We start from the raw sequence: 72,089 nt of genomic DNA, 5'->3' as shown, positions 1-72,089 counted from the left end.
GGCTGGTTCTTTAATTGTCTCCATGTTATTTATTAAATGTGTATGGTAAGGTCCTGGGGTAGAATACAGAAGTGATACACCATCCCACTCTGTCTTACAACTTCATAAGAGGAGACATAACTAATACATAAACATGTTACAAACAGGACAGGATGATCCCTGAGCCCTAGTGTGCGCAGTGGGAAGGAAGGACATAGCCTCCTGAGACGGATGAGCTCACAGTGAGGAGTTACTAAATCAGAAAAGAATGCTGCTAAGGACAAAACTTTCTAGAGTAATTTCAGACTCACTTATGTTCAACAGTAGTAGAGAGCATGGATAATGGTTAGCAAAAATATCATCAGGATGAAGGTCCATGAAGGAATTATTTGCTATAAACAGGGTAAAAATCGTATTTTCTTTAAGAAAATGGATTGCCATCTGTCTGAGATTGTCTAACTATGTTAAGTTCCCAAGACTCATTCAACTCCTCAAATGTTATTTTTACAAAAACACAATTACTTCAAAATCAACTGTAAGCATGACCAAATGCAGGCAATTACTGCTTATGAAACAGTGACTCATCTCTCCACAGCATCTCCTAAAAGCTGACTGCTCTCCAAAGCTGTGTTGTTATATATAGACGCTCTCCTGATAACACACTCATCATTTACAGCTAGTCAGGGGAACATAGCTATTTTCCAGAACAAAAACATATTAACATTGCTACCAACAGAGGGCAGTAATGGGTATACAGCAACGTTCACTTAGAATACAGATTAACAAGGATTTAGCTATTTGTCTACTGTGTGCCGAGATACTTTATGGATATCATTGACTCTGTAGTCTTCAGTAAATGCCAGAATAACGAAGCTGTTTAAAGTGCTACTTCTAAGTAGCTGACAATGACAATGAGCAGAATTCATTAGTCCTGGGCTCATAGGAACAACACAATAGGACAAGGACAAGACAATGTGTAAAAGGGAGCTGTTATTATCAGTCAATAGTGTGGTGGAAATGGACCACACAAATAAAAACATTCCTATCATATGCACCCATTTAAAATAATGTGAGAAGAAAATGGTCAGGTCACAAATGACTCGTCTGGGAATTAGACTGAGCCGATGAGACAAGCCTGTTCAACTTTCAAAGTGTATATATTTCTTCTTAGCAGCTGTCAGCATAAAGTGCCTACTATGACCTTAAGACTTGCTTTAAATATTTACCACTTGACCAAGCAGAGCCTACCAATACCCTTGGGAAATTACACTTCTGACTTTTCTCTCCCAGGGCTGGGAAAACAGAACAGTAAGAGGGCTTTCTGGGCTTTTGTCTGGGTCCTCAATTCTATTCCAAGGATCAGTGTGTCTGTTTCTGCGCCAGTAGCCTGAAGCTTTTTGTTTGTTTGTAAGACAGATCTGTAGTATGGCTTGAAATCTGGTATGTAGATAGTTTCAGCAGCTTTGTTACAGTTTTGGCTTGTTTAGGCCATCCTGAGTCTTTTGTGTTTCCATATGAAGTTTAAGATTTTTTTTTTTTCAATTTCTGTGAAGAATTGTGGTGGAATTTTGATGGTGATTGTATTGAATCACTAGAGTGCTTTTTGTAGGATGGCCATTTTCACAGTATTAATCCTGACAATCCATGACCACAAGAGGCCCTGCCATCTTCTGATATCTTCCCCAATTTCTTTTTTCAGTCTCTTAAAGTTATCATTCTACTAGTCTTTCACTTCATTGGTTAGATTTATTCTGAGATTATTTATTGATCGATTTATCAACATTTTTTAGGCTATTGTGAATGGGATTGTTTCGCTGATTTCTTTCTCAGTATGTTTGTCATTTGTATGTAGGAGTGTTCTAAAATTGGAGAAAATTCATCCTCAACAAACTGAGTAGCTATAAACAGAAGCATGCAAATAGATGCTTATTGCTCATTTGCACAAAATGAGAGTCCAAATAGATCAAGGACCTCAACTTAAGACCTGGTACTCTGAATCCCATAAGAGATCAAGAAGAAAGTATTCTCCAATTCATTGGCAAAGGAAAGGATTTTTTTTAAAACAGGACCCCAATACCACCAATATTAAGAGTAACAATAAATGGGAGCTCATAAAACTAAAAAGTTTCTATACACAGAGGACACCATCATAGTCCTGGAAGAGGAGAAAAGTATTCACCAATCTTACCCATCTGTGGACCCTGTGAACCAAAACAATGACTGCCTTTGTGAGACATGTCCAATGATGCAACAGTGGCATTAATGTCATAAAGATAACCAACCACTTTCTGATTATATTTAAAGTCCACTTCACAAGTTGAAATTCATACCTTGCACTGATTTTGGTCCAAGAACCCATGGCTAAATATGTAACAGGTCCTAGAGGAGAACTTTCCACTACTACTTTGCAATATGAGCAGAATATTAAACAGATACCTAATGACTTATTGTAGCACCCATAGATTAATGTATCCCTCTGCCCTCACAAAAGAAGATTCTTTTTTCAGTACACAGTGATTATGCAGGGACCCACATTTAATCAAGTTGCAGTAGATAAGAGACTGTGGAATGCTCAACTCTAAATGGGACATCTATAATATACCTCCTTCTTCAAGGCTCAAGGATCACTGCAAAAAGGCTGCAGAAAGATTGTAAGAGCCACAGATGGTAGGTAACTACAAGGAAATGGTGTTTTCTGCACACAGCAGTGCAGTTGCTCATAGGAATTCATGGAAATTGAGAAAGCATGAAGAACAGTTTTGCAGGCTCAAACAGATAAAATGCCCAACATGGAAAGAGCAGGGGGGTACAAAGTCCCACCTCTGGCTATGGGACTCTCAGTAATTCATAGCTGCTGGGAGAGGCTCCACAGTTCAGTAAGAAAATTTATCTCAAAAAATAAGGTGGAGAGAGCAATAGCAAAAGAATACTTGATTTCTCTTTTGTCCCCTACGTGCATACAGGATATACACATGAATGCACACACATACCCACACACACCCCTACACATGATACCTTGATTTTAAAAGAATGCCAACAGTTCTTTGATTCCTGACACCTCAGAGGATGCACAGGCCTGCACATACATCTCAAGTTAATATTCTATTCTCTTTTCCCACATGCAATTCATTTAATAGAGGCTTTCCCTACATTTTCATTTCAGTAATATTTAATAAAAGATAGGCAGTGATAACTACCACCTCCAAAAAACATGACTTAAAAAATTTAAGCAGTCAAATTGTCATCACTGTAAAAGCATTAAAACCACTACCACTGTGACAAGTGGCAGATGCCTAAACTTCTTCTGGTCTGTACAATGCAAGTCAGTGATACCAGTTCAACAAGGTAGAACAAAGGCTAATTTCTGCTAATTTAGAAGTGATGGATTAGAGCCAGCATAATAGTTCAGTGAGTATATGCACTTGTTACCAACCTAACAATGTGAGTTTGATCCCAGGACCAACACAGTGGGAGGAGAGAACCATCTCTCACAAATTGTCCTCTGATCTACACACACACACACACACACACACACACAGAGAGAGAGAGAGAGAGAGAGAGAGAGAGAAGAGAAGAGAGAGAGAGAGAGAGAGAGAGAGAGGAAAACAGGAAGAGAAAGAGAGGGAGAGTGTGAGAGGGAGAGGGAAAGAGATACAGAGAGAGAGAGAGAGAGAGAGAGAGAGAGAGAGAGAATTAACACCCTACAGAAATCAGGGCTGGTCCTACTTTCTGGACCAGCTAGGTGGTCATGGCTGACCTGTAGAAGCAAACTGACCACATAACATACATAACCCTTCACCACACTCAGACTAGGGAGGGGATGTGTGCAGTATAGACTTTTGCAGCTGAGCCAGATCTGATCTGGAAAGAGTGCCAAGCAGAGCTGGTCTTAGCAAACAGGGAAAGATCGTATCTGATATTAAAGCTTTCAGAAAAACAGTTTGCTCTTCTACTGCATGAAAAAGCTGAAAAATCACCCATGGTGAGTTTTAGGTCAATTGATGAGTTTGGTTTTGGGGGGGCACATTCCAAGGGCTGCTTAACATAAGGAAAGAATCAAGTGAAGGAATGATATGGTGAGTCTATAGAAAACGTATAGGAGAAACAAGTAGGAACCATGACAACTAGAATCAACACTGTTGCTGCTGAACTCCCCAAACTTAACGAAGTCCCTTGAAATTATTGTTGTTATCATCATCATCATTATTTATAATTCCCCATTCTCTCCTGTTGACTATTTGGGATTTGCCTGCATGTTATGTATTTATGTGAGTTCTTCCTAAGTCAAGGGTTCCAGCAGAATCACTGATGCTTTTTAATATCATCATTTATGCCTCGTCATTCTGAACCCAAACAAAACCCTACAACTGTCCTGTCTTGGGTACAGTCAAGAATTCAGCACCATGGCTCCTCATGAATGGTCTCTTGCAGATAGTTGCTGCAAGGCTTATGGTTTAGTGACCAGCTGGGGTTCATGGAGAGTTATTGACTCAGAGCTAATTAAATTGTTGCCTGCCACTTTTGAAATTCTGCCAGAGAATCCTAGCTGTCATTAGCAGAGGCTTTCAGTTGGAAGCTGTGACTGAACTGTAACAAGGGCATTTCATAGTAAGTGCCTGCCTGGGGTCATGCAGGAAATGGGGTGACTGCAATGGGATGACTTCTCTTATGTTAAGGACATGCACACAGAAATGTCAGCGTGGGGGCTTTAAAAAACTTTCTTGGTTTTTATCCTCTTCACCTTGTATTATTTTTAGGGTTTCTCAGATTTTGGAACTGTGTGTTTGACTGAGAAATTCTTGTGAATAGAAGTTCCCTTTGGCAGCCATCTTGATTTCTTTTAGCGCACAACTTCCGGGGACATCTTTAAAGAATGTATTTTGCTGCAGAGATGTGAATATGTGTCACACGAGATAACTTCACACAAAAGTGTAAGCTCTTTTAGGTTGAAACTCAGGAAGTTACAAGGAGGGTTTAGAGATGCCTCAGTGGCTAAGGGCAGCAACTGCTCTTCCAGAGGCTTAATTCAAGGCACCCTCCTGGCAGCTCACAACTACCTGCAATAAAACTCACAATGATCTTCATACAATTTACACATTCTTCACAAGTCTATTTTCTTGGGTTTCTCAACTGGAAGTAGTTTAATGATGTATTATTGTTTCCCAGAATGAGGAGATGGGATAGGAAGGTTAGGGACTGCCCCTCAAGTGACTAGTAACCTATAAAAACTCAAACTGCTGCAATGCTCTGCCCAACTCAGTCTTCAAGTACCTCACTCTGCCTGCCCATCAAATCATGGCATTTACAACTGGAGTGAAAACTCAGAAACCATCCAATCAGAGCCCTTCATTTCAGACATGCAGAATAGTAGCTTCGGAAAGAATGATTTGCGAACCATGGAGAAGCCACAATTATAATAGAAAAGTCCTCTCCACCATGTGTCCAATGGAAACTCTGAGAAGGTTATAATACCAACTTAAATCCTTGCTGGTGACAGATAGATCTAACAGAACAACCCAGGACAGGAGAGATTCATTTATTACTGGTTCAGGAATACATACACCATCTTGACAGGGAGGGTACCACGGTGGGAGCACCTCCCAGGTGGGAGACCCTCTCTCCCTGGAGTAGCATTGGGAAAAGAGACTAGGGGAGAAGCGGGGCCACACTATACTGCTCAATGCCTGATGGCAGCAACCCATTTCTTCTGGCTATGCCTTGTGTCCCAAAGGTTCCACAACCTCCCCAGTGAGGATGGACTGTTCACATTCAAACCACAATGAAAGCCTTGAAGGAGAATGTCTTTTTCCCCAGAAGGAAGTAGGTTGAGACCAAATTGAGAATTTTAAAACGGTGTCGCTTTCCTGCTAACCAAATGCCATGGGATTGCTATGGGAGGTGAGTAACATCCCCCTGCATCAGTCAGCTGCTGTCATAGGAGCCCACCTGGCAATTTCTCCCTTTTCAGAGGAGAACCAAGCCTCATGGGAGTTGCCCTGTCTTATTATTGTTCTTAGGTTTAGCACTACTGGGAGGAATATGTCTAGGAGACAATGATGTCATTTTACACAGGTGGCTTCTGGGAGCAAAGGAACCAACCGTACAGCCTTTCCGGTTGTAACCCAGTACAATGGCTCCTACAGTTTTGTGGAAACAGCTCTCTGAAGGACTTTACAAAAGAGCCAGAGAAAAGTCTATGGGGTATAGAGGATAGGTATCACATTTGGTATGATGTCAACTCTTTCCGTTGTGGCTCTGTGATATAGGAAACCTGGGGTAGGGGGGTGTAGTCTGTGTTATGACTGGCAAAAAGAATGTGTTAAAGGTTGTAAATACATTTACCTCCGTGTCTGCAAGAGCAATCAAATGGCTCACTAAATGGAAATCCTCCTCCTAAGGGATTCCTTTCCACATCCTCCTTAGATCATTCTCTCTTATTCTGTATTTCTGGGGCTTCCTTTCAACTTCCAAATATCTCAACTAGTTTCCACCTCATAGCATCCACCCATGCCATCACTTTACCTGGATTGTTCTGGCCCGCCTGACCTTTTTCATGTCCTTCCTTGTAAGCATATCTCGTTAGAGTCTTTTATGGCACTTCACAGGATTTGAGGGAAGAAATGATTTACTGTTAAACTAGTTGCACCCCAAATTATATTGACATTTGAAGTGATCACCTTAGAAGCTTAGTGTTTGTTCCAGCAGTGCTGTCAATCTTAGCAATGTTTTCCATGCCCACTCTATGTCCCTGTGAGATAAATGTTACAAACCACAAAATATATTTTGTCATCCTGTAGACTAGAGGACTTATTCTATGTGGGTGTTGCATCTCTTTGACATATATTTTGTGAAAGTAACTTAAGGAACATTTTGTTTTTGTTCATGGATTCAGAGGGGTCAGTCTGTGGTTGCTCAGTACTGTGCAAGTGGGTAGAGCATCCTGGTAGAGGGCACTTGTGGTTGAGAAGGCTTGTCATCTCATGATAGCTGGGAATCTAGAGAAAGAGGGAGAGAAGCAACAGCAGAGGTAGCAGAAAGCAAGGAAGGAGGCTGAGATAATATATACCCTACAAGACATGTTCCCAGTGAACTATAGCCTCCAAAAAAGTCCCACTCCCTAAAGTTTCCCAAACCTCTCAAAGAGTGCTACCAGCTGGGGGTCAAACCTTTATGTCTAAACCATAACTGAACCCAATCATATCTATAAACACAGTCACATACCACTATGTAGTGACATTTCAGCCAGTTGCAAACCACGTCTACAAGTGTTGTTGCATAAGATTATTATGGAGCTGATACATCAATATCATATACTGATATTATAGGTGTCATGAAGTACAGTGTATTCCTCACATGTCCACAGTGATGACAGTGGCAGAAGAGACAGGTCTGTGTTTAACTGACTACTAGACTCCAGTAATATAAATCTACAGAGCACAATCCTTGACAATGACAGATGGATCTGTTACAGATTTATGTGTTTACCATACTTCTATTTATTTTAGTGTATTCCTTCCACTTACCGAAACATGTTTAGTGTGGAATAGAATGTCGTTTCACACTGACAGCAGTCAACTATGTCTCCTGCTCACAGTATCTCTTGATTGCATCACTAGTGCTGGATTTAATTTCAGGTTGCTCTGTTCACCTTGGCCCCAGGGTATCAAGGTCTGCTCTACAGAGTAGGCTCGGGTAGGCAGCACAATTTATGTTTATGTGGGCACACTCTATGATGTCTCAAAATCTCCTAACCATGCATTTACAGAACAAGTCTTTGCCTTTAAGCAAGAGGCATGACTGAATTAGGAAGCATAATCCTTCATTGCTGAGACTCTAAAGACATGTAAAAAGTGTTTTCTTCCTAATGTAATAAAAAAAAACAGTGTTCTCAGAAACAAACCAGCCATGCTTAAGATCAAGTTTTTGTTCACCTGAGAGCAAAGTTGCTTAGTCATTTAAACACAGGCCTGTCTCTTCTGCCACCAATGGGCTGTGCATGTCACCTCTCACAACCACCTGGTGGCATAACAGATGTAGACTAGTACAGAGTGATGTTCTTTATTTAACAGTTAATCCCATTTTCTTAGGAGTGATAGTGATTAGATGTGATGACTCAGATCTATAAGCCCAGAGGCTGAAGCAGGAGGATTGCTGTAAATATGAACCAATCTGGGTCATAGAGTGAGGTTCAGGTTCTCTCAGATCCCAGAGCTCCTGTTTCATAAAAATAAAAACAAATAACCAAAAATGAGTGACAAAGACAAATTTTAGGTTTTAACTAAAATAAAAAGACAATGCATTTATCTCTTCTATCTGGAAAAATCTACTAAAGTGGAGATAATGAAAAGAAAACTGTTATTCACCCACAGAGACAAGGAAGGGGAAGTAGAGACAAAGGCCTTAACAAATGCTGTGGAGACAGAAGACGATAAAAGAGGTAACTGATCCATAAGACAGAAGTAACTAAGACCAACAATAATAGACTTTATTTAGGGAAATGGTGGGAGGTTGCACCCTTGAGTGACCTTGCTCTGAAGGTCACCCAAGGGCTCAGAACTTGACACTGTGTGGTGGGGAGGAACCATAAGGCAGACACTGAGTCTGTTCACCCAGCTCCTGTCAAGACAGTCAGGAGTGGGTACAGTGGGAGAATCTGAAGGCAAACCTCTAATCTCATAGCCTCAAGGCCCTCAAGGCAGACAGGGCAAAGAGTAAATCCACACACCGAACACCGAGTCTCCACCTCCTTCCCACAGTTTGCTTGTGCACTCCCCATGGAAGAAAGATGGCAGTGGTGGCCAATCTTAGCTGTCAATTTGGCAATGAGAACCTCCTTGAGGAATTGCTTCCATCAAACTGGCCTGTAGGGACATCTGTGGGGCATTTTCTTGATTGCTAACTGACATAAGGGCCCAGCCTACTGTGGGTGGTACCATCCTTAGTCAGGTAGGCCAGGGCTGTTTAAGAAAGGTGGCTGACTCATCCTGGGAGGAAGCCAGTAAGCAATTTCTCTCTTTGGTTTCTGCTTCAGTTCCCGTTCTAACTTCCCTCAATGACAGATCAAAATCTGGAAGGATAAAATGAGTAGGCCCTTTCCTCGCCAAATTCTTCTTGGTCAGGGTGTTTTATGAAAGCAACAGAGGCAAAACAGAACAAGGACCCTTCACAAAGTCCCCTGAACAGAGGACTAGCTGAGTCTTGGGTGAGGCTGACCCATATCTGCTCCTCTCTCTCTCTCTCTCTCTCTCTCTCTCTGAAACAGAGAAAAGTCAGGAACCAAAGGTCATCACTCATTCCAGGAATACCAACAACAGGAAAAATGAAGACCTGAACTAACAAATGGGAAGTGAAGACAGAAACAATACTGGGAAGGAGACATGACACTTCCTGTTTGTTATGGAAAGAGAATGTTATACAAAAACCAAACAATTTTTTTTTTAAAACAAGAGAGTTCGTTGAAATTTATAAAATTTTAAAAGAAAGGGTAACTGAAATTCAAAGAAATGGTAACTGAAATAAAACTTTATTATGTTTCAAAGACTGAAGTTGAGGATATTCTATGAAAGTGCAACAGAACAGAAATTATATGAAATGAGAGATGACGGAAAATGGGAAGCTGAGAACAAATCTGAGTAAGAAAATTGGTTGGGGGCAGTTCCTGTGTGTTTTGATGGCTGCCTGGCTTTTGAGTGAAGACTTGGGTCCTTCCCTTCTTAAGGATGTCCTTGAAGCATCTTCCACTTAGCCAAATCCACGAGGCATCATTCATTTTAAATGCTGTGCCTAGAGCTAGAAAGCACACTTGATACCTGCTCTTCCACCAGCAGCAGTTCTGGGGCTCTACTGACTTTTTTGTGTGTTTGTGTGACACCACAGTGCTGTAGTTAATACTGTGTTGGTGCCTGAATATTTCTAAGAAATTTACCTTAAAGAAAGATTTCTGTGTCACAAAATATGAAAAAAATTAAATTAAAAAAATTTAAGGGGCTTGAGGGATGGCTCAGAGGTTAAGAGCACTGGCTGTTCTTCCAGAGGTCCTGGGTTCAAATCCCAGCAACCACAGGATGGCTCACAACCATCTGAAATGAGATCTGGTGCCCTCTTCTGGCCTGAAGGCAGACATGCAGGCAGAACACTGTATACATAATAAATAGATTAATTAATTAATTAAAAATAAATTTTAAATGGCCCCCTCCTAATGACACACTGATTTATACTCCAACCAGCAGAACTTAGGGAACACGTCCACACACCTCAGCCATTACGGAATGTTAATGACCCTCTTAATCACTTTATAACCTAGTAGGTTAAAAAATAACCTCATATTTTTTCTTTCTCTCTTACACCTCACATTCTTCCTGTAATTTACATTGCTGTTGTTAAGACTGAGTAGAGACCAATTTGATTTTCAGTTTCTTTGTTCTTCATGGCTAAGTAATAGGCTATCACTTACACACACACACACACACACACACACACACACACACACAAGGATCTTCTAGAGAAATTGACTTTATTTGCATAGAACCCACACAAACCTTCCCATATGCTTTAAGTCTTTAAATTACTAGAAGTATGAGATGCATTGGGCAGGCTCCATAATCCATATTTGGCTGGATCTGTGGAAAGGGAGGGTCAGCTGGACTAGATGTTTGTTGCATGAAGGAGTTCAGGAAAGCAACTGGGGTTTTACGATAGCCCTGGAAAGGATAACTCCCAGACTGCACCAGCCACAGCAGTCCCAGTGTGCTTTGCAAAACCAAAGACATTGGAGAAGGTTGCAGGAGGATGAATTAAATTTAAGTTAACAGATATCATGAAGTAATAAGAGAGGAAGATACTGTGAACTCTTACTTGTTAAGAGGTACAAGTGAACAAAAATCAGACAATAGATCGCTGAAGGTACAACCCGTCAGCCTGAAATCAATACCTAGCCAATAGTATTCCTTAGCAAAAAGAGAATTGTTATCATTTGGCTACCTGACAGACAGGTATATGCCCCTTAAGACCAGAGACCCATGAAAGGTTTGTTGTAACAAGTGACTCATTCATCAAAGACCCTGTAAGGATGGACACACGCCCTAACCAGCATGAGGTGGAATGTTGGGTTTTTATTCACATATTATCATCCATTTTTTATGTACTTTGGATCTTTGAAAGCATGTAGGATTTATCAATTTTAATTTTAAAATTTAAAATTTTGGATTTATCAATTGAGACATTTTATACAAATGAAAAAGTGCAGTGTATGACTGGCACTTCCTGCTGTGCTGTGTCTTTCCAATTTTCTATCAGTTTAGCATGTCTAATCTTCTAGCAAGCGTCATCGATCTAAAAACATGTCCAACTGAATGGAAGTTTACGCTAATGGGACAGGATCACAGGAACAGTGGGGAGGAATGGGAAGAGTATGTGCTTCGTGCTTTTTGTGTATCTGTTTATATTGTTATTTGAAGCTAGGTTGAAAGAAACAATGTAACAAAGTAGCCATTTACTATCAGTGCATCTGGGCCTTGAGAGCAGCATGGGAGGAGAGTCACCTGGCCCTCCCTCACACCCATAGGACCTAGCTTTTTTAGTGTTTGTTATGGAATTTTCTGTTCTCAACTGTGTGAAGATGTGTCACTGTTAATGGTTTAATAAAAAGCTGAATGGCCAATAGCTAGGCAGACAGTATAGCCAGGAATTCTGGACAGAGAGAACTCTGGAAAGGAGAAAGATGGAGTCCCCAGACAGATGTTGAGGAAGCAGAATGGGCAGTACCGAGTAAAGATAACTGAGCCGTGTAAAAGAAAGTAAATTAAAAGATACGTGCTAATTTAAGTTGTAAGAACTAGTTAGGAACAAGCCTAAGCTAAGGATGAGCTTTCATAATAATAAGTCTCCATGCCATTTTTTGCAAGCTGGCCACACAAAGAAAACTCTGCTACAGTTTGTCATTGCATTTAAATCCTCTCTCTTTTTTTGGCTAGCAGTTGCAGGCAAGAAATGAGACCCATATCTAGACATTGAAAAGCAAATCTTGTTTTTTTTTTTGTTTGTTTGTTTGTTTGTTTTTGAAACAGGCTCTCACCATGTAGCCCTACATAGCTTAAAATTCACTATGGAACCAAAGCAAGCCTGGAACTCACAGAGATCTGCCTGCCTCTGTATCCCAAGCGCTGGTCTTAATTGTGTGAGCCGCCATATCCTGCATCGCCCTGTTTCCTTCACATCCTTTTCTATATTCAAGCCACAGAGGCTTGAATTTGAGAGTTTCTGTTCAGTTGTTCAGTATTTTAGCCTGCCGTTGACCATCAGTGCCACTAGGTGGTGCTTGTGTCTCTAAAAGGGAAATTAATTCTGAGCAGTACTAGCCCTAAGAGAATTTTTTTTAGAAATCTGGGAAGTCAATGAATTTCGAACTTAACAGAGAAAATAAGAATAGGTATTTCTTGACAAAATTTTATGTGATAAGAAAAAGAAACTCCATAAATTCCTCTTCCTTCACAGGAAAACATGACGCCTGATTTCTGTCTGAACATCCCACGTTTGAACTCTGAATTTATCTCTTAAGATCACGGCCATGTAGTTTCTGTATGGAAATGGTGCTTGGTGCCCACTTCAGACACAGGGCTTGGAGGCTCTGCACTGGATCTGACCTGAAAGCCTCTTTCCTGAAAACTGGCTTTCATATACTTGGAACATGAGTGCAAGCTGCTCCAGCAGAGAGGCAGCAAACAGTCCTACATAGCTGTGACACCCACGGACCACAACAATGGCCAGTATGGCAAGATGTCCGTCCCTAAGGTCCATGGAACAACAGTGTGCAGGTTCCTCAAAGAGCTAGAAATAGATCTACTATATGATCCAGCTACACCACTCATGGGGATATACCCAAAGGACTGTATGTTCTACTACAGAGAAACTTGCTCATCCATATTCATTGTTGCTCCATTTACAATAGGCAGTAAGTGGAAGCTGCCCAGATGTCCATAATAAAGCGTGGTATATTTACATAATGGAATATCATTCAGCTATTAAGGAAAAGTGAAGTTCCAAGCGAATGGGTGGATCTGGAAATAATTGTTCCTAGTGGTGTGATGCATACGTAGAACACTCCTGGACTCGTGTTTGCATAACCTATCATTTATGACATCTCTGTTCAGCCCCACCTCTTGACTTTCACCGCTCCCACTGCTTCCCAGCTAGTATAACTTCTCATGGAATTTTGATAATGTTTATGCAATACATCTCTTTTCCTACTAAACCAAGTTTTGAAGGGCTGGTGCCTACACCCAAGTGGCTGTGTCAGTGCCAGGCACAGAGCAGACTCTAATAAGCAATTTTGGGATACAAAGATCTAAATTTTAAAATGGTGCTAGCTTATTAAGTTTTCTCCACGTTGCCAATGTTAATCTTTAGATATTGCCAAAAGTAGATTTCAAAGCTCACCTAAGAACCCAAATAACTTAATGGCCCTATCCCATTATCCTAATACATGCATGGGTAACTTTTGGCCTCCCAAAATTCCATCCTCTTGTAGAGTCTGCTCATCTTTGTTTTTGTTTTCTTAAAAAACTTTCTTTTTATTTCTTCTTTATGTCTTTCACCTGTTCATCTTTTCATCTGGAAACAATTAAGAGGTTGGCTGTAGTGTGAAAACCATGTAGTCAGTGACTCTCAAGGGATTGGTTGACTGACTCCTGTGAGCCTGAGTTTTTCAGGTGCTGTGATCTAGAGGAGGGGCATTGGTTACCTTCGAATGTCTCACAGCTCTAAGCCCCTCTGAATGGACTTGTGGAAACATCTCTGGAGCCAAACGAAAAATGGCTTTGAGTCTGCTGTGCAGCCTCATTCTGGACTCCACACTTTTCTCATCTGGGCAACTATTTCTGTACCTAACCCCCCAGACCCCACCCCCAATGGCAGGTCCCTACCATCAGCAGCAATGCAGTCTCACTGCATTCCTCCACATGGCTGTGGAGACATCTTTGTCATCAATCTGAAATTATGAGCAAGTTTCTCTGTAGTAGAGCTTCCACAACAAAATACTGCAAACAACAGAATTATTCCCCCATAGTTCAGGACTTCAAATCTAAAGTCTCTCTCTCTCTCTCTCTCTCTCTCTCTCTCTCTCTCTCTCTCTTTCTCTCTCTCTCCTCTCTCTCTCTCTTCCTCTCTCTCTTCCTCTCTCTCTCTCTCTCTCTCTCTCTCTCTCTCTCTCTCTCTCTCTCTCTCCCCCATCCCTGTCCTGTCTCTTCCTCTCTCTCTAGGAAATGATCCCCCCTCCCCCTCTCTCTCCTGTCTCTCATTCTCCATTTAGGGAGTGACCCCCCCCATGATCCTCTGAACCTCTGAACCTCTTTCAGCTTGTGGCAGCCCTAATATTCTTAGCCTTGTAGACTCTGCCCTCCTGTCTCTATAGTCACAGGGCTTGCTGTGTCTTTGCCTGCTCTTGCCTTCCAGTGGCCTCTCTTCTCCTCCATGACATGATAACAATCATACTGGATTAAAGACTCCTTCTTCAGTGGGACATCTGAAGAAGTTTTAACATAACCACAACTGCAAAGATCCCATTTCTGTGTCAGGTTACACTCTCGGATGCTCAGGGTTAAGACAGCAACATAAGAATTTTGGGTGATAAGCAGCTCAACCTACAGCAAGTGGCTTTAGTCAGCAAAGCTAAACACTAAAAATAGCCCAAATGCCCTTCAGCCAGGGAATGAATGAACAGACATGGTATTTTTATACAACAGGATATTACTCAGAAACACAAGCAAATGATTTACTGATGCACACAGCACCCTGGATGGAGCTCAAGTGCCTTGTGCTACATGGAAGTAACTGGACTGGACAATTACACTCTCCAATGGTGCAGAAGCTGCTACTTACACTGTATACGAGGGAAGCACACAGCACAGAAGACAGATCAGTATGTCCAGGTGCAGGGAAGATGGGGAGAAGATTTCAAGAGGGACTTGGGACTGATTGAGGATTATCATCAGTGTCTTGGCATTGAAACTGGCTCTATGATTGTACATGTCTGTAAAAATCCATAGACCCACACCCCAAAAGGAAGAATTGACATATGCAACTTACACATAGTAAGCTTGACCAATCCCTCCACCAATAGTATATGGAAAACTGGATATCAATGACTATGGGCTGAATATAGCTTGTTCCCCCAAAAAATTGTGTTGAAATTGAATCTTCATCAGGACATGCAGAAACAGGACATTTAAGAGTTGATTAGGGTTCTACTTCCATCCATGAGTGAGTTTGTTCATGTGATTGTTGGATGGTAGCACAATGGATTATCCAGAGACTGGATCTGCTATGGAAGCCAGTCTGGCTTGGTCTCATATATGCTCCCCATCTCCTGCCATGTGATGACTCATGCCACCTTGAATGCAGCTCCTCAACCATGAACCAGAAGTGTGAGCCAAAATAAGCTTACTTACAGGCTGGGGAAAGGGTTCAGTGGGTAAGAGCCCTTGCTTTGCAACCCTGAGAAACTGAGTCAGAATTCTCATGTGGATACATGGGACATGTACACACACACACACACACACACACACAGACACACACAGACACACAGACACACAGACACACACAGACACACACAGACACACACAGACACACAGACACACACACACACACACACACACACACACACACACACAGGCACGCACTTACTTCCTAGCCTGTGGTAGTTTGAAAGAAAATGTCCCCCATAGTTTCATAGGGAATGGCACTATTAGGAACAGTGGCCTTGTTGAAGCAGGTATGGCTTGCTGGAGGACGTAAGTTTCATTCACTCCCTGCTCCCTGTGAATCCAGATATAAAACTTTCAGCTCCTTTTCCAGCACAATGTTTGCCGCCATGCTTTCTGCCATGACAATAATGGACTAAACCTCTGAAATTGTAGACCAGCCCCAAATTAAATGTTTTCCTGTATAAGAGTTATGGTGGTCATGGTATCTATTCACAGCAAAAGAAACCCTAAGACTCACAGGCACAAAAACTAACTTAAAATAGATGACTTCAGGGTAAAAACCAAAACCACCAAATTTCTAGAAGAAAACAGAAAAATCCTCAAAACCAAGGAGAAAGTAAAGTTTTCTTAGATGGGATATGACAAGCAGAGTCTATATAAAAAGAGCAAGACAGGGACAGACAGACAGACAGACAGACAGACAGACAGACAGACAGGGAAATGGGACTTCACCAAAGTTTTAAATATGTCCTCTTTACCAAGGAGTTCTCTCTGGGATATTTTAAAGAATTCCCAAATGACACCATTGATCAAGATCTGAACAAGTAGTTTTGAAATTGGATAAGCATAAAAGATGCTCACGGTATAGACACCAAGGAGCTATAGATCGCAATCCAACAACAATGTTGAGAATGCTTTATAACAGTTAAAATAAAACTGGCAAAACAAGTGTTGGCAAGCAGTTGATGGAAACAGCCAAACACTATATTCCTAAAGGGAGTGTAAATGGTATTGCCACTTTAGACAACTAATTGCCATGTTTTTACAAGGCTAAACATGCATTTAAATATTATTATTATTAGTGTTTATATATGTGGGAAACAGGGTTGTGGGGAGGGCATGCATGTTCCATGTCAAGCTTCTGTAGGCCAGGACACAGCCTTTTAACCCCTCCTTCCACTGTAAATCCCAGGGACTGAACTTGAGTTGTCAGGTTTGTGCCACAAGTATGTTTACCTGCTGAGCCATCTTTGTGATTCCCAAACAAACAGTTAATATTCTCCTAAGTTTTAGGTATGTGAAAGTAAAATGAAAACATATTTATGCAGAGATGTATACCTCTCTGGAGGGTTATGATTCCTTGGTCATATGAGAACCCCATTGAACCTCACTAAGGAACTTCTAGAATTTTCCAAAGTGACTGCACTGTTTTGCATTTCCTAAATTAATAGACTATAAGAGTTTTAATTTTCCACATTCCAAGCACCACTTCTGGTTTTCCATGGAGCTCTCATGCTTGGCTGGTGGCTTTCTGGGGTTGATCAGGAGAGCACCAAGGATAATGTATGGGTCTGTCCTAGCCCCATGGATGCAGAAATATTCTTGAACTTTCCTTCCACTTTCTCATCTTGTACAGGATTTCTTAAAGCCCTTAAGAAACAAACAAAATACCCTTTGCCGCATATGACATCCTGTTTTCTTCCTTTGAAGTGTTTTAACAATTACACTAACCGCCAATGACATGACTGTATGTTGCTGCTTCTTTATTTCTTTATCTCCATGTTCTATTTGTTCTTAGGTGTGTATGTGCTGCCCTCCTCCCTCCCTGCTTCTTCCCTCCTCCCTCCCATTCTCCTCCCTCCTTCCTGACTTCCCTTGGAAGAGCCTGACTTTGCTTCCTGGAGTAACTAATTCATGTAGCTCTGTCTTATATCTAGACCAAGTGAATTAAGGATAGAGATGCACTCACTGAGCTCTCCTGGATAATTTCGAAGAATGAAGAAGGCATTTCAGATACGCACAGATCATAGAAAATTTTTCTGGTGTAATTATTCTATATGATGGCTCTGTTTGTGGTTTTGTTTTTGTGTTTTGATTTCTGCCAAGTGAAATTCCATGGAGATGAGAATACCCCCTGGAAATTTGAGTGAATAATACAAATTATCTACATCTATAGTACCTGTTGGGGCTAGCTTTTCTTCACTGGGATAAAAATACTTGAGACAAATCACCTTACAAGGAGGAAAAGTTTATCTGAGCTCATAGTTTATAGTCCATAATCACTTGGTCCTGTTGATTTGTGGCCAGGCAGCATGCCACTGCAGAAGGGCATGAGTGAGGGAAACTGCTCTCTCTTGGTGGTTGGGAACCAAAAAAACTAGAGAAAAGGAAGGGGCTGGGTTCCAATATCACCCTCAAGAACATGCCTTGGTGTCCTAACTTCTTCCCATTAAGTCCCGCCTCCTAAAGGCTCTGCCCTCTACGGATGTCGCCACAGGCAGATGGCAGAGCTTTCAACATGGGTTTTGAGGGACATTTCCCACTCTGAAGCACGATGAACACTATAGTCAGACGAGATAGTAAGTGCTGTTGAGGAACGTGGATAGAGGATTTCTTGTTGCTTGAGGATGGAGACAGTTGTGTGACCGGAGAAATGGTGTTTTTAGTTTAGCCTTACGAGGATAACCAGAATTTTACCACTTAGGGAAAAGGAACATGGCTTCTGAGTCACAGAACCAGGGCAAGGTAAAACCCCTTAGCCTGTTTTAGGATAGCTAGGAAGGGCAGCGGGCTGAGGTCGGAGCCTAGGAGTCGGACTTCCTCCTGCCCTTGATGAGGACGAGCAAGTAGGGAATAGAGGACAAGATGAACATGAGGAAAGATCCTTGGGAAGGAGAGGATAGAGGATTCGGGGAGGGGCTTGTAGAATAATTCAGGGTAGAGGGACAGTTGAAATATTCTCTTGTTCAAATATGTTTGATTGTGATTTCTCTAAAACAAAACTAAAACCATGTTCTTCCTTGTATATTTCTAGGTTGAGTATACATTTTTTTATTATAAATTTAAGTGATAAGACATACTTTTCAGCTTATCTTAGCCACAGTTTAGAATAAAAAGACAATTACTTACATATACCTACTCCACTCTCCTTCTAGAATGTTATGTGCATATGTCTTATACTTGATATTTTAAGTAACTTTTTATTTTTTTGCCAGAGAGATTCTTTTTTTATTCTTTAATTACTACTCATATTTACATATCCATCCCCCCCCAATTCCCTTGCCCTACCATCCTCCCATGTTCTCCAGCAACACCCCAACCCACCCCCAACTCCTCCCCTAGGGATAGTGAGGCCCTGTATGGGGGACCTTCAAAGTCTGTCATATCATTTGGAGGACGGCCTAGGGCTTCCTTGCTGCAATAGTATCTCTCCATAGGGAATGGGCTCCCAAAGTCCATTTGTACTCTAGGAATAAAGACTGGCTCCACTGTTAAATAACTTTTTAAAGATTTATTTATTATATGTATATGATGCTCTATCTGCATATACACTTGAATGCCAGAAGAGGGCATCAGATCCCATTATAGGTGGCTGTGAGCCACCATGTGGTTGCTGGGAATTGAATTCAGGACCTCTGGAAGAGCAGCCAATGCTCTTAACCACCGAGCCATTTCTCCTGCCCCATGATATACTTGCAACAGGAAGAGTGTATGTTTTTATTTACATATTATAAATGTTTATTTCCTAGGCAATGAAGCTCTGAAAATATGAACATTTCCTTCTAGATTGAATTTCTTCTGGCTTGAGTGTACACGTGGAATTGTAATTAGTGATAATTTAGAACTGATAAAAATTCTAGAAAAGCATTGTAGATTTTGATAATTCATTGAAAATGTGTCTACTAATGAAACAGACAGTCCCCCCCCAACCCCAGCCAGTCCATGTATCCAATAATACAGATTAAGTATTATTAAAGGGCACAGGGTTTGTCCTTCAGGTGTTTTATCACTGCAACAGGAAAAGTGATTAAGCCAACAGGAAATGGAAAAGCTACAAACTTTCTAGGTCAGTGGGGATATCTTCAATCCAGGAGAGTCAGTATGCTTTGATGATTTGACCCTACATGGTTTTAGTATATAGAATTTGTGGAGTACCTGGACCTTTCAAAAGATCAATTTGTACTCCCTCCTGTCTTCATGAGACAACTGACTGGGAGATTTGGAAAACCTTGACATTCAATTCAGTGGAGATCACAGATGTGACAGAGTTCCCGGAGTAACTGTGTAACTGGGAAGAATTTTTACAGACATCCTCTTCCCTGACTGACCATAGGATGTTAACACTTCAAATTCCTGATTTCCACCTTTGCTTTCTTTTCTGGGTTCCCAGCACAGAATTTGGGAAGTGTGAAAGAGCAAGCAAGCAGAGAGGATGATTATGGCCAGGAAAGTGAGTCAGTCCTTCCAGCTTCCTCCTTAGCAGCTATACAGCCCTGAACAGATTCCTGCAGCACGGCTGAGAACTTCTAGCATGAAGGAGATGCACAGGAGACCTTGATTTTTTTCCCAGTTATTTGTGTTTATTTTTAGGATTGAAACCAAGCAACTCCCTTGTCCAATCACAATGGGAAGGTACACAGTGGTGGATCCCTAAGGTCTCTGTTAGGGATCATGCCCTACAGTTCTTCATTATCTCTGGTTCCCTGAGGAGAAAATAAGCCAAGTCTCCCAAGCAACCTTCCCTCCTGACTTCCTGCCTCTTTCACGTGATTACAAGTTCCAGGGTGTATCGTATTTATCTCAAAATATTTTTAGCTTTGAAGAACAATCTTTTAGGCTAGCAAATTGCCAGAATCACATATCTGTTATCTTCTGCAAGCTAGCACTGTTTTGGTTTTCTTCCTGGGCTTGAGATCTCAGGCTAATAATATCTGAATCCTTGATTCTGCAGATCTTCTGTTTCTTGGTCAGCCAGGAGACCTCCTGGATTCTACTGCCTAGTACGCTCTTGAGTTGCCCCCCCCACCCCCCAAGTCATTTTGCTCCACCTCTCCCCATTCCCCAGTTATCTGCTTTTCTTGGCTCCTGAAGATCTGAGCCTCAGGTCCCAAATTCAAGATGTGAACCAAACACTGCTATTTTTTCATCTTAATAAAACATCAAACACTGATTCTGAATTTACACTGTGGTGGGATTGTTAGGGGAAAATCAACTTCTATCATTTTATAAAAGTTTTCCTTCTCCCACCACAAAGTTGTTAGGTTTCTAAAATCCAGGTCTTTAAGGAAAAGGCAGCTCTCAGTAGCAGAGACTATATTTAGTCTATAAAGCCCTAGGTTCAGTCCTTAGCACTTAATATAAATCAATCAATCAGTCAGTCAGTCAAGTCTTTGGTACTCCCATTTTCTTCTTGGTGATATAGACTAGACTCTGCTACTATGCCTTCCCCACCAGGAGATCTGTGTGAATTTGCTATGAGCCAATGCAAACACTTCTTTCCTTCAAAAGACAAAACAAACATCAATACTTCAGGAGTAGTAGATGGGTGAGCAGGTAAAGATACTTGCCAAGCCTTGAGACCTGAGTTTAATCTTGGAGTTCCACTTGGTGGAGGAAGGGAACAGACTAACAAGTTGATTTTTGACTTCCACACATATGACTTGTGATGACTGTCATTCTCATACTCACCCTCTCCCCCTGCTGGATGGGGGTTCCAATGTAATAAAACTTTTGTTTACAAGTGGCTATTCACATCTCAATAAACAAGTTAATCACAGGGCCAGGGAGTCTGTTGCTTTTATACTATTCTTGTGGCGTGGGGCACATGAAACACACTGGAATACTGCAGCCTATGGTCTCCATCTTCTCAGTTACATCTCTCAGCCTCCTCTCACTAAGATCTTGTTAATCAAGAAATGTCCGTGTATGACACAAAGGGTCCCCACATTCTCCTACAAACCACAGATCTCAGAAACATTTTCGTTGGAACTAATCTCAAGCCCTTGCTTCTCTCATCATTCTAAACCTTCGCCTACATCCTTCAATTGCTTAGATGATGATGATGATGATGATGATGGTGATGGTGGTGTTTGTTTTTCCAGACAGGGTTTCTCTGTATAGCTGTGGCTGTCCTGAAACTCACTCTGTAGACCAGGCTGACCTGGAATCTAGAGATCCACCTGCATCTGGCTCCAAAGTGCTGGGGTTAAAGGGATGTACCATCTCCACCTGGTCTCCCCCTCCTTCTTCTTCCAGAAATCTTAATAGTGACTACACAAATCATGGGTGTACAACAACTTAGTAGTGAAGAATACAAACATTTCTATTAATTATCCTGCTATATACATACAGTATGTAAAATCTGGCAATAAATCTTCACACAAACAAGGTTTATGCTACCTATAATCTCTTGTGTGGACAAAATCATCATTTCAACATTATCTCTAAGGCAACAGTATGAAATATCACTATTTTGCATCCTGACTACAGATTCCTAAGACAGCAAGACTTGTTTTGAGACATGTAAGCAAAAAGCAAAACTCGAGTTGCAAACTCTAATCTATCCACTCCTCTTTATCCAACTCTAGATAGAGCTCACTTATCTATGGGGACTTCAGTAACTGCTGTAGATTAGGCCCAGAGCAGGAACAGTTCCTTGGATGTCTTGAAAACGAAAGCTGAGGTTGCACTGCATAATAATTATTGAAAGTATGCTCTTCTGTCTTATCTGTGAGGGTAAATACTTGACTTTCCCAGTGGTTTCTAAGAAGAGTTAAGTGGTGTAGATCAACGTCAAGATTCCCTCCCTTTAAACCCAGATTATATGTGTCACTTTGTTTATATTTGGTTCCTTTGTATTCCTGCCCTACAGCACACACCTGCTTAATGTTCAAAGGAACTGTCTCCAGAGCTCCATCTGGTAGACCTCCTTATAGCAATCATGGCTGCCTCTTGTTTCAGTGACTGCTGTTCCTTTTGAGGATTTACATTTTTTGTTTCCAACTCCTATTTTGAAAAGGTGAATATGGGAGTGAAGCCTCATCCTTACTACCTTTCCTGCCACAGGAAGTGACATCCTCTGATATACAGCCACTTCAGAGTTACTGTATTCATCAAGCAGTGGTGGTGCATGCCTTTAATCCCAACACTTGAGAGACAGAGGCAGACGGATCTCTGAGTTCAAAGCCAGCCTGGTCTACAGAGTGAGTTCCAGAACATCCAAGGCTACACAGAGAAACCCTGTCTCAAAACAAAACAAAACAAAACTAAAGGTTAGACTCTTCCACAGTCCGTGGCTCTGATAATAATTAGTTTGTAAAGTCAGTTCATTTTATTTGCTACCTTCTGTCCATCATCTACATTTTAACTGCAAGAATGTTCTGTTCTCTACAGTTTAGCATCCTTGTTGCTATAATGTCTTCATACTGACTTCTCTTTGTATTTCCTATTAGTGAGCTATAGCAAGAAGACACCAAGTCACTGTTACAAGCATATGGGCATTCCGTTCTTAGCCATCTAGTTCTTATGTACCTCAACTACAGCGAACTTATTAGTGACCACAATGCAGACTCAGACACAATGGTCACCCTCTTAGATCCCAATTATCTTCATAAGGCCAGGCTGTCCATAGAAAAGTCATATTACACAAGAATAGATTCCTACACTTTGTTTTTACATCCCGTCTTCTAATCTCTATGTGTTACATGCTGCAGGGTAACCACAGTATAATAACAAAAGTGAATCACACATTTTCATACATCAGTCCCTTGAGTATCTTAATGATTGAATACTACTTAAGTTTCTCCTTGCTGTTTAAATTGTGCTAGTTATTTCTGTCCTTGCTGTTCTAGAGCCGTTGAAAAATATTCCGCCTATCACGCATGTGGCTTTATTTATTGTTAAATTACTTGAACACCTCCCAAATTCTATTGGCTCTAGAGTATGAACACTTTAATGATCTTCATACATTTATGAACTATCACTGTCTCAAAAGATTTATCAATTTACCCTGCTTCCCAAAATACAGGGCTGAATCTGACTTGAGCATTTCACAATAGTATTCATAAACATATCATAATTCCATAATTGGAAAATGCACCTTCACGTGTAAAGCCTCTGCCAGCAATCACTTTTAGAATCTTCACTCTTTGGTCTCAGATTACTTGATAAGGTTGCAAGGTAGATTGAGGCTGCCTGGATTCAAAGTTGCTCTGACCACATGGCAGTTCCACAATCCTCAAGCAGTTAGTCACTATACTCAACACTTCTGCCTGTATGTATATGAACACCTTCCTTACAGGACTTTTCTGAGAGCTAATTTCATGATGCTCCCTGTCTTAGTTATGGCTACTATTGCTGCAAAGAAGCAGCATATTTTTTAATGTATACTTATGTATAACTGTGTTTAAGTGTGAGTGTGCATGTGTCACAGCAGACATGTGGCAGTCAGAAGATAACTTATGGGAGTCAATTCTCTCCTTCTGACTTTCAGGTTCTGGGGATTGGACTCAGGCCAGCAAACTTGGTGGCTAGTGCCTTTGCTGGGCTGTCTTGCCAACCCTAATAATTTTTTTTGAAGGTCTCCATTTGTTTATTCTTTATGTACAAAGACTAGCACGATCTGTTTCGCTGAGTAGACAGTCTTGAATAATCCATTCAAGTTTGCTTAGTCCAACTTAATGAAGCCTATGTCCTTCGCATACTGATGTAAACACTGACGGCACTTGTTCAGCCCATATTTTCGGATCAGACCGTGGTGGTTAGAGCAGACTTGCCAAGAGCGAGAGTCCTGGCCAAACTTCTGTGGGTGACTCCAGTAGAGCTGCTGGTGACCCATCTTGCCTTCAGCTGGCCAGAGAGGAAAAAGGCCAACCCTAACAATTTTGAAATACTGTTGTATTAATATTGGCTTATGCAGAAAACTCATATTCTTAAATTGGTGTTCTAGGCCATTGGTCAATGCTGGTGATGTTCCCTATTGTTTCTCTTCAGTCTAGCTGTATATGTAGTATTTAGTTTACTATATGGATGGATGGATCTGGTCCCTAAGAATGCATACATAATGTTGCAATAGTCTCAACATGGATGGAAAGCCACTTATTTCTTTCCTTCTACTAAGCTGGCCAGATGTTAATTTTTTTTCTATCGATTATTCATGTCTGTTATCCTTCACACTCCTATTCTCCTGATATACATCATGCTATGGGAAAGGCTTTAGCTCCATCCTCCACTGAGTCATTATCTGCACTCAGTCTTCTATTTGGCTCAGTGACAGACTTCACTTTGATGATTAATTCATTGGGTGAATGTTACTGAAGTTCTTAATGGTGGCAGAGACCGACAAACTTTCGTGGTTCACCCATCTTTGGGAGGATTGAGACACCCCCTGATCCTGGCATATTGCTGTCTTCTTCATTGTCTTTAAATATCTAGGATTTCCTTGTCTACTCATCTTTGTTGTTTGAGATAAATAATTTGGGGTTAGTGGTCCAGTGAAGGTAGCCTAGCTATGTTGACTGTGGAACATCTGGGAACATACTTCCCAATGTGAGGAATCTTGTCTCTGAGTAAAGGTTCTTGATCCCATAGGAGATCAGTAGACTTGTAAGGTATGGTGAATCTTTCTGGCCCAACACTCATATTCAATACTTTGGCCCGAGAACATCTGCTGTTTCTGTCTACAGCACAGCTGGGATGGTGGACAAGTTCAAATTCACATCCACCCTCCCTGAGTTTGCCAAGATGGTCTCTGAGTTTGGGGTACAGTGTGGGGTGTTCCCTGAGCTATCTACACTTGGCCTACGCCATTCTCCTTTGGCCTAACATGCCAGCTTTCACTTAGACCTGAGATGTTCTCAAAAGCACCTGCCAATTCCTGAGGCTCTGATCAGATAATGAAATCTTCATTGCTTTCCTTTGCATTATTATTTGAATATGGGGACAAGGCAGTGATTTGCTCATCCCATAATCTTCTTCCTTGGCTGGAACTTTCTTTTCCCATCTAGAACAAGTCTCACTATGTAGCCCAGGTTGTCCTTGAACTTGTGATCTTGAGCGATGAGATCACAGATGACTGTCACCTCAGTCAGTGTTTAGTACTTTTTAAGCTCTGTTTAGTGGTCGGTCTTTGACCCTTTTAAACCTGTCTGAACTGCTGGTGTAGCTGGAGAGCCCTCAGTGGGATTTGGGAATGATCTTAGTTACTCCTGAAAGTATCAGAAGGAAAGTACAAGGAGTGCTGTGGGGTTCACAGTCCCCCTCCCTAAAGCATCTGAGTCAGATGTAGAAGAATTAGACATGCAGACAGCCGCATAAAGTTGCAAATTAGATACTTCTCTAGCTAAAAATATTGCACCTATGATGGGACATAAGTACCTAAAGTGGTAAGTTAAACAACTTGATTCTTTGCTTTCCTTTTTGATAAGACATATAGAATGCACAATAAGAAAAACTCAGACTTATAAAAAAATCTATAAACTGCTATAAAACATCTGCCACAAAATCAGAGTAAATGATATACAAGGCTCATACACTTCCACTGGTGTGTATGTGAAACCACTCAAAGCCCATCTTCATAGGTAGCACACATGAATACATTAAACATGTGGATTCACTACCAGGGGACTACTTTCACCATCTGGTATCTTGAGAAACTATAGGTAAATCCTTTACACACATTCCCATTTTAATAGGCACTTAGCAGTATTTTTAATTACAAGAAAGTTTAACAATTCAAAGCTATTGATAAAGTACTAGTAATGGTAAAAGTACTAAGGTAGTACTGGGAATTTACCATCCACTCATTGGCTTCTTTCTATAAACACTTTTTTTTTTTGGTTAATGGTGGCAGAGAACAGAGCCAGGGCCTGCCACATGCTAATTTTCACACAGAGGCTAAGTTGCCCACACTGACCTAACCTCAGTATCTTCCTGCTTCAGCCTCCAGAGTCTCTGAGGGGTAGATCTGTATCAACAGATGCTGTGGATGGTTGTCCCCAGGCTAACTGTGGGTCTGAGTGGGGTCTTCTTGTCTTTTCGGAACAGCTGCAGCCAGTCCTGAAGGAGGGATTTTGTGGGCATGGTGGTGTGTGCCTGGAATTACAGCAGTTGGGGTCTGAGGCAGGAGAGCAGCAGCTCTGAAGCCAGCCTGGGCCACAGTGAAATCTGGTCTGCAGACAAAACCAAAACAGTATCCAGGAAATCTTAAGAAACTGGAGACAGAAATGGTCAAGTGTGTACAACAAAGATGAGTCTTGAAGGAGAAGAATGTCTGCAGAATGTCTGCAGAATTTTATCTTTAAATTTTAAATTCACTAGTGACAAGACATAATTTTTAGTGTATTTAAAAAGAAGAATGTCTTTATCCTAAAGGAATGTGGGTTTTTTTAAAACTTAAAAACCAATGCTTTAGACATGTTTGGTGGACCTGAAGCCTCAAGACCCCACATTCTTTGTTTATAAAGTGTTTGAAAACCACAGCTTATTGGGTGGGGTGGCAGACACCTTTAATCCTGACACTCAGGAGACAGAGGCAATTGGATCTTTGTGAGTTCAAGGCTACTGTCTACACAGTGGGTCTCAAAAAACACCACCCCAACCCCTACCTCCCCCCAAAAAATCCATAACTTAAGCCTCATGTCACAAGACTGGAAACCAAACACATGTGCTCTATACTATATATAATATATAGCTTGGTCCCTGTATTGCCCTTTTCTTTTTTTGACGTCACTTTACAATTTAAGGGGGAAAAGTATTAGGAATTTAGCTTTTATTCAAAATTAAATAAGCAAAAGCAAAAATTTTAAGAAACTTGTACAAATTACTTACATAAAAGAAAGTTAATAGAGACAGTCACAAATCTGCAACAAATAATTATAAAAGGGCTAGGGCAGCATGGATGTAACCATGTCACAGCACGGTGCTCTAACTGTGGTATGAATAAGGCATAACTAACATTTGCACCAAGACCAGAGTAAAAACAAAACAAACCTTACAAGCTTAGTTCTACGTTAAGCTCCTCCTCCCCCAGATCCTCAACGGATTATACACTACCTAATTCCTTAAATACAAGTTATCATGTCAAACTCTAAATGACAGAGACGGGCAGTTAATGTGAAAAGCCCCCTAGAATGTACAAGCTAACTGGTTGAATCGAGTTCTCCATCTACCTTTATGTACATTTGAATGTAAACCATATTTTCACAGTTTTAAGTGTTTTATGAATGGATGCACAGTACCATGTCAGGTCTGCAGTTGTTCCTGGAGACTGGCTCTAGATTCTGCACCCCTGCCTGCTGGCCACGGGGATGCAAGTATTTACATAAATAAGAAACTGTGTCATAGTCAATGGCCAAGACAGTTCAGCAAGAGCAGGATTTCCAACAACAAAAAAAATGATACTCTGTACCATAGTTTATATACTTGTGCAAAGAGAAGCATCAGGACAAATAAATCCGAGGCAAATTCAATCTGCGAAAACTCCTATGACTACCATTGTAAACTTGGGCAACAGAGGACCCTCAGCAAGTTCACTCTCTATGGCTTTTTTTTTTTTTTTTTTGTCTTTTAAAATTTAAAGCCAGAGAAAAGCACACACACTTCCCACACAAACATTCATGCACACGCACACGTGCGCGAGCGCGTGCATGTGCGCGCGCGCACACACACACACACACACACACACACACACACACACACACACGCACACACACACACACACGCTTACGTTCACACAGGCACGCACACACCATACACACACGAGTACTTAGTTCAGTTAGAATATGGTACATAGTGCAACTTCATCACAATGTAGAGGTTTAACACACGTTCCATGTGTGTTTTCTGTGCAAGTTCTTAGTGGTCTGGGACCTAGTTGAAGGTATTCATTTGCAGATCCACAAGATTCAGGAGGTTGAAGAAAAACAAAAAAAAAAAGAAAAATGTTTCCTTAATTTCTAAACCAGCACTGGGTGTGCAAAGGCAGCGGACAATCTGGCCTACAACGGGGCCAGATTAGGGTGACTTTAGAATGAGATCCAACCGCTTCTCAGCCTCAGGGCTAAGAGCAAGCTAGGTGAGATCCAAGCAGTTCATTACTTAGACTGGTCTCTAGAAAAGTAAGTCAGGATATGCTGTATCTTTGTCAGCCGTTCCTCCAGGGACTTCATTGACAGCACGGAGAGCTGATACCGAGGGTCTACAGGAAGGACTGCCAGCAGCCACCAACACCATGCAGGGCCATTGGGGGTTGCCTAAAACCAACCAAACAGTTCAGACTGTTAAGAGAATGTAACAGTAGAAACTAATCTACGTGCCAGGTACTACCAAGGCTCTTCATCGTATAAGGCAGGCGATTACTGAACCCACAGACACCGAGGAACTGTGATGAGAACTGTGATGTAATCATCCATAGTCTCTCAGCTCACGCATGCTATGGAGTCAGGATTTTAATCCTGCCCTGATTCCACAGTCTACTGTTTCCCTTGTCAATGCAAGATCAGGCTCTGAGCCTCCGGTTGCTGACATTTGGGGCCTGGGATCCTTCACTGTGTGCCACAGTGTGGCACTTTGCGGTCCATCAGCAGGTGCCCGGGACTGCCACCCACTACACACTAACACACCTTTCCAGCTCTGACAGTCAAAACGTCTCTAGACAGCCTCAAATGCCTCATGGGGCCAAACCTGGCTATTTTAAACACTACAGAAAGTTAAATGATACTTTGAAATTTTACTCAAAAATTAGAATCCTAAAAAAGAAGAATAACTTGGCTTCCCATTTTGAAAAAACTGACATGTTTCTGGCAAGGCAGTTCCTGCATATTTCAGGAGCAGCCACCGAGACAACACATCCACACAATAGGATTCGGAAGCCTCCCTTATTGTTCACTGTACTGGGGTTCACAAGGCATGGGACACCAACTTTCAGAAGGACAAAGGAACCACAACAGTGCTTATGGGATGGCTCCATGTACTGTCTGTTCTCAACTCTGCTTCATGTCTACTCCCTACTACATCCCAGAGACTGTTTCCCAGACTCCTGTCCTCCACGTATCTCCAGGTTAAACTCCACCAGGCCAATGGCACTCTTAGCATGTGCAGAAACTGGAAAAGACATCATTATTCTTTGGAAACTCTTGCAGTGTGTGTGTGTGTGTGTGTGTGTGTGTGTGTGTGTGTGTGTGTGTGTGTGTGTGTAGGGGTGTTCCAGAGAATTATAGAAAATCACCCACTCCACTGCTGCTGACTGGCAGACAGACATGCACTCCCTAGGGCCCTAAAACTGTGGTACTTTCCTCACAATTTGTGTGAAGTATGGCACTCTGCCGTTCCAGAGGAATCACTGTGAGCTTCTGTGACTTCCGGGGCCGTTGCCACTGACCTTCACTCCTCCCATCTCCAGTGGCTGCATCGTACAATGTTCTCATACCTGGACTACACACAGCACAGTGGCTGCTTTGTCTCCCTGACATTAACGGAAGCCAGTGACAGCGACTGAACTATTGGAGAGAAGTGAGGGCAATGGGAAGTACCGCCAGATCTTTATGAAGATTTTCTTCATAAAGAAAGATTTTCTTCTGGAGATTTTAAATGTACTATTCCATATGTCTTATGAAAGCCTGTTTCTATACTGTTTAACCAGATTCAACACCTAAATGGGGAAAGACATGGTATAACTGGACTGGACAGAACATGGGTCCTGTCCTCAGAGGAAGAGAAGCACTGAGATTTGATGGTCTCAGAGCAACCTTTGAAGACTGGAATGAGAGGTGGGATCTATTACCGATGGATCTTTGTATATTTACATCTGTTTTACTATGAAATTACCATCTTTTTAAAAAAGATTTTATTTATTTATTATGTATACAACATTCTGCTTCCATGTATATCTGCACACCAGAAGAGGGAACCAGATCTCATAATGGATGGTTGTGAGAATTGAACTCAAGAACTACGGAAGAAGAGCCAGTGCTCTTAACCTCTGAGCCATCTCTCCAGCCCCTGAAATTACCATCTTTTAACCCTAAATATTTTTATTCAGTTCAAAATGCTGTGCCTAACACTGGTTTCTCCATGGGTCTGTGATTGGATTCCCCAAGGTAAGGGACTCCTTATGGTTTCTGCAATTGCTGCTGCAGAGCTCCACGCATGGAAGGAATCTAAACCACATTACTGATCAGGTTCAGTTTTAATGTAAACCCCCGGTACTTGAGCAGGACTCCGAGAGTGATAGTTTTATGATAAGGGAAATGTTAAACACAAATAGACCAAAGTGAATTGAAATGTGAATATGACATAAGGGATGAAAGGAGCAGTGAGCAGACTTTTTTAAAAACCATACATCTCTCAATTGTCAAAGTGACAGCTGATGAGCTGGGGGTACAGTGGCCTCAGAGTCACAGTTTAATGGAGGCTAGCATCCCATTTTAAATCTTTCGACCTCTGGAAATCCTCGGACAAGCCCTTCCTCCCTCTGTGGTCCTCCTTTCCTATAGGCATCCTTGTGTATACTACATGGAGTAGATACCAATGTGCTAGGGAATACACTTGTAATTCTAAAGACAGGGTCAAAGAAAATAAAGCAAGGAAACGAGTGAAGTTATTCACTGGAAGTTAATGAAAAAGTGAGATCGTCAGTAGTGACACCAAAGCCTTCTTACCTGGAGGTTTTCCTCCCTTTCAGGCATTGACCCAAAGTGTTGAAGGATTTGGCTTCGAAATCTGTCTCTTAGATTCTGAAACCAGCTGCAGGCTTGCGAGTATACCAAGTCGTGAAGCTCTCTCAGACTCTGTATTTCATCTCCATTCTCAATCTAGAAAGAACAGTTGGTGAGATCTATGTCCAGTTCCCTAGCCCTTAGCATCAACCACACAGAACACAAAAAGCATTGGAGAATGAAGGACTGTCTGCATCAGTGCTGGATTATCAGAGTGACAGCCTCTTGCAGTAACAGCTTACATTTCTGCCTTACAGGGTCCTAATAGGACTCACTGGAAAGAGCACAGCCTGATCTCCACTGAGAGCAGGCAGCAGCCTGACTGACAACCTAGGAAAGGACGGTGGACAATGAGTTCTGCTTCAAAGGTCTACACGAATTTGGAATAAAACAGTTGCTATGATAAAAAGAAAAACGGGTCACCTAGGGTACAGACTGCATGGCAGTAAGCAGTATCAGGAGGGCAACATAAACACATCTTTCACCAGAGAACTGGGTCAAAACATAAAAACACAAACACAGCCAAAACAGTTGCCCCTGAATTGGCAAATCAAAATGTAGAGGACAGAGTATGCAATTTTCAACTTCTGCAATAAAGGCTGTGGGTCCCTGCATTAACCCCTCCATGAACCCTTTAGACCACCTAATGGTGACTGTAAAATGAAAAGCATCTTCCAGTCAGGAGGCTCACAGAATACAGGTGGATGATCAAGGAACTCATGCATTTTAACAGGCGTTACCATGTTCCTGTCCCACTGTCTATGTGCCTGGATATACTCTGTCACAGGTACACTAATTCATTTGAACAAACAGCAGGCAGGTGACTGCAAGATAGTTTCCCAGGTAAAGGGGCTTGCTGCAGAAACTGACAACCTGGCTGGGGACACACATGTTAAAAGACAGAACTGACTTCTAAAAGTTGTCCTCTGAACTGCACATGAGTACCATGGCACACGAGTGCTACTGTCTCCACACAAAGCGAATGAATGAATGAATGAATGAATGAATGAATGAATGAATGAACGATTTTAAAAAGCAGGCTGATTCAGAATTCCATGTTTCAAAGGATGACTAACACAAAACAATGAAGGGACTCAGGAAGATTTTGAAATACAAAAGACACAAGACACAAGAGGCCACTCATGTGATTTCTAAAAACATGAAAATTGAAACTAAGCATTAAAATCAGTTGTGATTTGTGGAACATGATATATCCATGAGCTGTGCTTAAAAATGTTAAGACAGTAAAGAGCTGTGCATTTGAGGAAAAAAAAAAAAAAAAGCCAAGAAGCAAACAGAAATTTCAAAGGCAAGCTTTTTTAAAGTTAAGGGCACTGCTACAACAATTAACTAGAGCTTAAAATTTCATTAGATATTACAGAAAATAGAATTACCACCACAATTTTGTTTGTCTGTTTGAGGCAGAGTCCCTCTATGTAATCCCATCTGTCCTGAAACTCACTATGTAGACCAGGCTGGCTTCGAACTCAGAGATCTGCCTGCCTCTGCCTCTTCCCACATGGCATCTTTATAAGAGAGAACAGGCAACATCAGGACAGTCTGATATCGCCAGAGAGGCAGCATGGTGCAAGAAGGCACAGCTCGTGGAGTCAGTCAGCCGTCAATCACTTCTGTTTCACATCACAGGTTCCTGAGCAAGTGAACAGCTCTCACTCTCTCTCCTGCTGTTAACTGTCTCAGAGTTCTGAAAACTCTAAGAACTCTGTGTGAGGATGCCCAGGCCCAACAGACTGAAATGAAGTGCCAAAGTAGACCAGTGAACAGGGAGACTGTAAGACCTGTATTTTACCTTGCCTTTCAACTTGCTACTGAAAACAGCAACCACTTTCTGGTACTTTAATTCCAGCTGCTAAACTGGGTCCTGAAAACAACAAGAGGCCGCATCACCCCTGTCTAGGAGAGATGCCGACCACCATAACCCTCCTTAGGAAAGCTATCAGCAGTCTGTATACATGGGCAATGTCTGACCTAGGACATACCACCATTTTAAAGCAGCATCCAATTGTATTTATTTCATAGTTAAGATTGTCTCTGACCCAGGAAAATCCCTAACACACAGAGCAACTATTAAAGAATTTTGTGTTTACTTTCACATTAAATTTTAATCTGTGAATGATGTAAGTTTTAAATATTAATGAATCAAAATAAAATAAGGTAAGAGATTCACAAACTTAAAACTTCGATGAGCTGGAAGTTCAATCCAGTCAACTGTTACTGTTAGGTGATTACTGCGAATACAGTATGAAGAAGCGTTAAGTGGGGTCTAGGCACCATACCGCCTGGGATGCCTGGAACATGATGAGGTTGTAGATTCTCAGCCCCATGTTCTCTTGAATGGGCAAACGATTCAAGAGCAAGACAAAGGAAAGGCAACTAGAGTTAATCCTTACTATCAGCAATGACGAGTGCCTAGAAAACCTCACCTATCTGTAGGTACCAGGCCCTATGATGCAGCAGACCAGAACACATCAGAAAAGAACATTTTTAATACCTTAACATCTTCCAGATATTCAATGTCTGCAGTGCAATATCCATCTTTCATTCCTCTTTTTAAAACTCTAAACCGCTTTCCTCCAACCGTGTCAACCACAGACCTTCCATCAGGTAAGAAATGCACATTTCGAATTTGTAACATACAACCATAATCTGCAAAACTAAAAGAAAAACAGTGTTTAAGCATAAGTGTGTAAAGCCTCATTCAAACACAAAGGAAATTCCAGTGTAAACAAAGATATCAAAGTTCACAAGGAATCTACCTGTTCTGTGTATCGCTGACACACATTCCAAACTGCTTGGTTCCAGTCTGTATACTTCTTCGAATCATGAGCCTGTATCTGGGCTCAAATACATGGAGAGGGCAAGGCACAGTGGGATAGGCCATAGTGCAAACAAATATTGGGACATTCTTGGTCAAGCTGAAGGAGAAGAAATTTCATTGTTATAGACCAAATCAGATGGCAAAACCACATCAGGCTTACAACAGCAAAAAAAGAAAAAAAAAAAAAAACTGATACAACAACAACAACAAAATCTATTTTAAGTATGTGCTCTCAATTCCTAGCTAGAACAGGAAGCAGTTCCCCCTCCTCAAGTTCACATTGCTGCAACCCTGAGACTGAACATCTGATTATGTCCCTCTTATTTATAAGCTTGAATTCTAAAAAAGTAGGTATCAATATAGAGCTATTTTTAAGAATCAAAAGGAAATTTATCATAACTTGAGAGCTTGTTTAAAATACTTAGGATGCAGGAAAGAGTTATAGCTTTTACCCATAAAACATGGAGAAAAAAATGAGCTCCTAAAATGAACAAAAATTCTTAAGCATGATATTTTTCAAGTTATCAATGGAGATAATTCAACAAAATCATATTTTTGCCAGGTAACTAAAATGACAGTTGCCTTTCTTCTGGCAGATTGTGAACAGTAAGGCAGCAAGGACAATGCCCAGGTGCTGCAGAGACGGAAATGCACATCCAAGCATTGGGCTCCACAGCAGAAATCCCACAGGTTTTGGGGTAGAAAGTGTTCCTGTTTCTTTGGATTAAGAATTTTCCTTTTAGAAACAACCCTACAGATGCAGAAATGCATTTCACAGCAGCACTGTGGGGAGTAGCTGGAAGCTGGCAGTTAGAAGAAGAGACTGTAAAGCATGGGGCAAGTGTGAGGTGGCTAACGATGGAGTGCCATGCTGCCCACTAGGAGGCCCAGGGCTGTACTGACTCACAGGGTGACCCGCACTGTCAAGAAGAGGATGATGGGGAACAATGCAACCAGCATGTTCTATGTCTGCTGAAGTATACTTCAATAAGGTCGTGGAGCACACACTCTGAGGCTGTAGCTTTGCTTCTGATCCCTTTACATGTTGCTGCTACATGACTACTAATGACCTAAGGACATGTGATGCTTAATACAAAGACCAAGTTAAAAAAAACAAAAACAAAAAAAGCAGTACAGTCCTGCTAGCAAGCACAGATGCCCCTAGCGTCCGGGCATCACTCTCAGCTCTTCACTAGCTGCTTCTGCAACTTCCTCACTTTCTCACAAGACTGCGCTAGCTTCACCACTATGCTTCACATCTGCAGTGTTACCACATTTCTCTAATCTAGGTTTCTGTTGAGTTTCAAAGAGAGGCAGAGTCTTCATCCCAGTATCTTCCATCATAAAACAGCAGTTTCTTGTAGGCGTCTTGCTGGTGAACCTGTAGCAGTGGCCACACCCCCTACGGGCGTGGCTTCTGGCGGAAGAAGGGAAGCTAAGGCTTTTTCGATTGGGTCAGCTGATTCCAGAGGAAGGGCAGAGAAGCACTCCATGGTTCTTCATTAATATCTGTGTAAGTGTTCCCCAATAAACACCCATTTGTCATTTATCTTGTGTAATAAAGAAATTAATAATACCCTAACTAAGCAAAAAAACCTCTGATCCTAGACTATGAGACAGGAGGCCTCAAGCAGTTCCAAAAAGAAAGAAAAATGTCAGCACATCACCAACTGTGTAGACACCGGCCCCTGGCCCAGTGTCCCTAAAAAACTAGGAACTGGATGGCCTCTAGATCTGCTAGTCATAAATCCCCCAGACCACAGGACGTGTTAATCAGCCCCTACCTAAAACAAATGACAGTTATAGCTTCTTTGCTCAATACCTATTATCTTGTGATAACCTTGTATCACTTTGCATAACTTGTATAACCTTATATAACTTTGTAACTTTGCATGAAACTTTGAGACATTAGATCATGAGTCTCAGGCCCCCCTTCCCCTTTTTTTGACTTCCCCTTTTGCTTTTTAAAAATACCTTATATTTGTGGTTTGGGGAACAACACTTGGATCTAGTGAAATCTTTACACCCTCGCCTTCAGTTTCTTGGGAGGACAAATCACTATGGGCTGTAAAGGAGAGCTTAGGAACTTTTGTGCTGAAGGCCACTGGCCTGGGAAGACTTTCCATGAGTGCGCCTGGGAAAATACAAGTACCCAAGCACAATTCCTTCTGTTCTAAGAGTGAGAAATCCAGCATGCTCCACTTGTGTTTTGAAAATTAAACAAACAGTTGCTAAATAATAACAGCATACAAAATTAACAATGTACTTCAATGTGTTTAGTTGAGAGAAGTGAAGCAAACAGTTAAAAAAAATTAAAAACTCTGAATTGAAGAAATTCAGAGAGATACAAGTGACTGATTAAAATGACAAAAATATTCAGGGAAAGGGGGAGAAGAGAACAAGAAAGAAAGATGTACATTGCAGGCAGAGGTAGGCAGTGGTTCTACATCTGTGAGCACCCCAAAGTCGCCTGGGGATGTTTCTTCGTCCTTCTACTAACCTGGATGTTCTCCCTACTGGTATCTTTACAGAGGATTTGACCCCTAAGTCGTTCCTTCGTATTTCATTCCTACCCCATTCAAAGTCTCTAGCCCAGTGGTTCTCAACCTGTGGGTTATGATCCCTTTGAGGGTTGAATGACCCTTTCACAGGGGCTGCCTAAGACCATCAGAAAACACAGATTATGATTCATAACAGTAGCAAAATTACAGTTCTGAAGTAACAACAAAAGCAATTGTTAGTTGGGGGTCACCACAACATAAGGAACTGTATTACAGGGCTGCAGCATTAAGAAGGTTGACAACTACTGCTCTAGATGTTAAAATCCTTGCTAATGTGGGTTGATGATCCTCCTGTTCCAGGATGTGGGAAGCCAGCGTTTCCATCTATCGTGTCTAGTTCATCTCTACCCCATTCCACTGCCTGGTGTCAGAGCAGGAAATCCCTCCATAACCTCTAACAATGCTTCAGCCCAAAGAGCTGCATCAGTGACACCCCACAGAACTCCTAGATGCTCCTGGTGGCACTTCCATGATCCCATCGACTCAGGACAGGACCTGATCAACAGTTGGTTAAATATGCCTTTGTGCTAGACTGACTGGCTGGATCCAGCTCGCTCAGGGAGGGTTCTCTTGCTGTTTTCATAACCTCAGGCAATTTAATAAGAGACTTACTGTGAAAGCTCGGCAGTTTCTTCATCATAGATTTTTTTCCTCTCAGACAGCTCATCCGGTAGATACTTCACTATTAATTCTTCCAACAGCTGGGTGACACAGTACCTCCTGTCTGCCAGATACTAAAAGATAGAATTTCACATTCTAGTAGCTGCTTTCCTACAGTATAAAACAGGTGAAACAGTTTAACTGAGAGATCAAAGCCTTTGTTGTAGACAGACACTCTGATTCTGACTGCATTTAATTAGTGAGGGGAACCCTGCAGTTCCTGTAGCTACACAATAAACCTGCCTGGGCCTCTGCTCCAGCGTCACAGACTGGAGACACAGCTGGAACCAAGCCCCCATGTAGAAACTGTCTTGCCACGAGCACAACTCTTTTATTGGCAACAAGCAGCCTGGCATCTCCCACAACACAAGCCAATTTCTAAGAAGCAAAAGGAAGATGTGGACAAAGAAAGTAATGCACTTGTCTTATTTCGGAAACACAGAACAATTCCTGTTTGTCTACTTTCAAAGATGGAATCTCTGCGTGGCTTTTGTTGTTGGGAGTGCTGTTTCTGTTTCTGTTTCTGTGAGATAAGGTTTCATTGTGTGGTTCAGGCTGGCCTGGAACTGGAGGTTCTCCTGCTTCAGCTCCCCAGGTACTGGGATTAGAGGCATACACTACCACTCAACCCTTTTACTTTTTCTCTTAGATTTTCCTTCCAATGTTACTATCACTCTGTCTGCATCAGGATGCTGCTTTTTCTATGATCATCTCCACCTCTATATAAATGGTACATTTGTGCTCCTCCAAAATGCTCTGAAAAGCTGCTACCCACATTGCAGTTATACTGATAAAAAAACATCCACCTCACTCTTGTCTGTGACAGCTCTCTCGGGTCAGGATCTGTCTTCCTTAACTACTCTTTACCTTACACTCCGTATTTTACTGTTTTTTTTTTTTTTTTCCCACAGTAAAGGGGTATATCCACCCCTACACTGTACCATATGGACATGGATACATAAATCTCTGTAATTAAACTAAAAGTTGCTTAAGACTAGGGAAAAGCTCAGAGTATGTAGACAAAAAATACACATGTATTAAATACAAGCAGTCAGAAAGAACTCAGAAGAAGAATCACAGAAGAGAGGCCATCCTTTAATCTGCAGAGCCAACAAAAACAGCAGTTCTGCCAAGTGCCAATGAAGAACACGACAGGAATCCTAAGAGTTTGGGAAGGTAGGTAGCTATGGAAGCAGTTTTCAGCATTGACAGGAAACACATGCTAGACACCGCCCCCCCCCAACAGGATTCTGACTTAGAGGGTGTCGTGTAGAGTCTGTGGATCAGTTCTAACAAGTTCTCAGATGACATGGGTGCTGCCAATCAGTGGATACACTGGAAGAGGTACTGGATTTACAATGGGGAGAAGGACCTGAGCAGTACTGCATTAGACTGTATGTGTAGACAATGGGAGTTTATCACAAGACTTCGTAAGAGCAGTCTTCTTACTATGTTCTATAAAATTTCATAGAGATTTTTGAAAAAAAAATGGATGTTTACATAGTTACAGCTGATGAACTCATGTCCCACAACCCTGAGAGGAGTCTAAATCTGCGTAGCAGCTGCAGGGGACTAGGCAATTCAACAAGTGGTTTTTAGGAGTATTATAAAAATACAGCCACTGATTCAGTAGTTTGCCTCCTAGGAACTTAGCTAAGGATACTGTTAAACAGCTAAAATCATTAATTTACTAAGGGACAGACCAACTGTAGCTCTGTAACAGGGAAGTACAACCTTCTTATATTCAGCTGCTGCAAAGCTCACGTCTTTAAACCATACTCAATGGGGAACTGAATATGGCAAAATGCAAGCAGGAAATATTCAAAACTGTAGAGCATACCAGTATTATTTTCAAATTATACACTGTTCATATTTACACTTTACAAATGGTACAATATAAGGTATCTTATGGATCAGATAAAGACCAAAGTTAGAAACAGGATAGATATTTTTAAATACCTAGTTATACATTCAAATGGTATGTTCAAGGTTTCTTTCAAATTACTAATATTTTTAAAGACAAAATATTTCTAAATAAAAAATGAATTGAAGCCAGGCATTTGGTGTCCCAGCACTTGGGAGGCAGAGGCAGAGGCAGGCGGATCTCTGAGTTGGAGGCCAACCTGGTCTACAGAGTAAGTTCCAGGACAGCCTCCAAAGCTACACAGAGAAACTCTGTCTCAAAAAAAAAAAAAAGAAAAAAAAAAAAAAGAAATGTATTGAATTAACTTGAAAACAGGTGCAATTACAGCACAGATTATCTAAACTATGAGAAAAATAGCATGTTTAACATAGTTTATCCAAAAAAACCAAGAAGCTGTTAGACCTGGTAAACCCTTCAAGAGAGACTTTATCTTAGATTTCTCGACTTTGCAAACACTATGTGTGTGTGTGCGTGCGCGCTGTGTGTATACACATATGTGTGCTTTCAACATACTAGTTTGCTATATAAGACACATATCATATGTAGCAAACACACACCACTGTGTTTTCCACACAGGTATTCTTTATATAGAAAATAACTGAAAATAACTACACTCAAAAAGCCTTTATTCTTTTTTTTTTTTTAATTCACTGGTGGAGGACATTTTTCTCTGTACAAGAAACAGGGAGGCATGTTCCATGGGTGCTCCCACTGCAGTTGCTACATAGTACCATGAAGCTTAGCTGATCCTGAAAGACAGGGGTCCAGGAGGCAGCACTGCCCCCACCTGTCCCATCACAGTATGCTAATGCTGATCTGACTCTGAGAAAATGGATGCTTCTTGCTTTCTTCGATCCTACCACTTCTTAGAGCTACTCTGTTCAGTGTAATAAGCATTGCTCACAGTGCTTCAAGCCACTCTAGCCACCATTCAAGTGCTTCAGTAGTGACATGTGATTGGCGGCCACCAAACAGCATAGGAAAGCTGGACCACTTCCACCTTTTGCAGGTTGGACGGGGCAGTTGCTCCGGGTGACACCGGTTCTGGAACAGGGTGAGATGCAGGACAGCAGAGTTTCCCTAAGAGTGTCATCATTAAAATTGAACATTCCTCTGACCAGGCTCGGTCTTTAGGACCTGTCTCTTACCAAGTCTCAACCTCTCTTTTCCTCAACAACATGGTGTCTCACTTAGGGTTTCTATTGCTGCAATAAAACACCATGACCAAAAAGCAAGTAGGGGGGTAAAGGGTTTATTTGACTTACACTTCCATATTCTCGTTCATATTGAAGAAGTCGGGACAGGAATTCAAACAGGGCAGGATCCTGGAGGCAGGAGCTGATGCAGAGGCCATGGAGGGATGCTGCTGACTGGCTTGCTTCAAAGGCTTGCTCAGCCTGCTTTCTTATAGAACCCAGGACCACTAGCCCAGGGATGGCACCACCCACAGTGGGATGGGCTCTCCCCAACTGATCACTAATTAAGAAGATACCTTACATCTGGATTTCATAGAGGCATTTCCTCAGCTGAGGCTCCTTCCTCTGATGACTCTAGCTTGTGTCAAGTTGACACACAAAACCAGCCAGTACAATTCATAATAAGCAATGTGCTTAGTCAGTCAGAATGTATAATGCTCTCACTTTGAAATGAAATCACTCTTTCTGTGGGTGAACAGAAACCAAACCATCTTGCCAAACTTAAGGCTAATAAACAGATACAAATGCACATTTACCTCTTTTAAGCTCTCTTTGCAGAGCGGACAATATGGCGTGTGGTCTAAACATCGCTCAAGACAATTCTTACAGAATGAATGTCCACAAGGGGTTGTTACTGGCTCAAAAAACAACCTGAAATCAAACAGAGTACTTGTTAGCTTTCACATCAGGAGCCTTTGCATCGGAAAGGCATCTGTTAATAATGGACCACAACAAATCTCTACTTAGAGGAGGGAGGAGGCCAACCTAGGGGGCAGGACAGGGGGAAGAGGACAATGCTAAGTGTCCTGTGCCCTCCTGGTCCTTCTGAAAGATCATTACCAACTGAAGCTTGCTTCCAGGGGCCTAGAACCCGGTGACTACTGCATTAGCCACTAGATGGACACCTGTAGCTACCAAACACTTAATTAAGGTTGGCCCATCCAAAATGAGCCTTGAAAGCTAACTCGCAGTAAATGCAGACAAAGACAGTTAAAAGTTAATAAAGTATGTCATTGGTGACCATTAGATTTGTATACAGTCTCATCAAGTTAAAAATGGTCCTTTGTGGTTTTATAAAAGCTTTGCTACATGAAATACACCAAAAGAACATTATAAGCAAAGTATAATGACACAAGTATGAAGATGTCATGATGAAATTCCTTTGTGTAATAACTTAATTTAGAGAAAGAATGATCTAGCTTGGCATGGTGGAACAGGTATTTCAAGCCATTTTTTTAAAAAGATTTATTTATTTATTATGTATACAGTGTTCTCCCTGCTGGCCTGTATACCTGAAGGCCAGAAGAGTTCACTAGATCTCATTACAGATGGCTGTGAGCCACCACGTAGTTGCTGAGAATTGAACTTAGGACCTCTGGAAGAGTAGCCATCACTCTTAACCTCTGAGTCATCGCTTCTGTGTATACTTTGGAATTATCTGGTGTAATCCCTGGATAAGGAAACAGGTTTAGAATGAAGAGACCTACCGGCAGAGGTACTCTGCACTACAGGTACTCATGATCAGCCTAGAACGCCCGGCCAGCCATGGGCCTTAGGCTGTGAACCCTCAATTCTACCATAATTCACAAAAATGAGAAAAGTCCTTTCAAACCATCTAACAGCCAGGATCATAAATTTTTGCTCGATGGAAATCCTTATCCTATGTTATTCTAAGAGGACTTAATGGTTACAATGAGCAGGACAGAATGACATACATAAAATACATAATTTAGATACTTACTCAAATCTGTCTCAGAGAACATTACAACTTCCCACAGTCTTTTCCTAGTTGAACAACCAGATCCTCCCTACACTGAGGTACAAGCTGTTCAAACACTGGCCTCGCTTCCTACACTTGGAAATCTGAGATTCAGAGGTCTAATTATTTCCTCAAAGTTGTAGAAATCTAAACCCAGGACTAAAATTCCATCTTCTGATCCTTAACCAATGGCATTACTTTATCTTACCTAACATTACCTTTATCTATACTGCATTTACATCAATAGAGTCATCTTCATAAAATGTGATACACTTACCTCATACAGAGAGAACATTCAAAATCGGAGACATCTATTAATTCTTCTGGGATGTCACCATAAGCTAATGAAAACACACAGTCTTCATTGGGAGATTCTATTCAAATAAACACACAGGGTTTTACTCTTTAGGGGGAAAGGTTCAAAGGCTAATCTGAATCAATACTGTGGTGGGGTAAGGGAAGAACAGAAGCCTCACCACCGTGCTTTTTCAGCTTATTCCTCCCGTCTTCATTAATAATTGTGTCCTGTTCTAAGAGAGACAGCTTTCTTTTCAGCAAAACACCTTTTCCCTGAGCGGACAGCAGAGGCTCTGAGGACACCCGCTTTAAGCCGTCTTCTTTGGCAGGCACTGCCACCGCTGCATTGATGGCTTGTGCTGACTGAGCACGGTTTAAGCTTCCTTTGACAGGCTCTGGGTCGTCCTCTGGTCGTTCTTGAGGCTACAGAACACAATAAACAAAGGTAACTTTCTTCACTATCCTTTAGTCTTCTTGCCCAGAAGAAAAATGGAAGGGAGATTTATAATGTGCATTTGAAAAATTATTTAACAGAACTTTATTAATTCTAAAATTGGGCAAGTAAATGACTTTTGTTGGTATTCACACAGCCTTAGACATCAAGTTTACTGATGTCACAGTGATGTTAATGTAGATGCTCCTAGAGGGAGAATAAAATATTTACAACCTCAGATGTTCTAAGACACTGTAAGTTTTCTGACAGCTAAGTGACCTAAAATGGTGGTCAATGAGAAAATATTCTACAGATAGAGCTTTAGTATGAATCAAGAACTGCAGACAAGATCTGGTTACTACAATTAGATAGGCAATATGCACTTAAGCAGCTCTTAATGCTTGACCATGAGATAGTAGGGTCTTAGCTGTGAGGTCAGGATTACAGGGCAAATGGTTATCTTTTCCACCCCTTACCTGCTTCCGCATCAGCTCACCAGGAGAGTGAGGCTCTTCCACTACTGAAGGACATCCAAAAGATTTGTTTTTAATACACGGTAATGAACTCCAGGAAGACTCCTTCAGACCTTCCTTTAAGTTTTCAGGCGACAATAAGTCACACAAAATCTGTAAGAAATATTATAAACATGTAACAGAAGATATGTACTATCTGGTGAAAAACAACAATATAAACTTATCTATTCAAATTCTGTGAGGTATTTGTAGGAGACATTATTTTTAATGACCAGGAAAAAAATCAATATATTTTAAAGTTTTCCAACTAAGATATGTCTCAGCAGGGACCATATCACGTCAAGAAAAAAAAGGGGGGGGGTCAACCCTTTGAAAGAAAGGAAGGCATAAAGTGGCCTGAGAAGGTACTCAAGGGGAAGGCTAGCTTTTTAAAACGTAAGGATTATAAAGGAAAGGGATTTTAAGAGAAGCAGAAACTACTTATCTATTAGTGGGTCCTACTCTGTCAATACAGATCAAGGGGTCCACTACAGTGTATTTTCAGGATGGAGCTGGAGTGTTGTGGTGTGTATGAACTGAAGAACCTGAACTCAAGCACAAAATTCTAAAGGTCTCATGTTTACACTGATCGTAGCCAGTCACTGACTAACTACCCATATGGCATCCTGCATTGTTAGGCACTTGCTTGGGAGCAAAGAACTGCTCCTTGACAACTGTGGTTTCAAATGCAGCTGGCTGCACCATCAAACCTTCTGGATGTTCAAATGAGCAATAAATCTCACTCACTTGACCAACAGGTTTATTAAGATAGAGGGAATGCCTGGTTGAAAGAAAAAGGCATTTTATAAAATGCTATATTTCTATGTGTGTCAAGGTATTTCCTAAACTCTACATGAGGGTTAGGTTTCTTGAGTGTGCCATCGCTCAAACACACAGAATTTGGTTATTCACAAACCAGTGTAAGGAAATATATGTAGTGTGACTGGAGTATGTCTTCTGTAGGTGCTCAAGCAATAATAGAAAGCCACTTAATAGAAAGCCATCTGGGGCCTGGGATGTAGCTCAGTGGTAAAGAGCTCTCATACAGTACATACAAGTCTCAAGTGTGAGCCTGGATACTGCAAAAACTAAAACATCAAAAAACAAAAAACAAAAACCTATACACATACATGTTCGTATTTCCTCTAATTAAAAAAAAAAAAAGAAAATGTACTAAACATGTACCTACTCTAGAACTCAGCAACTCCTCTCCTAGGTATGAGCCATGAAATGCTTTGAAACGACAGTGTAACAAACATCACCACCACCTCCAAAAGAACACCACGGAAACAAAGTAAATGAAGATCACTACAAACTGAAAACAACAAACTGTGGTGTGTTTATGTAACAGGACGCCTGGTCAAAAACAAAAACGTCCCACAAATAGTATGTAAGCAAATGGAAACCCAAAGTATATACACATTGCATGTTTCCATTTGTATAAAATTCTAGACTAGGTAGAGTTTTCATGTGGGGACAGAAATCTGAATGGCAGCTTTCTTGGGCCCACTGGAGAACTGACTGGAAAGGAGATGAAGGAGATGTAGATGTAGATGTAGATGTAGATGTAGAAAATCCTTATCAGAGAGGAGGATGCTCACCAGCAGGGAAGATGCAAAGCTCCAATCTCCTTCCAATCTCCTGGTCTGCAGTCTCACCAGGAGGTAACGTACCTGACACTGAGGCAGGCGATCCTTACAAAAGGCCACACTCTTAACACCACAAAGGACAAGTGATATGGCACACTTTGTGAACACTGAGGTCACATGCCTAGGGCTCTAAATCAGGATTTTCCTCAAAGAATTTTCAAAGACCCTCTCTTTTCAGATGCTGTGTCAGTTTGACTAGAGCTAAATGTCAGTTTTTGTCTGTTTCCATGATGGCACCCGTTTAACTTGGTTTGAGCCGATCTTTCCTCTGAAGTCATTTGATCATGGAACTCTCACCTCTTGCTCCCCACACATTCCTTCCCTTGCTGTCTCCTAAAATAACACTTCTATCAACCATTACAGGGCACTCTATGGACACAGACGTGTGGAATGCCGAGACAAACAAGACCAAACAAGTTGAATGGGCCAGCACTACTGTCAACCGTGGAAGGACAAGGCCTGAGTGAAGGCACAGGCAGGTCCAGAGCCTCTTGAGTGGGGCATAAAAAGCAGCTTTCCTCAGAGACTGTCAGCTTGGTTCTCACTGAACAAAGTACAGCCTTTCCCAAAGTGCTCAGCCCAGAACCGTTTCCATTAATTAATTTCTTTTTTTAAATTTTGGAGTATTTATAGAGAGGTACCTTGGGGATGGTACACAAATCTAAACACAAAATTTGTCTGTCTGTATCTTATACCCATAAACTGAAGGACATTTTATTATCATGTTTTCAGTGCTGTTACATTTAGTGTTTTGACTATGACCAACCAGTCATATGAGGTCAAGTATGAACTTTTTCACATATGGCATGGCATCCCATCCCCAAAGTTTCAGATTTTTGATTTTCAAATTAGGGATGTTCAACCTAAATTTGGAAGCATCTGTATTAATTAAGTAAAACTACTACATTGAAATATCTGTGAATGAAATTCCTTGGCTTCGTCAAGAGTGGAGATAAGAACATGCTTGTCAAATGGCTCCTCACATAAAAAAATCCCTTCTTACATTCCTCGTCTCACCTTTTTTTTTTTTTTTAAAGAGCTTGGTTTGGGCAATGATGATGTCAGCCTTGGCTTAGACAGTGGAGGAGTGGTAAATGCATTACCTTTTCTACTTGCAGTTTTGCAGGTGCAAAGTCTTCATCCAGGGCTAAACACTGGAGGAAGAGCTGTAAGGCATCGCCCAGGAACCCGGCGTCCTGGAGGACTTTCCCTTTCCTGAAGTAGACCTTCAACAAAGCACACATACCAAGCTTTATGCACAGAACTCTTGGCCAAAACCATCCAGGAAACAAATAAAGGGTTCTCAGATATGCTGATTCTGCAACAAAGGAGTCTGAGAAGGACAAAGTGTGTGAAAGCCTATCTGCTACTCCAAAGAATGCTACTGGGGAAACTGAGGCCCTTAAAATGACAGGACCAAAGTTCTTAGCAGTTAGTGTTCTCAAGACCAGGGACATATCTTCACTTGAGAAATTACTGATGTACAGACTTATTTGTCGTGTGTGTGTGTGTGTGTGTGTGTGTGTGTGTGTGTGTGTGTATGTGTGTGTTTGTGTAAGCCAGAGGAGGGTGTCTGAATCCCCAGGAATGAGAGTTAACAGGTGGTGTGAACTACCTTCCATGGGTGCTGGAAACTGAATTCAGCTCCTCTGGAAAAGTAACAAGTGATCTTAAATGCTATAAACCCCAAATCACCAATTTAACGATTACTCATATAAGAACAGTTGTTTACTGGATACAGAAAATAACATGTAGAATTTATTGACTTTGAAGATGTATAAAAAGCATGTGTTAATAAGGATGTAAAAGGCTCTTCTTTAAACCAGGGTGAAAATTATTAATATTTAAACTATGAGTGACTTCTTTTAATACATTGAATAGATCATTACCAGTTACAAATAATTTCAGTAAAATTTAAATAATTACCTTTTAACTACTAGTGACAGTCTGGGTAAAATTTAAGTCATTATCTTGTAGTTGTTAACAAACAGAAATTGCTATTAAACTTTCAAATATGTCTAGTGAACAACCTGTGCATGTAAGTAATGCAACACTCATGCTATATATTCAAGCTAAAATACGACATTCACACAATCTACACAATGTGAGAGGATCTAAGGAATCAATTAACTGGATTCTGTTCTACAAATTTCCCAAGGTTATAAATACTACCCTCAGTTCCAATTCCCTCCCTCTTCCTCCCTCCTCCCCCTCAGCATTATACAGATATATTAAAATCTATCTATCTATCTATCTATCTATCTATCTATCTATCTATACACACACACACACACACACACACACACACACACACACACACTTAAATGGTCTTTGGAAGGAAAAATTATTCTTTGAGGACATTTTATAATTAAAACAATTAAAGAAACATGTATCTATTCAAAAGTTTTTATAAAGTTAAACATGTTAAACATTAAAACAATACTTTTATTTTAAAAGTAAAAAAAAATTTCAGGGCAACAGGTCCCTGTCTCCCAAGAAATTAAGTAGTGTACCTTTCTCTTAAATAAATACTTATAGATACAACCTTATCAAAATCCTTGACCTGTCTTCTTTTTCTCCATGTTATGAGTTTGTCCCATCAAAAAGTGAATCCGAGAAGTCACCACTAATTCAGCAAAGATGCAGCGTGTGGGTCACTTCCACAGCAGGCAGCTTGGAAACATCTCATGTGCTCAGAAGTGGTCTTACGAGCCACAGGATCACAAGCACTAAACAGACTTAAAGGAGGCTAAAGACTATCGGAATCAGCCTTCAGATGCCACCGTGTGAGCCCCAGGGCTCTGCCTGTGTCTGCATCCCTGGAACTTGGATTATAAACCTTTACCAAGACACCTGGTATTTTACACGGGTTCTCAGGTTGAACTTGGGCCTTTAAGCCTGTTTGGTAAACACTTCAATGACTTAGCTCCAAACTATATATTTCATCTGAGGCCAATCACACATTCTGTTACGACCTGTAGCTATAACTGAAGTTCTCATGGCTGCCACTGTAAAACTCATGCAAATGTGAACAGTCACTTTACCTCGGGCCAGTTTGGAAGCTGAAAGAGAACTGCATTTAGATCCTCTATGGCTGCTTTAAACTCCTGGAGGCCAGCATAGGACTCTGCTCTGTAGATTTTGAGAGTCAGGTCACTTGGCTCTGAAATAAACAATTCATAAGGATATGATTATTTTAGAAAGATTACTATGATAATCCGAAAAACACTGTCATACTAGCTTAAGAAAAATCTTGTTATTTCAAAGTCAATAACTGCCAAATTAAAGTTTATAAACCAAGTACAGCATTGGCGCAACACACTTTTTAGGTCAAAAGTTGAACAGAAGTTTTATCATGAGATCATTTTAGTGGCAAGAATGATAATTAAGGATACTGGAAATGTTTCTGTGATAAAAAATTACTTGTGAGAAAACATTTTTTTTTCAAAAAAAGTACTCAACAAAGATTTTCAAGCCATGTCTTACATGTTTAGAAAATTTGCCACATTGAAACTTTATCAGTTAAAATAGAATTGTATTACTCACCCTTGAGACTTCAATTTATAAATCACTGTTTATAAAAACAAACAAACAAAACTAAAACACTTCAGATGAAAAGTTCCACAGTGACACGGAAGTGGCCGAGGCTCAGTCTTATGAGGGAGTAAGTGTCCTGACTCTAAAGGGAATAGACTGATCAGAATTAGTTCGAGATCAAATCTTTCATTCCCAGCCATACCCGGACTTGTACCTACACACAGACATCTCATTTCAAATGCTCCTGGAAATCACTATTACCTTTACTGTCCTCTGTGTGTGTGCTTGAGAAACTGAACTATTATCTGATGCCTTTAGAAGTCAGCCACTTAGCTGTCCTCTATTACTGTAATTAATTACTATAGGTAGACAGACTGTCACCTAAAGTCTAAGCAAAAATTTAATAAATTATTGATGAGGTTCAGTTGAGTCTTCTTTTAAAGCTATTCATTTTGAGCCTTCACAGCCTTATGCTTATAAAAGAAACCATTTGTTCTAAAAAGGACACAATGACTCTTAATGCCTCCAAAAAATACATTCAATGAGACCCAATAGCTCCCAGTTTACTCTTAATTTTTCAGTAGTATTCTCTGCAGGCAGCCCCACTTTAACAACTCCATCAGGCACTTTTAAGTTTCTACAGCATGCTTGAGAACTGGAATGATATTGTCTCCTCAATTTTACATCAATGGAAAATCTTGAATTAATATTTCATGAGAAATATCTTACTTCCTAAGGTTCCTGCGTGGTAGCTGCACGCAGGGGCTCACAATGACAGTGACAGCTTGGGAAAGCCCAAGGTACATCCTCAAGTCAGAGCAGACAGCATGGAGAGGGGGCACGGCCATGAAGTCCCACCCCTACTGGAGGAGCCTGGCAACTGCTAGCTGCTGGGAGATGAGAATCCATTTCTTTAAGACTGCAGCCAATGGGTAGATCAACAGTGCTCCAATGGAAGATCACACATCCATAAATCCACGGGCCACACAAATTACATTTGGTGGGTGGGGAAAAAGGAGGACACAAAACTTGGAGGATCAGTGGATCTGGGAGAAGTTGAGAGAAAGAGTGAACATAACCCAAACTTGTTGCATGAAATTCTCAGACCCGATAAAAGAGACATGACAAAATTCCATGTCTCTTCTTAAAGCGATAACTTAAAACTAATCTCTGAAAAAAACTGTACAGAAAATTTAAGAGCCCGGTGATTAATAGGAGACTTAATCAAGAATTAAGCTGTAGTCTGTGAGCCCTTAAGCGTCCATACATCCACCTGCCTCTGAGCATCTTACACTCTAATGCGGAAGCAGCATCAGCAGCACTGACTGGGGAACGGAGTGTGTGTGCCAACGCTGTCCAAAAGTGAGCCTCTGGGAAGTGTGATTTTGCATCACAGCTCAGGGGCTTCCTGACGCCTGGGTGAGGCAGAGTCCTATTGAGAGGGAGTTCACAGTGGAAGCGCACCCCACTCTGTCTTTGGACCCCTTGGTGGCTTCTTCTTCTTTCATAAGTTTACAGCAAGTTCTCACCATGCTTGACACACGGTGCACACTGGGATCTTCCTATCCACCTGTTAGGGTTGGAATATGAAATGTCCCCCTCCTGCTCCTGTGAGCTCTTGGTCTCCAGCTGCTGGCTGTCTGGGGAGTTGGGGGAAGTTTTGCAGATGGGGTCCAGATGGTAGATACTACTGGAACACGGGTGAGGGAGCACAGAGGGTTATAACCTCGCTGGTTTCCAGCCTGACATGCTTGCTGGTTGGTGTCAGGTACAGTGCAGAAGGCTCTAGTTGGCCACCATCATGAAGCCACCCTTGCCATGCTTTCCTGGTCACTATGCATAAATATACGCATTATAAAACAAGAAAAGAAACTGTCCTCACTCTGACAAAAGCAGAGAAGGGGCCATATATTCTCCGCAAGCACTCAGCTACATAGCACCCCTAAAGCCCGCTCTAAAAAGTGGGTGTACTTGGAATAAGAGACGAGCTATACTCTGAGAAGAGAGGAAAAAAGAAATCGAATTTAAAACTCTTGCCCAGCTCCTTGTCGATCAAATGTTAATGGAATAATTATTCTGAATGACTCCACTAGAAAACAGCAACAGCAGCAGCATCGAGTTTACACTTCCATCACTTCTGAAGAGAGCAGGCCCATTCTCACTGCCTATTCTCAGTTCTACAAGGGAGCCAAGCACTCTAGTTCAGGTCCTTTGGATATTCAGACATACAGAATGTTTACTCTCCACATAAACTTTCAAGAAAACCAAGTGAAAATAGCAATCAGCCCTGGCTGTGCCATTGAGTGAAGTTTGCAAGTCAACAACGATGAACCACCTGCTCCGCACTTGAAGACACTGGAGTAAACAAAGGACTTTACCACCTGTGACATCATGGAGGAGCCCTCGTCCACTACTGCAGGTACCCACACACTCAGCACATGCCTAGCACATTATACACTTCGTTGAAAAGTGAGTCATTGGGATGACATGGTTTGGGCTAACCGTACTGAGGATAATTGCTCTGGTTCTTATAGCCTGGCATGGTAGTACTCACCTGCACCTCAATATACAGGAGCCTGGAAGATCCTGAATTAGAAGCTAGCCTGGTCTACATGATAAATTCTAGGGCTACATGGTGAGACCTGGCCAAAGCAAGCAAGCAAACAAAAAGGTGTGGTGGTCCTGCACTCTGATCTAATCTAGCTGTCTCCTGCCACCAGCACCAGGCACAGATCTAGTTGTTTGCCATTATTTACCTCTAGGGTCTGCCCCCTCAGTCTTGAATTTTCACCCTGACTTCACAATCATATTTCCATCCGCCTGCTATAGCTATCCTCAAATCAGTCTGTTCTCATCAAACAGTACTTTCACTTTTCTAATAGTGATACGGCTGACTTTCCAAATCAAAGTCATCCTTCGCAATGCCAAGTCTCTCTTCTCTTTTCCAATTCTCCTGCCAGTAGTCCTAAGGTAGGCTCCTAGGCGCTCTTGAGTCCCATTATGAAATCTAGCTTTCTCCTGCCACTGGCTTTACCGTCTTCACCATCCACAAGACAGAGATGCTACTGAGGGCCCTGATTCCTGCAGCCTTACTTCTTCTTATCACTCCCATCCCCTCACTTCAATTCCCAATGAGAGACTACTGCTCTGTGGGTGCCATTCCACATCCTGACTCCTCCCTTCGCTCCGTCTTCCTTCTTGGCCATTCTATCCCTTACGCAACCCTCTTCTTCTCTGATTGACTTTTCCATCCAACATGACTCAGCTTACCAACCTCCTTCCAGGATGCTTCCCACTGGAGTCTTCCTTGGTACAGAATATCATTAGGATCAACAGTGTGTGACGTCAGACTACTTCACAGAAGCCCCTACTCACTGTCGTCTGTGGCAAAAGACAAATATCCTTTATGTGACTTAGCTATGACCGAGGAGCTTTTAAAACTTAAAAAAATCATGTATGGTAGAACAGGTATGTACATGCCACAGCACCCATGTGGAGGTCAGAAGTCAATCTCAAGCATCAATCTCAGCTTCTACCTAAAGACAACATCTCTGGTTCCTTGCTGTAGATGCCAGGCTGGTTGGTCACTCGGCCTCTTAAGGTCTTCATTTTGTCTCTCACACACTACTACTGCAGCTAGCTTTACTTGAGTCTTCTAGAGATTCAAACTCAGGTCCTTACAATTGTGCTTTCCCTAATAAGACATCGCCTCACACCTGAAATTTATTTTTTATGAGACTGGACCTGGTGGTACGGATCTATAACCTCAGGTACTAGTGAGACAGAAGCTGGAAGATCTCAAGTTCAAGGCCTGCCTAAGCAACTTAGTGAGGCCTGTCAAAATAAAAAGTGAAAAGGGCTGGGGATAAAGCTTGGTACTGTAGGGCTTGCCCAGCATGCATGAGACCCCAGGCATATTACATGTAGCTTGCCAAGGCTAGTAATGACAGAGTCAAGATTCTCAACCCAGCATTCTCGATACCACCGGCATTCACCTCTACACTTCTAGCAATGAGAAGTTAGCATAGGACTGATGCCTGGAAGATGTGGTGTGCTATGCTGATTGCATCCCTTCACTATGTGTGCAGAGCATTTGAAAGCAGCTCCATTTTGAGAGAAGTGCCCCCTCCATCATCTCTGTGTCCTCTGCTCTGGTTCCCACAATGTGTTGTTATCTAAGGGAGACACTAAACACTGACCAATCTGAACTCCTTGGTCAAGTTCTCATTTCCTCTTGCACTCGGTGCTGTTATCATTAGACAGCTAAGCTCTGCTGCACGGCTAAAGAAACTAGGTGACCTGCCCATGCACGTCATGGACTAAAGGAGTTCTCTAGTGTTGGTTCCTCGTCATTGTGTCTATCTTCAGGGATCCACAACATTAGCAGGAATCTTAAAGTTGTTTCTTCAACCCATCTTAAAAGTTTTTGTTTTGTTTTTGTTTTTTGCTATAGTGCAAAAGTTCTAAAATACATACTGAGAAATTGAAAAATGAAAATTAGGAATTAAATTGGATAGGGTGGTACATGTTATAACTTCACCATGTGGGTAGGTTTGAGGCCAGCCTGCACTAAATGAATTCAAGGCTGGCCTACATGATACAGTAAGAATCTACCTCAAAAGAAATTACACACACACACACACACACACACACACACACACACACACACACCCCTCTCACTCCCCATCTCCTCTAAATAGCCAGTATCTATATCATCAAAAGACAAAATAGAGGTGCACTGGCTGCCCACTTCATCCCATGGGAAGAAGAGCTGGGGTGGAGGTGGCAGTGAAGGCAGGTGGTACCCTGAGTAATCAGGAAACTAGTGACAGACGGGCAACCTTTCCAGCTGTTCCAGCTGCAGTGATGGCCTATGGATGATATGCCTCCATCATTGCCCATAACTCAGACTACTCTCTCCTCCAGAAAATCATCAGGGACAGGTAGGGATGAAGTGTTCTGAGCTGTCACATGATAGGAATCTGGGAATCCCCATGTGCACCAGTCAGGACTCTCACCATCAGCTCAGTCACTCAGTTTTCAGTTTAACCAGTCCTCAAAATTCCCCATGGTGCCAAATATACCATCATAACAGCACTGCCAGGTAGAATTCTCATCCTACCCAGGAGACAGACAAGCCAGCTGTGACCTGATCATGTATTACAACAAGCATGAGTCTGTTCAGAGGCAGAGACAGTTTCTTCAACAAAGACAGGAGTCATGATCACAAGGGTCATGACAATGGAAACCACACAGAAACTAGTAAAGACAGAGAGTGTGTGTCACCTCAGTGTGTCAAAAAACAGCAACATCCATTTAAATAGCCATTTCAGGCCCTGTGACTAAATTGGTCTGAATTATTTTTGAGAATCTATAGAAGAACAGCTTTCCAAGTTGCCACATTTCTTTATACAAATTTTCAAACCTACATCTAGTTTCACACAGAAATGAGAATTGTGGTTCTAGTTTAATTACACTGATAACTTCTCAATGTCAAGATCCATCCGTCCATCTGTCCATCCATCCATCCGTTATAACAATCTTGTACTGAACCTAGATCTCAGCAATTCAGCTAGACTGGCTAGCCAGCAAGCACAAAGGAGTCTCCTTCTTCCTCCCAAGTCGGGATTACAGGTATAAGCTATATGCTCAGCTTTCTCCATGGATGCTGGGTACAGAACTCAGGTCTCCTGGCTTGTACAGCAAACACTGTACATACTGATTCACTGTCCCAGCCTCATCTGTGGGTATATGAAGAGGAAAGATACATAATAGAAAGTGCCACAATTCTTAACAATTTCAGGCAGCTTGGGATGGGTGAATTGTATAGATTAGCTGTATTATGAGATGAGTGTTTTAAATATGTTATCCATTATACGGAAAGAAATCTCTTGCCAATGTATCATTTTGGAGAGCTTGAGAGAAAACTTTCAAGCTGAAATGGTTAATCATGTTCTGGTAATCAGGCAGGAGGATCTCTGTGAGTTCGAGGCCGGTTTAGTGTACAATGCGAGTTCCAGGACAGCTGTTAAACAGAGAAAGCCTGTCTCCAAACAAAAACAAACAAACAAACACGTATCTTAAAATTGCTCAAAAACTGAATAAAATAACATATGTAGGCTAGAAAAAAAAAAAAAAACCTAGATGGACCTGACAAACAAGTACTCAAGTAGTAACAACACTGTTGATAACACTGCAACAATTTCAGAATGTAATAAAAGCAGCCGATTAACTCTTGACATGTGTTTTAGAAGAGGATGCTCCACCTTGCATTTACCCACACAAATCTTACAGCTGTCCCAAGTGAGCTGGGGAAAAGAGGAGTTGAAGAAAGCTGCAGTCTTGCATATTAAGAGTGCTCTGAGGGAATTCATCTTCTGTAACAACTAATTCCAGTTCTGAAAAAACACCTGGTAAAAAAACAAATGGAAAACTAGACAATGTTACCTAAAATGTTACTTAAGGAGGTTGAGTTTAGAGTATCTGCTGCTTCTGCAAAGGACTCAGGTTCAATTCCTAGCACCCATACTGGGAAGCTCATAATTGCCTATAACTCCAATTCCAGGGTACCTGACATCTCTTCTGGCCTCTGCAGGCACAGGTACACAAGTGATGCATATACATAGATAGATGTATGCATTTATACACATACACAAATTAAAAATCTTTAAAAAGTGACAATTTAAACTAAACAGAAACTATTTTAAACAAAGTTACTGTTCAAGAACTATAAATCTAAGGTAACTACATTTTCCTATACTTTGCATTATTTGATGAATAAAAGACAGGTAAAATATGGAAAGTACTTATTTAAAACAGGACATGTAAAAGGTATTTATAGGAGCAGGCTTTCTCATCTTCTATAACAAAAGACTTATTATATAATCAGTCTTTTTAGTGACACAACACTGTAAAGACCTTTCAAGCCCCTTAGTAATTAAATGACTTTAGTATCAATTCTATAGAAGTCAATAATTAATAAATTCAAATTTTAAAATATGTTTAAATACATATCACTTTGCTACAAGTAAAGAAAAAAAAACCAATAGTACAACTACAAAAACTGTAATGATAGGGACTTTATTTTGTTCTTTATTGTATTCCCAGAACCTAAAACATATAGCATATGTTCCTGACATATCAAAGATACTCAAGAAATACTTGTTGAGTGAATAGTATGAGAAGCTAATATTCCTTATATGCTAATACTTAAACCTACTCCATTTTCAGAGGCCAGTCACTTGCTTTCTGCTTAGACATTGTTTGACTAGACGCCATCTGAAACCCTTGGGCTTTTTCTTCCCCAGCCCATTAACTAGAAACACTGATGCTCGCCTTTCAACTGGCATAAATTTTGTGGGGTTCAGCTACGATGATAGAAAAGAAAAAATTCTGTGAACTATAAGAAGCACGTTTCTGCCTGTGTTAAGTTCTTTGTGCAGTGAGGATATAAATATGTTCAGAGTAAATTAAAACGAAATCACTTTAAACTGGTTGAGTTATGGAAGATTGCAAAACCCTTTACATTCTCTTTAAATACATCTAGAATGTGTTTGCTTTGACCAATCTTTTTTATAACTAAAACTTTGTAGTATCATTTTGTTTTCTCAAATGGATACAGCAGGCTGCTACTAACCAATGTGTACAATCAGGATTTAACCTTTATTTGGTAATAATGTATATAGAAACTGGAACTGAGTTTGAGACAAAGCTTAGATTTCAGTTTCAGCTAATTCACCTAACCATAACAAAGCATGCATGTTGTAAGGCATGGTTTTCTGGGAATTTACTGTGTGAGGCACTTTTTGAAGCAGTTCACGTGTTTTCACTCAATTAATTCTCACAGTAGCCCTCTGTGGAAGAGACCATTTAGACAAGGAAATCAGAGCACAGAGAGGTCAGGCAACATGCCCAAGTCACACAGCAGGTAGGTGTCTGCTTCCAGCATTCAGAGCTTTGTGACTAGCCATAAAACATCTCCAGCTATAGAAACCTCAACTAACGTCTGAAGGTTCTCTGTAGGATCCATTCATACATATAAAACTACAGAGAGTCAAGAACTATGTAATTAATATTAAAGACAAAAACCTGGGCAGGTGAGCTAGCTCATCAGTAAAGGCATTTGCTGCCAACCCACTCCCAGGTCCAACATGGAAGAAGAAAAGCAATTCCTACAAGTTGGCCTCTGGCTTCCACATGCATACTGTGGCATGTACTTGTGTACATGCAAAAAGTAAATGAATGAAAACATCAAAAAACTCAAAAATGCCCCTTTTCCTTACACAATTTAAATAAAAACACCTGTGCACACTCACTCACTCACACACACACACACACACACACACACACACACACAGCCACACCTGAATTTTACAAAAGCCAGTTCAAACTGTCAATTACACTGCTCTGTTATTTTCTTTTGAATTGTGGGGAACACAGGAAAGAGGGGAGTGTAAAAATCCAGAATGAAAAGACAGCAGCGATCCACAGTGGGATCAGTTCAAAAGACTTGAGTATAAAGATTCAATGCAGAAAAGACTTTTACATAAGCTCCCTGAATACTAAGAAGAAAGTTACGAAACATCTGAGAGTTAATACCAAAAGATCAATGGATTAAATGTTATCTAAATATATTTCAATGCAACAGAACCTTATGTAATCTCAATGGGACTTCTGATTTTGGCAAGGGTTTCGAAGCTTTCTTTTTCTGTCGACAGGGATAAGTCTGGTTGTGTGTGGGCCAACTGCAGACTGGATTATTTTTTTCTAATAGTATTTGTTTCATTCTAAGAAACATGAAAAATTACAGCAAAGGACTTTTTTCATTATCAACATTGACAGTACTATTAATAACTATAGTTGGACAACTATAAATGTATTTCAAATGCTTACCTAGCTAATTCACCAACTCCCCAAAAAGTTAACTCTGACAACTGTACGGACAGATTTATGAGATTAGCAGCTAGCAAATTGTGGTGGGTTGTTTGTTTTGAAGGCTAGGAATGCAAAGCAGGATATTACACATGCCAGGCAAGTACTCTACCCCGAACTATATACCTACTCTTATTAGTGCCCATAAATTTGCCATCTACCAACTATAATATGTTTTGTCTAATTGTCCTCCCTTTATCTCACACAAAGAATTCAAAAGATGAAAATATTATTCTCACTAGTATCATTGAGATACTTACTCAGGTGTAGAACTACTGATTTTTACAAGCCTACATATAAGAAAAAAAATGAATACTCTAACAAAGTGAAAGGCAAGAGACCTGGGTTTTAGTCCTGCAAAAGTGTGGCTATGTAGCTTGGAAGTCTGTGAAGCTTGGAAGCAAGAGTTTATCATTCACAGCTTTTCTATTAAAGATAACATCCTTGCCTAAGCCCTAGAATCTTAAGACTGGGCTCAGGATGTTAAGTGAGTTCTTACTTGGGAAACGAACTCACTATTCTTCCATAATCAGATCAAATAACTACATCAGACACTAAAAACAAATACTGCTTCAAGTTTCATTCGAGATTACACACTGATGACCAAAAAAAAAAAAAAAACAAAAAACCTTTCCTTGGAAATTAAAATTTCTGTTAGATGAACTACAGAGACAGACGAATCTTAGCTCAACACGTAAAAGTGGAGGGTCTGAGCTGCCTATATAAGCCACTACCCAGAAGACTGTGGACAAGTCACCTGTCCTAGCTCTGCTTCCTGGTTAAGGATGACTGGGACAGCCGAGTCCAGCTTCCCCACTCGACTTCATTCACCTACAGAGCTTGAGTCAGCCCCACAGAACTGTGGATTCCAAAGCTTTCTTTTGATCTCTTCCTCATGAAAATACTGGAAGAAAATGAAAACGTAAGGCATTTGTGCTCTCAACTCTAGGGATACGATTGAAGCTACTGTCACTTATTCAATACGACTAAAAGACTCACAAGATGATACTTTCTGTGACGGTTATACCTTATCTATAACCTCAAAAATCAGTTCATATTTCCAGCGTCACCGATTTCCTGGGGACTATTCCTGTAAGTAATTTCTCATGGCAGGCAACAGACACAAAGCAAGCCCAACACCAGGTGACCATGACTCTGTTGCCATCCGGGCCTGATTCTTCTTTCATGTATTAGGCTGAGTCTCGGAATGTTTAGCAGTGTCCTTGGCAGGGCTCCTAGATGTCTGTACTGAAACGACTCCCACAAAGGATGACCATCCAAAGATGTCTCTAGATGCTTTTCTAGATAAGGTCCCCTGGTTTAGAATCTCCAGGAGATAACCCACCACATCCCCACCCTCCAGCCCGGTAGAGAACAACCGAATTCAAAGATCTAAAGAGGAACTCGTGGTTTTACTAAGTTTGCATGACCCTTTTTCGCAGCCTAAAGCCATCTTAAGAAAAGCGCTAACCAGGAGACGAAGACAAAGCTGCTGCTTCTTGGAAACCAAAATACAAACTAAAGAGGGGCAAAGCTTCCCTTTACAGGTCTACTGTGAGTGAAGGCAAACTCTCCGCCAACACCAGGGGTTATGTGGGAGCACGCCCAGAGGTCTATGGCAGCAGGATCTGAGACAAGCAGGTGGCCGTTCCAGGAGCAAGCGATCCCGCAGACACTTTCAGGTAAGAGTTGACCACCTCGGGGACAGCCGGCCACCAACTCCAAGCCCGGCCGCCGCTGGGCCTCCGGGTGCCGGTGCCCGCGCCGAGCTCCCGCCACGCCCACCGAACGTCACCCGTTACACAACGCCCCCCCACCCAGCTTATGCAATTCTGCCCTCCCGCGGCTTCCAATTGCCCCGGTGACTTTAGTGCAAGACCAAGGTAGACCCGGTACCCCCGGACTCCGCCTCGTCCGGGGGATGCTCGCCCCACCCCCGCTGGGGTTCCCGGACAGAGCACAGCGGGAAGCCCGCGGCCCCCACCTACCCACTCACCCACCCACCCGGTGGCCCGGGTCCCCGCTCAGCGCGCACACGCGGGAACCTCGCGTCCGCGCCCCTCCCCGCGCCGCGTCACTTGCGACTCCCAGGCGATCCCCACGGTGACCGAAGCACCCCGGGGCGCCGCCCCCTCCCACACCCGCGATCCCCGCTCGCCCGGCCCGCACCGCAGCCCCGCGTCACCTGCTCGGAGGGCGTCGCAGGCGGCGGCCAGGGCCTCTCGGTAGCGCCCTTGGTGTAGCAGTTCCCCGAGGCGGCCGGCCGCCCGCGCGCGCTCGCGCTGGCCCGGGAACCACTTCTCCGCCAGGTGGTTGAGCACGACGCTGGTTCGGAAGTCGGCGATGGCGGCGGCCAGGGCGGCGGCCGCGGGGTCCCCTCGGCTGCGGCGGCGGCGGCGGCGGCGGGCGGCAGGCGGTCCCGGCACAGGCGGCAGCGGGCGCGCAGTTCCCTTCGCAGGCAACGGCGGCAGTAGCTGTGGCCGCACGGCACGTCACCGGCTCGCTCAGGAAGCCCCGGCAGCCCAGGCAGCTGAGCAGCCCGGCCGCGCCCGCCGCGGGAGCCGCGCTCCAGCGCAGCCCGTGGCGGAGCCGGTAGCTGAACACCAAGCAGTCCACTAGCGACCCGAGGCGCTCGGGCCTGGCCGGGGCCCCGCGGCGTAGCGCGGCCGCGAACGCCTCCAGCGCTCCCTTCAGGTGGCCGCCCAGCGCCAGCAGCTCGCCCCGGCGGAGCAGCAGCTCCCAGCGTCCCGACTCCGCGCCCGCGCGCTCCAGCCTCTCGCCGCCGCCCACTTCCCACGGCCCGTTCCGGCTCCGCTGTCCACCGGCCGCCTCCCGATTCCCGCCCGGGGACGCCCTCGCCACGGCCGGAGAAGACATGGCCCGCGCAGGGCTGCTCCGCCACCGCCGCCCGCCGCCACGGTCCGGGAACCTCCGGGGCGCGCGGCTCCTCCGCACGCGGCCGGCGAGCAGGGGGCGTGGCGCGCGGACATGGCGGGGCGGCGCGCGCCCGGGGAGCCCCGGGGGCGGGGTCTGGACTGCGGGGCGGGGCCTAGCGAGGCGGAGCGGGGCGGGCCTTGGCTGCTGAGCCCGGCCTCCCGACACGCGGCCGGACGCCCAGTTCCCCGGGAGCTGGCCCACTGGTCCCGCCCTTTCGGAGCCCCTCCTGGCGAGGGACGAGAGATCAGATGATCCCCAGCGGGGATCTAATTGGCTTCTCTGACAAGGAGGGCATGGCTCGTGACTGAACAAAGCCGGTAGTCTCAGGGGCGGACTGCCGACTGACACCTCCTATAACCGTGGCCAGTCCCCCGGCCTATATGGTGGGCGTCTGCGCACCCGCAGTACTGTGGCCCCAAACCTGCTGTACCTGAGTAGGGACTTCTGCCCCTCCTGGCTGTAGAAGGAAGCCTTGGGTGGCTCTGGATGCCCTGGGTTACTGCTGGCAAGTACAAGCAGAGGGACAATGAATGCACGGTGTGATGACTTGGAGACTCAAATCTGAAATCGGCCGACTTACACACACACACACACACACACACACACACACACACACACACACACACACACTCACTCACTCACTCACTCACTCACTCACTCACTCCACGTCCTGAGGCTGCTTCCTCCCAGCACGTAGAGTTTTTCCTAGTGTTAGGTTAGAACAGACTTGTGATGAAAGTTCATTAAGAGTACGAATGACAGGAATGAACTGTCCTAATGAAGCCCGATACTGTTGTGTGCGACCTTAAATTTAAAAAGTGCAATACATCAAAACCCATTAAACTTAAAACAAGCCCACGAATGCATTTAGAGAGCGAAAGTCCCTAGGTTCCTCAGGTGTGCTCTACATCTTACATAAACACACCAGTCCACAGTGACTTAAAGTTCTTTTTAATGAGAAAACCGGAAAAAAAATATTCTCCTGATGGCAGAAACCAGATCACTACAATGCAAGCCGTCTGCAGCTTTGTCTATGGAAGACGGTTTGGCTTATATATAATGGGTCCTAGTTCCTTTAAATGTGACAGCAGTGAGTTTAATACTCTCAATGGAAATATTTATAGATTTGATTACAGGGTACTGGATTGTTAATGTAGAAAGGGATTTGAGGCTTTTGGGTCTTTTTCAGATATTTGGTAACAGGAAGGGAAATATATTGTACTCAAACTCCACAGTCAGTTTTATAAAGAAATTTTAACATCTTCTCACTGTGGTAGTAGCATATACAATGTTTAGTAAGCTGTTATCTTTCTTTGAAAAATTTTACTTACGATGTTTAAAACAAGCAAGTTGATGGTCATGCTGTTTGAAATTAGCTAACTATCGATGGTAACCCTGTTTACACTGAACAGGGAATAAAGGTTCCAAAGTGTCTTTCGACTACACAATGAGCAAACTATATCTTCAGAAAAGATGGAGGGGACAGAAACAAAGAGGCAGAGGAAGAAGGGTTAAGGACAATCCCAGGCTCCTGCTCCAGCAGTGATGCACAAAGACTTTCATACTGCCTCTGAAGCAAGCTACAGTCAGGCAACGAGCACTTCCTCATCATCTGTGGTGGGGAGCATAGGGAATTGTTCATGAGCAGAATCTTAAATCTAAGTCACAATGGGCAAAGCGATTGTGTTTACCTTATTTGTATAGCTCTGGGATTGAGGCCAGGACCTCCTGCCTGCTAGGCAAACCCCCAAGCGTGGAACCACAGCCCAGGCAGAACAATGACTTTTGTTAGATGCTTAGATATTCACTTTAGACTTTAAAATGTAACAAGTATAGCGGGTGCGCTAGCACACACACACACACACACACACACACACACACACACACACACCCTGCTATTCGCTTTTATGCTTCATTCCCATCCCCAGCAGTTTTCAAAATGAGCCCTAGCAAGCATTTCATTACATGTATTCATGATTATACAAAGTATAATAAATTGATAAACATGTATTTCTTTCCAGATACAGTTTAAATCAGGTTTGTTATGAAATTTCTCTCAAAAGGAAAATGGGTACTTCAGAAAATGAAAGGAAGAATCCCTCTGTCCTTTGGAGTTTCTTTCCCTAATGAGTGTGACAGATACACCTGATGCTGGCATGAAATGAAGTGGCTCAACTGTGATAAGGTTGGGGCAAGGGGACCGTAGGAGGAGCCACATCCTGTCCTGCATGGCATTTGTGAATGGTTATAATTCATGTTTGCTGGTTTATACATTTACATAACCTGTTCTCTCCCATTTATGTAACTTATTTATGTAAGAGACTGTACTTCCACTGTGGCCTTTGTATGCAGCACCACTTCCCCATGAATCAGGGAGCCTGAACATAGTAACTACTGGCTTTGTAATAGGTCATTCTTCTGTCATTCTGTGCCACCAAAAAGGGTATGCCCTTTGGTGCCACTGCCTCTTAAACTCAAAGGAGAAGGAAATTACTAGCTTCATTCATTTTCTAAAATGTAGCCTTTGGTCTCTGACTCATCCAGCAGGCTGCAATGAAAAAGAGGGCATCCTGCAAGCCAGTCCCTGGGCAAGAGGCATCTAATGGCTTCAAGCGCTCTCTCCTTTTTCCCCTGTGAACATTACTGGCTTTTGTCATTCTTTGCTAAAGAAGTAGTAAAGTCAGGAGGTTTGTATTTCATTTCAGTTTTTTTTTTTTTTTTTAGTGTTGTCTTCTAAAATAGATCAGTTATGTAAGAGAGTCAGAAGAAAAGCGTATCTGTTTCCTAATTTGGAAAATGCTTATCACCATCGTTCCATAGTTATCCCTTCTGCCCGCTGCCGCACCCCAAGACTTTTCCTGCTGTAGTCAGAATGTTAAGAATAACATTGACACAATGGTTTTCTTGCACACAATTCGGCAGGAGGGCATTTGAACCTCCTGTTTGTACAGTCAATGAACTTACCATTTGTTTTTCACATTATCATTAAAAATAAAGAAAACTGACTTTAAATTTGAAAGAGCATAGGCTGGGGGATATAACACAAAGGTAGAATACATACTTAAGCAGCCCTGGGTTCAATTTTACACACATACATACATACGTACATACATACATCACACACACACATACACACACACACACACAGAGAGAGAGAGAGAGAGAGACAGAGAGAGAGAGAGAGAGAGAGAGAGAGAGAGAGAGAGAGAGCATCGGTTCAGGTTAATGACATTCTAGTAGCCAGAATCTAGCTAACGCACTAAAAACTAAGCTATAAATTTTCATAAAATCAGCCCATATCCAATAGTGTTTCTATAAGTGAAATACCTACAGAATCCCCCTTCTACTAAGTCTCAGTCATTATATATGAAAGCAGAGCTGAAAGACCCCTGGCTTGACAGAAGTCTTCTAGGGGAGGGAATCCAGACACCTTCATACTGACTATGTTCCCTGGGTGGTGGGAGGAGGTCACTTGCTTCACTGGCTCCCATTTTCCATCTGCACAGAGGACAAACTAGAAGTGGCTCTGAGCTGCCTTCTACCCCTAGAGCCTAGCTGGAGAGGTTTATGTGAAAGCAATGACTGGTGGAACAATGTTTCCCAAGCTCGGGAACACAGCAGCATGACACCTGATGCAAATAGCACAGAAGGAAAAGGCTGAAAGGGAGGGCAACTATCTTGAGATCTGTACATTGTTGCTGCACACTCAGCCCTGCTCAGAGCAGGTGGAATGAGCCTCTGGGCCAGGGATCCCCTAACCCCAATATAGCTGCTTACCCCTACCATAAATCTGGGAGAGGCTGGAGAAAAGCCTAGGGGGAGGGGGCTGGTTATGTAACAGGCATTTGTAAGGAAGTTTATATAAGATGCTAAAAATATAGTATATGATCGCTGCAGTGGTGTTCTAAGTGAAAAGCCCTAATGAGGACAACCTGAGCAGGTTAAATAGAGGTGATCCTGAACAGACGTCTAAACCTAGTGATGTGCAGTGGCAACTGTCTGAGGACAGCTTACTGATTGCTAAAACTGCTTGCTATCCCTGTGAAAAGTACTCAAGGATTTTCCTAAGGGCATTTGCCCTAACTCTTCCAAGGACTCTAGGAATATTAAGTGTGTAATTGATATTCTTTTTTATTATATTATATTCAAATGGATGTGTTGGGCTTTTTTGTTTGTTTGTTTCTTTTTTTTTTTCCAGACAGGGTTTCTCTCTGTTAACAGTAGTCCTGACTGTCCTGGAACTCTTTTTGTAGACCAGGTTGGCCTGGAATTCACTGAAATCCACCTGCCTCTGCCTCCCAAGTATTAGGATTAAAGGCATGGGCTACCTGTGACCAGCTCTTTGGTCGCTTAAAAAGAAACAAGCATAGTAATGAACCTCATATGCTAGTTAAATTCTAAGAACTAACTACCCATGAATCCCTGGGTATTTCTCTATCTCCTTAGCACCATTAGCATCTGAACACACACACACACACACACACACACACACACACACACACACACACCTCCTTAGTACCATTATCTTCTAAACGCACATAGGCACACAGGCACACACCTCCATAGTACCATTATTATCTGAATACACACACACACACACACACACACACACACACACACACACACTGACATATGCATGTGCACACACACAAAAGCATACATACACCTCCTTTGTACCATTATCATCTGAACAAACATGCACATATGCATACAGGCACACTCACACACACAGCTCTTTAGTACCATTGTCATCTGAATACACACACACTGACATACATACACACACACAAGCACACACACACACACACACCTCCTTAGTACCATTATTATTTGAACAGACACAAGCACACACACATACACACACACACACACACACACACACATACACACACACACACACACACACACACACACACACACACTGCCCTCTAGATCATAAGCCCCTTGGGATCTGGGATCTCTGTCATCCTTTTCACTGATGAGTCCCTGGCATAAGTAAGACGTCACTTGGTAACTGTTGAACTAGCTCTCCCACAAATGGGATAATCAGCTAATGGTCTGCTTCCCTGCTCACACCAAGAACCTAGCTTGAGCACTAACATACTGGAACACCAATTTTCTCCCTTTCCTTCCAGTTGTGGCTTAAGGGTACCCTCATAAAATTCAAGTGAAGCAGAGCCTTTTGTGTGATGGTATGGGGGGGACGGTTTGGGAAGTCATTGGGCCTTCATGATAGTAGGGCCTTCATGAGTGACAGAACTTTTCTAGGAGGACCGAGAGCTTGCTCAGTCTCTTTCTATTGTTAACTGTTATTATTACTATTGTTGTGGTTATTGCCCCAGTGCTGGAGATAGAAGGACACCTCCCTTAAATATCGCACACGTTTTATTGACTGACTAATATTTCAGTCATTGTGGAGAGATTGAATGTTACAGACCCAGATCCAAATGATCACGGACAATCTTAAACACTTAAGTAGCCATTTATTGCCCACCCCTGTATGTAATGTAAAATCCTCATAAGCGTTAAGTCAGTCCTTTTGGGATGTGCAGACCTCTAGTTTTCCCCAACATCGAAGCTAAGAGTATCATCAGACAGCATTCGAGAGAGACCTATAGCTGAGATCTTCTGTTTCCTGTAACCTGTCTACATGATGTGTCCAGCCATGTGTTTAAAGCATCCTGATTTATAGCTTCCTTCGCTCTGCGTTTACAACAGTTTCATGAAACTTACTGTGTTAGAATGTAGGATTTGAGCAACCTGAGGATGTATTCTCAGACCACGGACATTCATATTTGGTCACAGAATAAACCTTTTTATTCCCTTTGAGGCAAAAAGCTTTTTTTTTTTTTTCATTGACACTATCACGTGGAGATGTTGGAAGAAACTGGGCAATCTGCAACCCAGAAGAGACCTGAGCATGCAGACAACCTGACCACAGACTTCCAACATCCGGACCATGGTTCACAAGCTGTGGTAACTTTGTCATACTAGCTGAAGCAGACCCAGTCTCAGTGTCTCCCCCTCCCCACTTCTCTCTATCCTTCTAGCCAACCTGACAACCCTTAGGCCCTACTTTCAGAATATATCAAGCCTTCTCACTTAGCCCCACCCTATAGCTCCCATACGGATCATGACCCAAGACAATAGCATCTTTTGTCTCAAGCATAAGACAACCAACTTTGTTATTTGTTTAGGAACAAGACATTTTTCATCCCCAGTAGAAACGTATATAAAGAAAGTTTTATTCAGAAAAAATCTAAACAAATAAACAAAGCCTTAATAATTTGGACAAAAGCTTTCATGTTATTAATGGTATCATTATCTTGAAATACTTTCTACATTTCTGAGAATATTAACATAGACTTGAAGATTTGAGATTTGTTGGGATGCTAATAGAGTGTCAAAATAGCTCAGAGTCATTCAAAACTCCTTTCTTTCTTTTACTACCCACTGGTTTTCCAGAAAATTCTTTCCATTCCACCTTCAAGCTGCATCCAGAACATCAGTCCTTTTCATCTCCCCCTATCTCTTCCCTGTCTCCAGCCACTGGCACCCCTCACCCAGACTACTGCAAGAGCCTTCCACCCAGCCAATGCCTCTGGCCTTCCACCCCTTCTTTTTCTACTGACAAGACAGCTGGAAGTGTCATCTCGAAACAAGCCCACACTCCTCAAAAGACAGCCTCTGCTTTCTGCTCAGGAAAAAAAACCAAGCCATGACCATGCCCCAAAGTTAGCACTTGGTCTGCTCCCCACTCTTGAGGTCTCTGACCTCACCTGCTGCTGGTCTCCCCATCCTTCACTCTTCTCAAGGCCTGTTCTAGGGTTTTGTTCTGTCTCCCTTGCCTGGGATAGTTTGCAGACACCCTCAAGGTCCCACCACTCTCTTTTTATTGTCTTTTGCACAAATGTCACCTCCTCTGGTGACTTCCTTGGTCCAATTACTTCCCTTGTTTTATCTTTAATGTCCGTCCCCAAGATACTATATACTTTTATATTATTTGCTTCCCCCAAAGAATATGCACTGTACTTGGGGTTTTATTTGCATTACTCTCTGCTCTGTATTCAGTGCCTATAACACAGCACAAGGTATTGCTAACAAATTGAATAATATGGTGTATACTTGCAATCCAATTGCTCAGGAGGCCAAGTCAAGTGGATCATAAATCTGAGTCCAGCCTGGACTACATCTTAAGACCTGCCTAGAATTTTTTTTAATTGAGAAAGGAGCTCCAGGACTACCTATAGAAACATGTTTGCTTGGATGCTCTGTCTCTTCTGGAAGCCGGGGACATGGTCACAATGAGAAAGAAGATTGATGCAAATGGGGTCAAGGATGTGCAGGGACTCACAAGATATTTAACTATATTCAAAAGAGATATGTAGAAATAAAGTTTCAATGTATCAGCCTACTTGGAAAGGAGTCTTTAACCTTGGCAATAGTCACTGAGTAAACTGATCTTTGGGAAGTTCCTGAATGTACTGGCAGATGCCCTTCCCACCGCCTTCATCCCACATGGTTTTGTTTCCTGCACACATTCCCAGGGTTGGCTGGGCTGCCTCCTTTAGACGACAAGGCACATGGGACACTTTATGCTGGCATAGTTTCAGTTTCTTTGCACTACAATTTTAGAATCCGACCTATTGAATAAATCATAAAATAGTTAGGATTACAATCTAGAAAATAGTGACATGGAGAGTGTGACTGGCTATATGCTTTACCTAAAACACTAGAATAAGTGAACAGGGCTTGGGAGACTTTGGTAAAGAAGATCAAGCATGCAAGACCCCTGTGACTCCGTTAGCCCAGGTGATCTGCATCCCAAGATGGTCCACAAATTCACTGCTAAAAAAGGGAGAGGTGATGACTTCACAAGGTAGAAGAGTCCATGTGTTAGTCAACTTTCATCATTACAGCAAGTGGAGATCCCAGCCCATCATAGATTAGGCCTATGGTGAGGCAGCTATCATGGTGGGGGACAGAGTAGAGCAAATGGCTCACCTCATGCCCCAAGAGCAAAGATGGATGGGGTGGGAGTAGGGACCTGGGATTTCCTTCAAAGACACACCCCCAACAACCTGAAGAAATTCCATTAGACCTTACCTTTTGAATGTTCTTCTACCTACCACTTTTGGCAACAAGGTTTTTACCACATGGTCCTTTTTAAGTACATTCAAGACTAAATTATAACAGTTCATAGCCAGGAGATGTAAATGTACAGATCAGAATCAAGACAAGGATTTAATGATAGAACAAGCAGCTAAAACAGCAGTTGAGAAAGTCAGAAGAGACAAGAAGAAGATAAGAGCTGCAGGTGGTAGTGGGCTATCCCAGATAACTTGACTTGGTGTCAGTGTGTGCGTTAGGCAATGCTGTTTCAAGAACCTTGGACAAAAGGAGATTGAATCTCTTTTCCCATTCAAAAGTAGGTAAAGAGGATCCTCTTAAATATAGAAGACATTAAGCAACACAAAGTGCTCTTTCATCCAGTGTGGAATCCAAATGTCTTAATCTGCTCCTGCTTCTATAACAAAAAATAGTCTAAATGATAACTTATATTTAAAAAATAATACCTTACTCTCATAAAGGTTAGGAAATCCTCCCAGGATAACTTTGACTCAAGTGTCTTTGGCTCTTAGCAGGTTCGTGAGCACCACGTGCCCCTGTATCCTTGTTCACTATGGCATCAACACAAGTGTCTCCCATAGAAAGCACTTTCCAGATTTAGTCAGAGCCTCTCCAGGCAGCTTGATACATTCAAAGTAACCAAACAGCTGCATGTTTGTTTTCCCCTAAATTTGATCCAGCCAAGTTATCTGGCTCCAAATATAGCTAGATAGCTCAAATAAAACCAGAAATAGACAAGTTTATCAAGTGTCTTTCGTTGTCTGTTTACCTAAGCAACCTGCATTAGAAGGATGCTTTGTGAATCCAACCTGTGCAGGTGCATCTGTGCAAAAGAAGAGAGAGCCCTTATAGGCACAGCAAAAGTTGGCAACAGCCACACTGTTATGAACTGGACACCGTTCATGAAATAACACTAAAAATCATGACGGTAAGCCACTTAAAGTCTGTATATCCAGGAAAGAAGTTTCTGGAAGGCTGTGTGATGTGAGGGTTGTCGAAATCATTTCTGAAAGCCTTTCAGTTCACAGAGATTGTATCTGAATGAGCATCCTGATCTAAACATAAATTTCTAGAGGAAACTGAAGCTATGTGTCCACGTATAATATTTCATTTTTTTTTATTTTTTAAAGAAAAATGGCAGTGAAATCACCTGTGCGCCCCAAAGGGATAAGCTATTTCCTGTGCCAGTGTACTAAATATACGTCCTTCTAACTAGGTGACAGTGGCTGGGCAGGGCACCATTATCCTATCACAGAACTGGGAGGCGAGGTCAGCAAAGGACAGCATGATGGCACACATGCCACAATGGACAAGAGATAGATAGTTTAGGGGAAGCTCCACAGGAAAATGGCTGTGGATTGAGGCCCAGGTTGAGCATGGGAAGGCAGAGGCAGGGGTATGACAGATCTCAGGCTATACACCGTGTTCCCACATCACTGTGTCCTTGGTGGCCTCAATCTGTATACAGACATCAGGACCTTCTCAACTAGCATACAGGGTCAAGAGATGGGCAAGCAGCATCTCTGTCCTTTTCTGGCTATCCCTGAGGTGATTTGAAGCAATTGACCCATGTGCTGCAGCAATCTGGAGACCATGGGTAGCCTATGAGGTGTGAAGAGGGGGCAGTAGGGGGTCTGTCTTGGTAAAAATCCATGAACTGTGAATCTTTTACTATATTACACAGTGGGTAAAGTCATGCAAAGGGTTTTGTTAGTAAACTATTTCATGGGAAAACTGCAGTGAGCACTCAGCAAGGGCCAGTGTACTGTACCCAACCACACCAGTGACCTTTCCAACGTTTTATACCAGCAAAGAGGTGGTACCATCTGATCCATGTTTGTACCACGGGAATAGCTACTGTGAGCCTCATATCTACAAGCCCCAACCCCAGCCTCAACCCCAATCTCATGACAGCTGATGCCATGTTCCTGGCTGTACCAGAAGTGGTGGTGACACATCCGAAATAGGCCACAGGTCTGCAAAGACCAGACTTTCTGGCTTGCTTCTTTGGACACCTGTGAGGCCATCCAACTATAGCAATTAGTACAAAGGTTCCAATTTGCCTGCTCTTCATTTTCTTTTAAAATTTTTATTGATTTATTTTTTATACTTTTTATTGGTTGTTTGTGAATTGCAACATCTTGTACCCCAACCCTACTTGTCCCCGTCCCTCCATATCTGCCCTCCACCCTTGCAAACTCCCTCCCCAAAGAAAACAAAAAATAAAAGAGAAGGGGGAAAAGCCTCTCCATGGAAGCTGTGATGCGTCATGGTGTGTCACTGAGTATACCCTTTGCCCAAATGGCTTTGCTTGCAAATGTTCGTTGCAATGAGTCATTGGTCTGGTTCGAGGCCTCTGGCTTTTGCCACACTATCAATACTGGATCTCCACAGGGATTTCTCTCAGATATCCTGTTGTTGCTCTGTGTCATGCAGTTTGGGCTCTGTAGGACCAGCCCCTTCACATGCTCCAGCAGTTCTTACATGGGGCAGATGCTGGGGTGGGCCAGTTCAAAACCCCGAATCAGGGCTTTGGTGATAGTTGAGTTGGTCCACCTGCCTGCTCTCTGTCTTTACTCAGGCGAGGGGTGGAACCAGCTCTCCCACACCACCCCATAAGGATTGGAGCCAGGTCTAGGCATCCACACCTCCAGAGCCAGCTCTCCCTTGCTGCCAAGGTTTGTAGGGGGAGCGGGGGTAGGGGACAGGACCCGTTCTTTCTGCTGTAGGTGCCCAGGCCACCAGGGCCTACTTTACTGTGCTGCCTAGACAAGGTGCAGGCCCGCTCTCCCGAGTGCTGCAGCCTACTAGAGGCACCTGTCTTTCATATTTTTACTGTATCCTTTTCAGATACAAAAGGTCTATTACCTCAGAGGTAATATCTAATGTTCATTGGGGCTGGGCTATATCTATACCTAGGCCATCTCAGCTGAGAACACCATGGACATTTGATTTGGAGCACACGGAGCTCAATGAAGGGGATCCCTTCAGGGTTTACTGATGTGAGGCTATCACCTCTAATTATATTTTGATATGTAATAATAATAATCCATCATATCTCTTATCTTGTGTGCTGATTCAACATGCCTTCTGCACACGTGTGTTTTTGGAATTGAACGGTCTTCTAATTACAGCGCCCCCAGTGCCCAACAAAAGAACAGCAAGTGGAGATGACAGTTGCTGTAGAAACATCTGGCATCCCTGCAGGCAGTGTGGGAATGGTAGCGCTCACGTCTGAAGATGGGGTACACTGAAGCAGCAAGGAAAGTCATGTGACTTGGGGAAGAAATGGAACCAACATGTCCACAGTATAGGTCCCCCTGTGAGTTGGAACAGGTGCTTTCCAGCACTAGGAGGGTATATCCACAGTATCCAGGGTGTCAAGGCTCTAGAGGGCCACTGTGCAGTGAGAAGAGTATGGCAAGGTTTGGGAATCACTGGTACCCACTAAAGAGACAGTAAAGGGACAGTAACTCTGAAGTCTATCAAAAATGCAGCCAGAGCGTGGAGGCCAAGGGAACCTCAATTTCAGCTGGTCTGGGATTTAAGGAAA

At 42.3% G+C, this 72,089-nt stretch overlaps 2 protein-coding genes across 2 annotated transcripts; both read right to left on the bottom strand.

Moving 5' to 3' along the window:
• Positions 1–20,524: 20,524 nt before the first annotated feature.
• Positions 20,525–28,126, bottom strand: LOC107978677 (40S ribosomal protein S29-like). Its single transcript, XM_035452528.1, has one exon. The coding sequence runs from the start codon at positions 24,382–24,384 to the stop codon at positions 24,124–24,126; it is 261 nt and encodes an 86-aa protein (XP_035308419.1). The 5' UTR covers positions 24,385–28,126; the 3' UTR covers positions 20,525–24,123.
• A 140-nt stretch (positions 28,127–28,266) lies between these two features.
• Lonrf1 (LON peptidase N-terminal domain and ring finger 1) lies at positions 28,267–60,448 on the bottom strand. Its single transcript, XM_027391236.2, is given in 14 exon segments — positions 28,267–28,708; positions 31,115–31,267; positions 33,684–33,846; positions 33,949–34,107; positions 37,184–37,305; positions 40,888–41,002; positions 42,388–42,484; positions 42,587–42,830; positions 43,317–43,466; positions 46,105–46,227; positions 48,046–48,164; positions 59,655–59,825; positions 59,828–59,959; positions 59,962–60,448. Coding segments are annotated over 14 exon segments (2,292 nt in total). The 5' UTR covers positions 60,347–60,448; the 3' UTR covers positions 28,267–28,549.
• Between the last annotated feature and the right edge of the window lie 11,641 nt (positions 60,449–72,089).

Source organism: Cricetulus griseus (assembly GCF_003668045.3).
Source record: "Cricetulus griseus strain 17A/GY chromosome 1 unlocalized genomic scaffold, alternate assembly CriGri-PICRH-1.0 chr1_1, whole genome shotgun sequence".
In the NCBI taxonomy this organism is placed as follows: domain Eukaryota; kingdom Metazoa; phylum Chordata; class Mammalia; order Rodentia; family Cricetidae; genus Cricetulus; species Cricetulus griseus.
The sequence above is the reverse complement of the archived record's forward strand: the minus strand, read 5'-3'. Positions and strand labels throughout refer to the sequence as shown.

What these genes read in the sequence shown, in the direction of transcription:
- LOC107978677 (XM_035452528.1), bottom strand. Translation starts at nt 24,384, where the DNA reads ATGAGTTTTCTGCATAAGCCAATATTAATACAACAGTATTTCAAAATT.